The sequence below is a fragment of the Amblyomma mixtum genome, chromosome 8, assembly GCF_055824585.1.
Source record: "Amblyomma mixtum isolate Tamu chromosome 8, ASM5582458v1, whole genome shotgun sequence".
In the NCBI taxonomy this organism is placed as follows: Eukaryota; Metazoa; Arthropoda; class Arachnida; order Ixodida; family Ixodidae; genus Amblyomma; species Amblyomma mixtum.
This window is the reverse complement of record NC_143019.1, coordinates 33,640,802-33,702,243: the sequence shown is the minus strand read 5'-3', so window position 1 is coordinate 33,702,243 and position 61,442 is coordinate 33,640,802. Positions and strand designations below refer to the sequence as shown.

Below are 61,442 nucleotides of genomic sequence, written 5' to 3'. Positions count from 1 at the left end.
CTGATTTTGACTGGGATGTCATTAATCCATGTTTGTTCCTTGGCCCACTCTGCCCTCTTCCTGTCTCCGAGCGATATATGTCAGCAATCTAGGGTTACAGAATTACCTTCTACCAATGAAGGTGGAGCATCCACTGAAAAATGTCATCTGTGGTCATGTGATCTGGGTGCTCCAGAGCAATGGGGTTCCGAAGTCGAGCCCTCTAGGGTCAAGAGGTTGTGGTGGCAGCACAACTGTCGCTTACTTGTTTGCACTGCAGGTAGACAAAACATGGAGGTTTTTTGTATTCCCTATTAGGCTATTTGATTTTCTAGTTACTTTTTCCCGTATTTTCTGGCTGACGTCTATCATTTGTGTAACGAGTATCCGGCTCCACTGCCCAATGTTATGACTGGACCATCGTTTCCAGCCTTCCGCAACTACAGGGCAGAAGGGTCACGGCACCTTCAGTGTAGCGGAGTGCACCTGCAGGTCTGGCACTGTGCAAGAGGGGCAGTCACTGCTGAGTCCACCGATAACAGTGCGCTGTTACAAATTTTACAGCATATCTAGTTGAGTGATGCTGCAGTCAAGTGATACGTGAAGCGATGAAGGACACCGACCACGCTGTCCAGCTGGAATTCCGTGTAGCGGCTGATTGCAGCAGCTTCTCGAGACATAAAATCAACCAAGGAGACTGTTAGGTGCGTTGCCCTTCAGTTCGAAGACTTGAAGCAGACGAAAGCAGCGGTATGTCCAGCAGCCAAGGGACCTAGCCAATACATGAGTGGCTATAACCATTTATGAGCCTCCCTAGGATGAGCCACGCCTATCCTACCGCTTGCTTCCCCTGCTGTGAAAGTTTCCATAGCACTAGAAAAAAGTTCACGAAATGTATGCTGCAATGCAGGGAGGGAGGACTCCCCCCCTCTCCGTCCCCCAATAATAAAATATGGGTCTATGTGTGCATGAGTGAGTCATTGTAGTCTACTCCTTTTGCCATATACATGGTAGCAAACCAGAGCGATAAAGAAGGGAATCATATTAACGAAGTAGACTTAGAACAGGTAAGGAAAGGGTTTTAAAGAGGAGACGAGGACGGTGGTATGAGAGCATATCGATGTCGAAGTGAGAGCTGTGATGAGTGCCATGCCACATCAAACACAAAGATGGTGCCTAATGGTGCAGTAACACAAGTCACCAATGTTTCAAACATCAAACGAACTGTACTGCAGAGAGCAAAGCTGTTACAGCCTTCTATGTGGTAGTTTCGGCGTGTACACAGAAAACAGGTTGTATCAATTATTTGAATCAAACTGGAGTTATAAGCAGAACACAGCTCGCCATCAGTGAGGACTGAACTTGCGACCTTCACATGAGTCAAGAGCGGTGCCTTTTACCTAATTTACCAGAACTCCAGGCGTCCTTGCCGCTCTACTTGCGTGAATCCTCGGCCTTTAAATGTTCGCCGATACCGCAACCAGTCCGAGCTGCAGGCGTTAGGCCACAGATGCCTCAGGGAATGCAATAAAATGTGAAAGCAGGAAACTGAGTGCGCTACCCGAGTCATCAGCGGTGCTACAGCTGAATCCCTTGCTTCACAATGAGTAAACGTGTGCATATAGAACAGCTCATATACCGGGTGTTTCGGTGAACATTTTCAAAAATAGGCTTCTTGGGGTAAAAATATGGCTTTTGCATCATAGTATTGCCAGTGTTGCCGGGCACCAGCCGGCAAATTGTCTTGTAGCAAGCTGGTCAACTAATTTTCAATAAGTATAACTTTTAACTGCTAAAGTTAGGCACCTAGTTGCAATTAGAGATTTGTAGCCGGTTGTTAGTATAGCCATATCAGTTTTTAGAATTTCTAAAACGCGGTTATCCTTGGCGCTGTGGCTCGACAAAATTCGGCCTTTTCAATTAGTTACTTGCACTGTAGGGGTTGCTTTGCCTGCATGCTTTGGAAAGCGCATGTATTTTCTTACGATGCAGCCAAATTTTGTCAGCGAGGGTAATCGCGTTGTCGAAATTCTAAAAACTGATATGGCTTTTACTAGCGACCGGCTACAAATCTCAAATTGCAACCAGTTGCCTATCTGTGATAATTACAGTTTGTTGTCAGAAATTAGTTAACCAGCTTACTACTTAAAAGGTCCCTGAAAAGGGCGTTCGAGGTTGCCTATAATAGGACTGCATTATGTAGAGTACAGGCCGCCGAATGTTCATGCCGCATACTGGACCTCTGAAGCGAACCTATCATTTACAATATAATTTTAAAAATGCGCGTTTCCGCGCCTCGCGGCGACCTGCAGTGCCGAGCTTTCGTCCGAATCCGCGCGCAAAGCGAAGCCTGCCATTGGTTCGCCATGACGCCTCTTTCTGACGTCACGCTGCTCCCATGGCCGCGGCCGCAAGCTCCGCCCCCTCCTCCCGCGCGCGTCTTCTTCTTCTTCTTGTGATTCTTGATGAAGATGATTTGAAATGTGGGGACACGGCGCGTTCAACTGTCTCCTCTTGAGAGGGAATCACCGCCGTTGCGCCGTGCTGGGGGAAGAGGGAATATAAGGATAGTGATGGAAAGTGTCCGGGTGAATAGACATGGCGGCAAAGCCAAGGGCAAAACAAGGCCAGAGCGTAGAGCGAGCATCTGCAAGTCAAGGAGGCGCGCCCGCGTGAGAAGCGCAGCCGCTGATTAGAGGAGCGGTGGGCCAATAGAGAAAAGAGAGCTCGAGATTGAGCGCTGTGGACGAAAGCGAGCATAATTGCGCGCTGGAAGATAGCGGACAGAATTCTTGCGCGCAGTAGTAGAATAGGAAATAAAAGGAGACCGCGAAGCGGTTGCGGGGATGAGAAACGCGCAAAGTTGGAGTCAGTGGTGGACGAAGAGGGAAGCGGACGCCAGCACGACAAGGCGAAGGAACGGGCGACCGCGAGGCAGCGAGACACGGGCCAGGGTGTGGCGGTGGCGGCAGAAGCGAGGCGTCCGGGGCGGCCCTCCCGTGAACACGAGAACGCAGACTACCGCACTTAGATAGCGAAACGCGTGTCCACCCGCCCCGTGTGGTCGGCGACTGCGGCCAACCCCAGAGTGAAACGCCGCCACACGGACCCACGCACCAACGCCATGGCGCACTGAGACCGCAGACGAAAGGGGTCAAAAGGACAGGGGTGGCACGCTCAGATGTAGAGCGGCCAGAGAGAGAAAGCGGCTATATGAGCGCGCTATGTAGGTTAGCGGGCACGGGGCGCGCAGGAAGGGCTGTCATGTAGGTAGGAACCTGCATGTGAGGAAAGGAGGCAATTAAATTGCGCGGGTAAGGATTGGCCGTCAGAAAGACGAGCTAGGGAAGAGAATAGGACGAGGAGCGGAAAGGCCCTGGTCGTGAGGTATGCACGGCGGGAGCGGGGCCCGGCGAAAGGAACGGGAAGAAAACGGGCAGCGCGGCGACAACGAAGCAAGCGGTGGCGGCAGAAGTGGGAGCGTTCGGGGCGCCCCTCGCGTGGACACGACCGCGCAGACTACCGCTCTTAGATAGCGAAGCACGTGCCCTACCACCCCGGGTTTGCCAGCGACTGCGGCCAACTCCGCGACACGCGCGCAGCCCAAGAACAACCCAAAGAATGCGCCGGAACGCGCTCCGCCAGCGCGAAGGAGCCGAAGAGGGCCGAGAAGTGCCAGAAAGGCATGGGGAAGATGCGGGCCAGGGTGGCGAGCGGAGGAAGGACGGCGTGTAGAGAAGCCGTTGGGGAAAAAAGAGGATGGCAGGCACACGAGGTGCGAGCGAGAGAAGTCACCGTTCGTCCAGAGTCCAGAGCAAGCAGTCCGGGTAGCAGACATACGCGAACAACGCACACTGGTAATCCGTTCGAGGGTGGTGAAGAGAGTCTGCTAGTAAAACCACTGTAGAGCAGGGGCGCAGGAGTATTGCTGCTGAAAACCACCGAGGAGGAGGCGCAGGAAGGTTATCCATGGATGACAGTTGAGTAATCCAGGGAGGCGGGCCTGTGTTGGGCGCGCGTCAAAGAAATAAGGGCCTTCGAGAACGCCATAAGCGAAAACAAAGGGCCTGAATGAGAGACGCCAGCCGCCGACGTGTGCACCCGTCGGCGGCCAGAACCGCCCCGCGCGCGTCAGCAGCCGGCCATGGGACAGAGTGGGTGGGGCCGGCGGAGGCGCTGACATATCAGCGTGCAAAAAGTGACGGGAGGAGAAAGGCGCGAATACGCGTAAATTCAAATTTTGACGGGAGATTTAAGAAAATTCTTACTGGAGGATATTTATGAAGCGGTGTCCTTTAACATCCTAGGCATACCGCAACTTTACTGGGAGCGCCTTCAGAGCTCCTTTAAGACAATTGGCTTTTCGGCATCCGCGAACACTGGCGAAAGTATGCTGCACAAGCCATATTTTGCCCCAAAAAGCCGATATTTGAAAATTTTGAGTCTTCCCTGAAACACCTGGTATAAAGTATTCCACATGTATCGCACATCGATTTACCTTTATGACGTCCTCGGGCACTACATCTGCGTGCCTCTTCGTGGCCGGAGTCGCGTGCTTCCGGGGGCTACAAATGAACTGTACGGGATCCAGCTCTGTGCGTTTACGTTGTAAAAAGAAGCGTACATTTATGGAAAGTTTTTAATGGCCGGCGCAGTGTGCTAGCATAAAGCGGCGTCCAAACTGTGGTCATGAAGCAGACATTTCACACAAGCGCGGTAGTCAGCCCCGACTGATTAGGCCTTCTTGGCCAGCACCCCAGCTAGCATCGCTTGCCAGAGAAGTCATCACTTTCATATGAAGGTAACTAGCGCAGCGCGTTATTCGTTGTGTATATTTAAAGTGCATGCTCGTATTGTCTCCTCAACCCATTATTTCGTGGGTTTATATTAGATTACCCCAATATGTTATGCAAACGAGGAAAACGAGAAAGTTCTCAGCTGTATATCGACCAAGGTGTACAGCGCGACGAAGATGAAGCGCTCGTCTGTGTAGTGTTCTTGCTTCGTCCTTCGTCTTCGTCGCGCTGTACCCCCCATGATGAATAGATATAAGAGTCGTAGAATTTGCGGATCATCGATGGTTTATTCACATGTACATGTTAAACGCTCTAAAACACGCAGATCACAATGTGGTTCCAGGTCAATGAATAAATGTGTATATACAATGTTGCACGCTGTGACCCATGCCAAGAGTGTCGTCTGTACACAGAAAAAGTCCCGACAGGAAGGAAAGTACTCCTCGTCAGTCACCGTTACCCTACGCAGGAAACATTTTCGTCAAGCGCAAGACTTTCGTCTCTCTCGCTTTTTCCGTTCTGAACACGTTCGTAGTCTCGCAACGTGCTGCCCCTAAAAAAAGAACCATCGAGTCCGCATGATACATGACGTCGAATATGGAACACAGCGCAAGGCAAATGAATACATGAAAAATGAATGTTGAACAATGGTTTTGTACAATGACGTCGGAGCTAATATCTCGCTAAAAGGGTGCGTCCTGGTATCATAGAACAAAGCTACACAACAGCAGTCCTTGGTCTTATGACACGCACGGTGTGCTTGTGGACTTGTGGATCTTCATTTGGCACAAAGAATACAGGGGAGCCTGAAGCGCAGTGAAGACGACTTGAGGGGGCCCCTGGAGGACAACCCATTGTTTAGCGCTGGCAACTGACGGAGCAGGCCCATTCTGGTAGTGGAACGGAACCATAGCACACGATGTTACAGAGGATGGCGAAGTCTTCGCGTTCCTCGAAGATCTTCCACGAGGACGGACCCACGATGAACTCTTCCGGAGTGAGGGCAAGGAACCTGAGGTAGGGCATGAAGGGCGTCATGGCAGCCTTGACGTCTTCCATTGGCGTCGGGTCGTCGTCCTTGCGGTACATCGTGAGGCTCTTGATGACCTTTGACCTGGCCCACTCGTGCAGACCGTGCACGACGCAACTCTCTGGTAGGTTCCTGACATACTTGAGCACGTACTCGACCGTGCTTTCCGAGGCGTCCACGAAGCCCTCGGAAGAGACAACGGCGACCCCGTCGTGCTGCAGAACGGACATGACCGCGTCATCGACGTGGCCTCCGTCGCTCTGGAATGCGTACTCGATGAGCTGGCACACGTTGCGGGCGTTCACGTGCGACAGGATGTACTCTGAGCAGATCCTCTGCAGTTCGGGGACCATGTATTTCTCGGCCGCGGTGCGCGTGTACATGGCGTCATCGATGCTTGAAAGCCGGGGCTTTCCAGCGTAGAAGTACCTGCAGGGCAGTGGCGCTTGTCAGTTCAACCACTGCAACCACCTATTGGACGATGCTCAGGAGGCAGAATGCGAACTGGATTCTTTCATCGACTCTGTCGTTCAGAATCTTCTGTGAACACCGATGTCATTGACTTGCCCTTGTGCCCAAGCAGCCCAGCACGTCAGCACCTCGCGCTTTCACTTTGCCGCTACCTCTATTTTTCTCCATCTGTTTATGCACTAGCACATATGCACTAGCAGAAAACAACTACACAGCTTGATTAGCACGCTTAGGTGGTAGTAACATTTTGCATTTTGTTTATTAAGTTTATTTCTTTGTTCGATAATAAAATCCAATGTATGTTCTCCAAGCCTAGCACTAATTTGCTGTTTGTAATCTTTGTTTCATGTGGGGAGTTAAGACCACAAATAGTGCCTTTTTAGTGTAACCTACCCCCCCCCCCCCTCTTTCCCCTTCCCGCAAAAAGTTCTGCGGCCGCCCTTGACCACACCCCATGGTATCCGGCCACTGCCTTGAGATTGGAAAGGAAGGAGGCTCCGTGAGGATTTTTGGAGAGTCACTATCACTAATAACGAAAAACCGGCTGCTTTTAACTCAAACATTACGTTACCACGAATAGCACATTCCCGATGGTCTAGCATTTCCTATTAGAGATACTGCAGGCCTGGATTGCATTCACTGGCTCGGGAGGGTAACAAGCGAGGAATCGGTGATCTTTTAAGCTCATTGCACAAAGTCATGTACCCTGCAAAATGTCCCTCATGTTGATCGCTGCAGCCTGCAAAACACACGATGAGAGTGGCACTTGCCTCAGCATGCAGGCGAACCCGTCCGGGTGAATGTCGGTGATCATCACCCGGTCCTTCTCGGGCAGTTTTCCGAAAAACATGGCGCCGAAGACTTCGTTCCTCATCGCTAGGAACTGCTTGTGCGCCTTGAAGGTGCGCGTCACCGAGAACCTCTCCGGGACCACCAGGAACTCGACATCGGCGAATTCGCCGCTCTCGAGGAACTTGAGGAACTTGAAGTGCTGTCAGGGAGGGAGAGATAGCGAAAGCACCTCTGGAGACGCGGGGAACAGTAGTGCAAACAGTTAAAGGGACTCTGAAAGGGGCTCAATAAAGTTGCGGTATGCCTGGGATGTTGAAGCACTCCGCTTCACGAATATTGTCCAGCAAGAATTTTTTAATCTGCTTTGTAGAAGCTGAGTTATCTGTAGTCAAAATTTGAATTTAAGAGTCTTCGCGCCTTTCTCCTCTCGTCACTTTTTGCATACTGGAAGGTTGGCGCTCCTCCGCAGGCCCCACCTCCGGGGGCGGAGCTTCGGTGATTTTTTTCAGGGGCGGAGCTTCAGCGTGATTCAATGAAAAATTTCTCGCTCAGGGCTGGAGGTAGCCCTCTGCCCCTTGCCCCTCTTTCCGTAAATTCGCCCCTGCGTTAACTGACTTAATCAATACCACACAAAATCTCACCGATACCACCATCGCGTCGAGTGCAGCAGGACCGGCTTGTGAAGTGATGTCTTACGAGTGTCGTAAGCGCGCCGGATGTTGCTGTCACTGCGTCAAGGGAATAGACAATGTACAAGGTTATTGTAGAAATTATTCAAGTGACGAAAACGGCCTCTAAAAAAAAGAAAGGAATGACGGAGGGGGGTGGCGGGACTGGCAGTAGCACCAACATGGCTAACAGTATTTTCTACTGAAAAAAAAAAGAAAACTTAGGGTTTTGGTCAAATGTTTAATGGAATCCCCCAAGGTGCAGTAGATTTGTAATGAGGGAGTAATTGTAACTACTCAGGGTTTTAATGTAGTTACACCGAGTAGACGTGCGAAAACGTGTTTAGCCTGGTCAGCTGATTGTTTTGCTTTTCTGGGTCATAGGAACGTCTGGAGACGATATTAGAATCAGGGTATAAGCTGATATGATCTGTTAGCGCCGCCGATGGCTGCGGCCATAGCATAGTGCTCTCGTGCAGTGGCCAGCGAAGCTGATCTGTTCGCTTCGCCGCGGGTTTGAAACCCAGTCGCGGCAATATTTATTTTATTTCTCCACCCTCAGAGTCAGGAACGCCACAAGATTCTTGGTTGGGTTCGACCCCGTGAAGTAATGCTTTGGAATTAAGTGTACGCGTGCGTGTGTGTGCGGAGATGGGAGGGTCAGGATTGGAAAGTCGAAGGTTGGTAAAAGGTTGCCCCGCAACACGGCTAGAGAGATGCACTCAAATGCGCGGAACGAAGTAGCTGTGAGTCATTAGTCTTTGTTCACATTTTCGCTCTGTTTCGCCCAACAGCACACACCGTACTCCCAAGCCTATTTACGTTACATATGGACGTGCATTTCGCAAACAGGAGTCAGCTTCACTCTTTTTCCTTAAAGTTTCTGGCCACGGTAATTGCTTTCGGTCTTGTCATTCACTACACGCGATGCTGTAGCACGGGAGCGCGCTCGGTTTCGGGTTACGTCACTGGCTGATTCCATAAAAATATCGCATAATTAGCGATATATGATACAGCCAGTATACGCTATGGGTAACACAATGTCCATGCAATAAGATAGAGAGTTATAGAACAGCACGATCCGCTGCCGTGATCCGTTTCCACGAGGCACCACTGCGCATGCGCAGAACGCCATGCGGGCGTTCCCGTCAGCTGCACGCGCGCCTGTCGCGTTGGGACCAATCAGCGCGAGTAGAAACCTTTAGCATATCGTGTACCGAGTTACCGGTACCGGAGTACCGGGAGCCCGCGTGCAGCCAATGCGCAGATCGTCTTGACGGCGCCAGATGGCGCCACGTACGCGGCAGCTGCGCGCGCGCCTGCAGCATCGGGACCAATTAGCGCGTGTTCACTGGCGGTGGGCGGGCTCCCGGTACTCCGGTAACGGTAACACGGTATGCTAAAGGTGTCTAATGATGCCCCGCGGAAGCGGATCGCGCATCACGCTATGCTATAATTCTATCAGTAAGGCATGTTGACGAGCTAGTTGTTTTTTCATCTTGAAACTTGGGAAAAAACACACCGAGGCGCAAATGATTTCACGACACAAAAAAACTAAAAAACGCTAAAACGGCGAAGTAACCCTTCAAGACCAGACCCGCCGTAACTTATCAACACTTTGCAAGGAGTACGGTGCAACAATGGTCGACGCGCACTACCCATACATGCAACTTGCACACTCACTTTCTAATGGATAGCATGACCTCAAACTTATATAGCCGGCCATGAAGGGCGCCATAAAAATGAGTGGTGGATGGGTAACGTGGGAATTTTCAAGATAAACATGGGAAGTTTCAAGATAAAAAATTTAATTCTATATTGCGTCCGCAGCAACGCATGAAGAGCGAGCAGGGAAATAATTTTTCAAGTTTTCGCTGGTTGCATTAAGGTAGGCTTTAATATAAAATCACAACTAAAGACCACAGCGACGAGCGCTGCGGCGTGAGCTTTTTTTACTGCATCGTCGTGCTGAACATTGTTAGTGCACTGCAAATTTATCATGCCTCAACGTTAAAACAATGCCGCAGGAACTGTAAAGCTTCTTTCTAGAAACGATCAGCAGCGGGTTGAGCAGCGTATCCTGTGTTGTGGCAAAGATAACGTGAATCTGAAGCATGATTACGAATACAGTAAGCAGGTGACGAAATGACAAAACGCAGGTTGGTCGAGCGGGAAGCTGATAAAGAAACGAATAGTGAAAGGGGCAAAGCGCTGACCGAGAAGCAGCAGTTAGAGAGCACGCTGAAGCAAAAATAGGCGCCAATAGGTTCCTAACTTTAGAGTGAAGGCTGAACCGTAGAAAAAATTGGGAAAACACGATGAAAGGAAGAGAAAGAAGGACGGAGAACGAAGTCGTACGTCAAGACTGTGTGATGCATGGTGAGCGATTTGGTACGACGTTTTTCAGAAGTGCTGTGCAACAAGACATGGACAAGCAGGGACACAAGACAAACGCGCACACTTAGAATGAAACCAATGGCGAGTCTTCCACTTGCCCTGTAGCCTCTTATTGCTCACATCTTGTTGCGCAGCGCTTGTAAGAAAGAAAAAAGCACCGGCCTTACGTGTCTTTTGCTGTCTGTTCCCAGGTAACATTGGAACAATACACCGACGTTCGTGTATGTTTTGTTCAATTCATTTCTACTGTCTTCACAACGTTAAAAACAAACTTTGGTATGTGTTTCCCTACCATAGCAGAAAATTGAAACAACATCCATGCAATCTTCGCTAAAATGGCGAAGTAACCCTTCAAGACGAGACCCGCCATAACTTCAACACTTCGCAAGGTGCACGGTTCAACAACGGTCGACGCGCACTACCAATACATAGCTAATAACTGCAACTCGCACTCACTATCTAACGAACAGCATGACCTCAAACTTACATAGCTAGCCGTGATGGGCGCCATAAAAGTGATAATGATGGATGGGTAACGTGAAAAATGTTTAAATGAAAAGTTTAAGCTCTGCATGCAATCCATGGCAGGCAAGCTGACAAACATCATTACCGCAAGAACAGCGCGAAAAGTTCCGAGACATAATATCAAACTATTGCTCATGTTTATGACTGGGATCTTGATATAACAATAACGCCGTAATTATGTGTTAGAATTATGCATTGAGTATTAAACAAACATTCGAACCCAACATTAGCATAGTATTTAATTTTAACGCCAAACTATTGGTTACTGCGGAACATATAACGTATGTCAATTTTTAACATCTGCACGACGCCCCAGTGTCACATGTCACTGCGCCTTACACAACAATTGTACAACATTATTCTAATGTTCGGTGCTAGCTGTGTTGCTACGGTCCATCTTGGTTAGAGGTGCGAGTGCTAGGCAAAGCGCGAAGAACATGGCGCATCGTCCTGCCGTATTCTGCTTGTGTTTTGTCAAGTACCGCCTTTAACAAATATTAACTCTAGCAATAGTTCTGCGCACGCACCGTTTACCTACTGTCAGAACGGCAAAAGGCGTCAAGAAAACAGCTCCCGAACGAGGCAAAAAAGAAGGAATCCTACCTGCTGTATTGAACCGCTGCAGTCGGCCTTGCGCTCAGAGAATTTCCACATTAACCACTCCGCTTCGGTCCCGGCATTGGCAGCAGCGAACGGTTGCAAGAAGGCTAAACCCCGGCGCAGATTCGCAAGCAAGAACGCCAATGCCCCTTGGTCAGCAGTCCGTTTGTGGGCCCGTAAAATCCCGCTTAGTTGTGGGAACCAGATGACTAGCCACGCACTGATAGTGTGTCACAGCTCGGGAATGATTGCGCTTTGTGCGAGGAGCCTTAATGCGCGCGCAACCGATGAGCTGCAAGCCGATCGCAGTGGCCGCAAGTGTCGTTGCTGAAAGAATATGCTTTCTGTCCGTCGCATAAAGCTAGGTGTCGAGAGTGACTCACGAAGAAAGCAGCGGCAGCAATGTCGATGAAGCGCTCACGTAACTTATCATTCACGAAGTCATGGACGCCTGCCATCAGTGCTGGTGGCCGGGGTGTAAATGGAACCAACAAGAGTTAATCGATGTGGTTAATCTCGCTCCATGTTTGGAAAGACGGATGTGCTCGCGGATCCCCCCGACTCGCACTGCGCATGCGCGTACGATTGCCGACAACGCAAGTGACTGTCACGAGACGGTCAAAAGAGCTGCTACCGGGGCTATTTGGAAATACACCCTTGAGGGTATACTGATGACGAAGCGCTCCTGAGTTGTTAAAAGCGCTTCGTCCTGTGTTTTCGTCCCTCTCTGTTTTTTGATAGCACTCACCAATACCCTCAAGCACGGGACGGTGCTGTGAGCATCGCTGGGCGTCCGCTGAAAGTGCTTCTGTAATCAGGAGGTTCCTGTACTGTTATCGATGTACTGAAGCGAGGCCCGGACTTGTAGGCGTAAACGAGGGTGCAATCGTTATGTTCTATAAAGCGTCGAGCGTAGTGCCATGATTCATGATCGCATAACTAGGGCTGATGCAGTAGCACATCTTCTTAACTGCTGTGTTTCACATCTTGACGCTTAATCGGCGGCATGTAGTGCGCGTCGCAGTGTTCACACTGCATAATTCTTGTCTGTTGCTCAGTGGACGCCCTTGCACGCTTTATTGTATAGTTACGCATAACTGCTACGCCATTAAGAACACGCCGAGCGAATGACTCCTTTCGACACATTTTTCAAGCTTGATTTGTTATTCCGGAGCGGTAGTCCAGCGGCTGCTCTGCTGAGCTACCTCGTACAAGGTCGAGGGTTCGATTTCCGGCCATCGCAAAGGCTGTAGTTCATTGTTGGTGGGTGAAATGCCAGGTACTGTGTTCGTCTACTGAGATGCTGTGCTCGACTGATACAGATGCTGCACACTGTACTGCATAGATACAGAACTCTGACTGTCCTGTACTGTACTGCACTGTACTACGTATGCACTACGACAAGCGTAACAACCAGCACTGTTTGGCGCGCAGTGACGCAGGGATAGCAATCCCTTGATCAAAATTTTTGAGGGCTACCCGCGATACTACTGATTGAACGGGTTGCCTGAGATTGGCTAGCCGAATAATAGAGGACGCCGCGGATCGTAGCCCGGTGTTATCAACTGCTGTTTTTTAAAGTTGTATCCTACTATAGCATCCTGATCATAAATTTACATGCAAACTGAAAACTAAACTATGTCGCCTAAGCAACCGCGCAGTTAGGGTAACCACAAGTGAAGAGGAAGACTACATGATTCTGTTTTCCGAATGCTCCGAAAGTTCGTACTATGCAGATATTTTTGGAATTGTTTCGGAAAAAGCTTCAATATCTTGAGGTTGTGAAACAAGCAGGAAGCTTGATTAGATCGTTTCCGACCAGCATATTTTTCCCTCAAGGTAATTTTCTTCTGCCTAAGCTTCTGCACTTCACTCCACTTCAAGTATTAAGTACCACTTCAAACTTCATCACTGTCATCTGAAGAGTGGGTTGCGAGGCTCATGGTGACACGGACCTCTAGATACATATTTAGGAGTGGCTCTCTTCCTCAATTATTAGCTGAGAAAAGGATTTCAACGCAGCACATATTACAGGGAAAGTCTTAACTTTGAAATACCTCACCGGATCATGCACTCTAAGGAACAAGACGTTTAATTATCACTCCTGACAATTCTGGACAAAAGCATTTTCCAACGAGAATGAGTTTATGAACGCAATTTTTCCATATATTGAAAGATCTCAATGTAGCAATCAATATAGCCGCAGATCTCCTGTTAGCAGTCTTGCATTTTTTGCTGAACGGATCATCACCTTCAATATTTTCATAACAGTATAGTTACAATATTCCAATGTTCAAAATTTTTGTCCAAGAATTCTGGACACGAACTTCGCGATAACTGCCACCACCATGAGCGAAGTCACGTCCGCTGTCGAACAAATCCATTTTCCAGTCCTGCATGTGGCAGCCCTGGCCACGTTGTCCCAGCAAATTTCCAGTTGGACGTTGCAATTGGAGATTCCAACTGGAGCACCTATGAGCGGTTGACTGCCGGCTGCCAACTCAAGTGGCAGCTCCAAGTGGGTCGCAGGCAAGAACGAGTGGCACAGCACCAAAGTGTTAAATACCGGGTGTTTTTTTTAGAAGGTCCAAAATTAAAAAAAGAAGGCAAATTGCTTTAGATTTATTTTAGCACTGGGGCTATACTAGAGGCTACGGCGGGCGCCAGGCAAGAGAAAAACTGCTTTAATTAGTTCGCTGATTAACTAAATATGTTAATTAACTTTTCTAATTTTTGTTTTGGGGGGTATGTTGTATTCGCAGAATTGGAGATCGTCCTCTAAACAGTCCAACCGAGAAAAAACAATTTTAATTAAAAATTTTCACGCACGTTACGAGGCGCGAAAAAGTCACCCTGGTAGGCATCTTCACACCGTAACTCAGCGACGGGAGCGCCTCCGACGTAGTTCACTCCGCCCTGCGCTTTACGTCACGCGTCCCGGACTGGCGGCCTGCGCTATCACTGCTTATCTCGCTTCGCTCCGCGGCCTCACGGAATGCCGCGTTGGAACAAAAACGCACTGGCACAAAGCGCAGGGCGGAGCGAACTACGTCACAGGCGCTCACAGACGCTGTGTGACAGTGTGAAGATGCCTACCAGGGTGACTTTTTTTCGCTTCGTAACGCGCGCAAAAAATTTTTTCATGAAAATTTTTTTTCTTGGCTGGACTGTTTGGTAGACGACCTCCAATCCTGCTAATACAACATATCCCCTAAAATAAAAATTATAAGAGTTAATTAACGTATTTAGTTAATCAGCGAACTAATTAAAGTAGTTTTCCTCTTACCTGGCATCCGCCGTAGCCCTCAGTATAGCCCCAAGGTTAAAATCAATCTAAAGGAATTTACCTTTCTTTAAAAATTTTGGACCTTCTAAAAAAAAAAAAACACCCGGTATACTGTATGCGGGTTCGATCCCGGCCGCGGCGGCCGAATTTCGATGAAGGCGAAATTCTAGAGGCGCGTGTGCTGTGCGATGTCAGTGTACGCTGGAGAACCCCAGGTGGTCGAAAATTCCGGAGCCCTTCACTACGGCGTCCCTCATAGCCTGCGTCGCTTTGGGACGTTAAACCCCAATAAACCAATAAACCAACTGTATACGTCGATTAAAATAACTTTTTTCTTCGGTCTTATATACCCCATTCATTCGACCATCCTCATAAAGCCAATGTGGATTGTCCGTTGAGAAAGGCCATTTTATTTAATCACTACTGCAGTGTGGTCGAAATGATGAAAACAGTTCACTAGATTAAGCTGCTAATATATATTTTTTACAAGAACCTAATTAGTTCGTTGTGTGTTTGTAGAGAGCAATATGTAAACCCCACACAAGGAAATCACTGGCTTCCAATTTGACATTTTATTTGGAAGCTCCAATTGGAATGGCAGATACATTTGGAAGCTTCAATCGGATCTCCCAATTATATGATCCATTTCGAACCCTAGAAGCAATGTGACTGCCCAGCTGGAAGTAAGGAAACCAGTTGAGTTCATCAGCCCAGTTTTATAATCCATTGAGTCCTTTTAATTCCATCTGGAATGCCCAATTCAACGTAATGCTTTTTTTTTTCCAGGGTGGCTTCCACTTTACGCCGAAGTTGTGGCATTTGTGACCTCATGCTTGGGCACTGTAATATAATGCTCGCTACAGAAAGAAAACGACATTTAATTACCGGGGCGCCTTACAGCAGCTGCATTACTGCCACAATGGGGCGAAGTGACAAGGAAGGGTGTCGAGCGTAAGACAGGCGTGTGCCTTCGGCGGTGCTGAACTTTTGCGTTCCCGTTTCCTTCGCGCTCAGCGCAATAGCCGCTTGATGGGCGTGCATTCAAGTGAAACGACAACGCGTAAGCGTCCAAAGAGAAGAGACTCTGGGACACGGAGATGCATGGAAGAAAAGGGGTCGTATGCAAAGTGCACCGCCGACAGTGTCAAGAGAGCCGGCAGGGGCGCAGCCAGAGCGCATTAGGGTCGTAATGCGCGGCTCGCAGAAAATTGGCCGAAGGTCGTCTGTACATTATAAGCGCCGCTGTGCTGCTGGTGTGCTTCGCGGGGACTGTGAAGAACGTGTGTGCGAGGGCTGCATGTCTGCGTGGATTGTAGCCTCTTAGCGAAGGACTTTTTTCTCGACGCTTGCTGAAAGCTTCCCTTCCTCGTGGCTCATAGGTATACACTTGGCGCGAACTTCGAGCACATTTTTCATCTTTCTATGGACTTGAGATTCAGCTCTGGAAGAGTAGAATATCGGACAGGGTGTTCGTACATGTCAGCCAGGGCGCGAAGTCAAAAGCGCCACACTGGATTGGTTTAGTTTGATTCATTGGGGTTTAACGTACCAAAGCGACTCAGGCTATGAGGGACGCCGTAGTGAAGGGCTCCGGAAATTTCGACCACCTGGGATTCTTTAACGTGCACTGACATCGCACAGCACACGGGCCTCTAGAATTTCGCCTCCATCGAAATTCGGCCTCCGCCGCAGGGATAGAACCCGCGTCTTTCGGGTCAGCAGCCGAGCGCCGTAACCACTGAGCCACCGCGGCGGGGCGCGCCACACTGGATGGGCGCTATGTCTTCTCCGCATCCTTGTCTTCAGGTCCTGTACATAGAACAATTATTTCGATTTAACGTTTATAAGGCTTATGACTTATGGGAGTCTAATGTCCGAAAGCGACTCGGGCTATGAAGGACGCCGTAGTGAAGGGCTCCGGATAATTTCGACCGCCTGGGGTTCTTTAACGTGCACTGACATAAACAGTGGTGTCTACAGCCCGAGGTCTTGCCGTTCCTTTCTTACTTTCTGTGACCAGTACATCTTTGCTCGAAAACACAAAAACAAAAATTACAGCCGATATAGTTTGCCCAAATGCGAAGTATATGAGCTAGCACGTCGTGTTTCTTTTACCTTTCGGTTAGAGCCTAGGGCTTGAAGGTCAGGCTTCAGGCAAAGATCGACGAAATCGGGATCTTAGTGATAGCGAACTATGAAATTTTTGGGCCGCTTAACGCACCTTAAGAGGGCACTGCGATAGCAGTGTGTTCTCAGTCCATTGCTCACAGATGGAAATTGATGGAAAACAACGACATGCAATGCACAGCGCGAGAGAGTGGCAGTTAAACACGAGGGGTGATCGGTTGTGGTGATAGCATAGTAACCCGCGGCGATTCGAGCAGTTCAGCTTCTCTATGCTCTCGTGCAGTAGCCAGCGAAGCTGAACTGTTCGCACCTACGCGGGTTCGAAACCCAGACTCGGCGTAGTCACGGCCACCTCTGCTTTAATTCAGTAGGCCTAGCTGGCTTCAGACACTCAGACAACGTTTTTTTTTCGAAATTGGAAGTCTTAGTGCTCGCGCACTAAAAGAGAAGCAAACCAGCGTCTCGTGACCATCAGCTTCCGAGTGCGTTCCTTGAACCTCGCGCCGTCTCACTTGGCCAGCTTCCACACAACGCACCATTCTTTATAACCATAACCAACAAACGCCAATTCCACTCGCTCGGCTCCTAGAGTGGCGTGCGTGCGCGTGAAGATCGGGTCGCGCAAGCAAGCATAGAAGAAGGCTGTTCGCGTGCTCTACGTAGTCTCGATCGCGCCAACAGCCTCGGGGCAGCAACGCGAGCATTTGCCGTATCTCAAGCGCTGCTGCTGTTTGCTGCTGCTGTTGCCTTCGTTTTAATATTTTTTTTTCTATGCCGCGGAGCATGCGAGGCATATTCAGATCACGACCTTGGTGTATACCGCGACCACAGCGAACGGCAGAGACCAACTCTTATCCCGCGCTGTCGGAAACCGAGATGCGAGCATCGCGAGTGGCCGCGCGCGTGAGTAGGGGCTTTGTGCTAGGAGATAATGATGTGTGCGCTTTCTGCAGAAGAATAAGAAGAAGAAGAAGAAATTCGACTCGGAAAGGCCGTGCTTTCTGCAGGATTTGCTGTGAACCCACAACAGCATACGCTGATATTACGCGATAGCGTAAGGAGCTCGTTCTGCTGAAAACCCGCCGTCGGCCGTCGTCCTGCGTAGCACGGGAAAAAATCCGAGAATATAGAAATGAATCGTTAAAATGAAATAGCCGCCATTGGCGGTTCGAGCCAAGGTCTTCTGGGTGCCATGCGGGCACGCAACGCATAGGCCACGTAGGGTCGTTGGTTACAGCGTGTTGAAAGGACAACGTATGTTTGGGAAGTGTAAGGATGTTATAGTAATAAACAAAATAAAATATTTTAAATATTCGGATTCGGCGTCATAAATTGCACGGATGAAAAGGCAGTACTATAGTGCTTTATTGTACTAAAACAAATGGTGTATATGTGCATGAGTATGTAGTGGCTTAGTATGCCGTGCAGTGTAAACTAGCCATTGATAGGTGACTGGCAACCGATAATTGTGATTGGTAATTGGTAATGTGATCGGCAATGTGATTGTGGATTGGTCATCGGTGAGAAATGAGAAAGGAAAGGAATAAAAATAGAAAAAAGGAGGAGAAGGCGTTTTCGCATCTACTCTTAAGGTGAAGCTTAAGGGTTTCTATATTTTTTTTTTGATGTTGGATTCTTTGGAAATTGCATATAAATACTCACGGCACTGGAGTGGTATGAGTTAATTCTGTGGTAGTCTCAAACAAGAGATGGAATTTCTGCTGTCTCTAAAGTCGTGCGATCACAGGGTAGGTGGGCGAGGAATCTGGGAAGGCATGCACTAATAGTGAAAGAGGTTCTGAATACATCGCTGTCGCCTGAAGGACGAAAAATTAGGCGGATTGGTTAAAAATAATTTGATTTTCACCAGTATCATTTGTGGGCAAATTTTCTGAGCTCTTCGCTTCGTCTGGTGCTCCGCCCCCATGGCAGCGATTTCCAATTAGCTCTTGCGTGTCAGCCCCGACACTCTAATAGACGCCTGACTGTCAGTACATCTCTTGTATGGCTGTGTCCATTTCTTCGCTCTAACTTTCAGACAAAATATTCTCAACTTGCGTTTGTTTTCTAATCGATGTTGCATTTTTTTCGCCTTGATATTTACCATCATCATCATCATCACCATCATCATTCCGTCTACGCCTACTGCAGGACAAAGGTATCTCCCTCTCCCATGTCCCTCCAATTAATCCTGTCCTTCGCCAGCTGCGACCACCGTGTCCCCGCAAACTTCTTGATCTCATCCACCTAACTTTCTGCCGCCCCCTGGTACGCTTGCCTTCTCTTGGAATCCACTCCGTTACCCTTAAGCACCAGCTGTTATCTTGCCTTCGCATTACATGCCCTGCCCAAACCCATTTTTCCCTCTTGATTTCGACTCTGATGTCATTAATCCGCTTTTGTTCCCTGACTCACTCTGCTCTCTTCCCCTCTGTAACATTACACCTATTATTTTGCTTTTTATAGCTCGCTGCACTGCCCTTAGTTTAAGTTGGATCCCTTTCGTTACCCTTCATGTTTCTGCCTAGCAGGTGAGTACCGGTAACACACAGCTGTGATATGCTTTTATCTCGAGAGATATTGGTAACCTGCCATTCATACCATACCACGCGCCGTACAACTCCATGCCACACCAAACCATACCATACCACGCTATGCATACTACGCCATACCATACTACACCGTACAAAACATACCATGCAACGCCATACCTTGCTGTGCCATACCATATAGCACATCGCACTATGCCACGTCACACCATACTATACCATGCCTCGCCGTACCATACCATACCGCAGCATTCAATACTATACAATTGAGCAGACAAGGGAAAAGAGGGGCTCGTTATAACATGCATGACGGGAGCCAACATTCACCGAAACCAAGGAGCATAGGGAATATTTTTTTCGGCTTTCTGTCAATTGTCTTTAAATTATTACCCTGTGAATTCCCATTGATGAACATCACAAATTAAAAAAACATCCCATATGCTCCTTGGTTTCGGTGACCATTGGCTTCGGTTATGCAATAATATAACAATGTCATACCTTACCATGCTAAGTCACCATGCAATACCATGTCATATCATGCCACATCACGCCGTACAATACTATACCATGCCGCATCGTACCGTACCATACCATACAATACTATACTATTTCATACCACACTGCCACGTCATACAGTACCATGTCATACCATACCACACCACACTATGCCATATGATACCATGTTATGTCATATCATACTATGCTATACTATGTCATACCCCACCATGCCACTTTACATCATCCATACCATACCCCATATCATAAGGTACCATACCGTCCCACGCCATAGCATACTATACTATACCATGTCACTCCATGCCACGCATTACCATGCATACCATACTATACTATGCCATACCATACCATGCCATATTTTTCCGTTCCATATCTTGTGTAATGAATGTAGGGTTGCTGTGATACAATCATTTTGGTCCGATTCTATTTGATTCCTACCATCCGCCCGTCTGACTGATTCCAGTGTTCAGGAGGGCATGACCTTAGTAATAACGAAGTGTAAGAAGAAACAGGATGAACTGGAATTCGAATGGAACCATTATATCACTCCCATGCCGTAGTAAGGCCTTCCTTTTTAAATGCAGTGATGTACAATACTTCACACTTGGAATGAGCTCGTTGATTATGCGTGCTAACGACTTTTATTAACAAATAGCGTCTCGTGTTTGTTAGACCATTTGAGAACGGGTAAATCATCCTTTAAAAACGTAGGCGTGATGCCTGGACACAACTGCGCAGTCATGGTCCTGAAACCGTTCCACTAACGCGTTGAACCAACGTGTTCTTCTGTTCTCTGTACGTTATTGGCATCAGAAAGGTCACGCACGAATACTTAGCGGCTTTTCTGTCTTATTATAGTGCAAACCTTCATGTAACTGCGCTCCAAAGATATATTTTGCAACAAGTCTCTGAGAGGAATGTGTCAATATGCGGGAGAACCGTCTACGTATACGGAGCAAATGACGGGGTTGAGCACGCGCCGATCCTCCAGGGACTAGTTCTCGGCATCACCGCAGTTTGGGTGTAGACATCGTGAAAATCTCCAATACCATACCATACCATACCATACCATACCATACCATACCATACCATACCATACCATACCATACCATACCATACCATACCATCCATACCATACCATACCATACCATACCATACCATCATACCACACCACACCACACCATACCATACCATACCATACCATACCATACCATACCATACCATACCATACCATACCATACCGTTGTAGTGTGGCGTTGTATGGCGTGATGTGGTGTGGTGTGGTATGGTACGGAATAGTGTGATGTGGTGTGGTGCAGTGTGGGATGGTATGTTATGGTATTGTATGATATGGTATAGTATGGTGTGGTGTGTTGTGGTGTGGCGTGCTGTGGTGTTTGGTTTGGTTTTTGGGACGTTAAACCCCATTAACCAAACCAAACCAAACACCACACCACAGCACGCCACACCACAACACACCACACCATACTATACCATATAATACAATACCATATCATACAATACCATAACATACCATACCACACTGCACCACACCACATCACACTATTCTGTACCATACCACACCACACCACATCATATCACACCATACAACGCCACACTACAACATACCATACCATACCATACCATACCATACCATACCATACCATACCATACCATACCATACCATACCATACCATACCATACCATACCGTCTGCCTTTTGCCATTTGATCAAGCGCTGTTGTATTCTTCCACTATCACCGGCACTGGCCGCTTGGCGGCGCGGCAAGTATTCTTCGTGTCTATCTTCAATGAAACTAATGCTAACTGTTTTATGCCTTAAACACTAGCAAAAGCGAATAGTACAAACACGCAGTCAGCACGCTTGTCATCTGCATTCGCAACCTTCTGCTGCCAAGGCCATCGTCTGGGACACCTTTCGTTTGCAAACAGGAGAAAAACAGCAGCAGCGTTGTTTCGTATTTCTTCACAAGGCCCTGGCGGAAAATGGAAGAAGCGATAAGGTTGATAGCGACGGAGAGAACCCTTTCAGCGGCTTTGAAGGACATATATATAGGAAAACATCAAGCTCTAAAAGCGGTTGTCAAGTGCCAATAATTCCTTGGGGCTGGAGGCGAGCTCGATCGCGCGACTCGCAGACGACACGTACAGCGTGGACAGGTTATCCAGCTAGGCTATATTGCTGTTCTCGTTTGTGATATGCTTTTCAATTTGCTTGTTTAGAAATGTCTTTCACAACTCTGCGCGTGTAAAATAAACCTGGTAAATACTCGTTTCTAAGCGCGGTGTGACTCCATTTATTTTTAACTACGTGATGGCACCCGTTTCCTCTAACAAGGCCACTTCCCTCTTCTGTAGCTCGTTTTCCTCGTTTTGAGGAAGTGAATTTTTCCACATAATGCATTAATTACTTCTTTTGTCCCGCTAAGTACGCGCCATTGATGGGCGCACTTTCCATTTTTGTTCCACTGGAAATGTGCCAATGATGGGCGCACAATAAATAATCTACAGCCTTTTCTGCGGCTAAGCGCTTGGTCTGGACATAAGGTCCGACTTGCGCAAAACACTCGAAGCGCCATTATTCAGACTAGCTGAACATGGCATATTCCTGGCACAAACCTCGGGCCATTATTTATAGACCGGCTTAATATGGGCATAGTGTCGGTGCGAATGGTGGACCATTATTATTAGACTGGCTGAATATGAGCATAGTCTTGGCGCGAACGTCGGGCCGCTGTTGACAGACTGGCTTCACATAGGCCCCGCCCAGGCGTGTACGATGGGCCAATGCCGATAGACAGACTGACTGAGCATAGGCCCTGTCTTGGCATGAATGAGGGGCCATTGTTGGAAAAAGTCTAGGATTCCCCAAATGCCGATGTAGGACCCATGTTCATGCCAATTTTCGCCACTATTTTGCCACTGTCGGCCCAATTTTTTTGTGCTGCTTGGGTAAGTACAGCCTTAGTGAAATATGTACAGCCCGCCAAATTTGCTTTTCGGTCTGACAGAGTGGTTTCTGAATCGAAAGGGCTCGATACCTCTCAAGGGTGAGAAGAACCATCCCAATTCTCCAGAGCTTAATTGGGAGTTCCATGGGTATTAAAATAACTCTCCAACGAGGCCCAGTTGAAAATCAGGTGGTCCGCATATTTTTGACAAAGGCCGTACACGGTTTCTGACCCAGGACTTAGTCCGTGAGTCTGTGGCTTTGTATGTACGATCTCCTGAGCAGAAACAGAAGGAAAATTTGAGTGGAACACTTCTGAGCGATTTACCACAAAATGGAGTCATTTCTAAACGGAACACGAAAACACGGAGCAGTGCTGGGTCTTCTTTGCATCACTCACGTCTTATGCACTCCCGGCTTTTGCCGGCCGGCTAGGCAGGCAGCCAGGCAACCAGCCAGACCGGAAGCCAGGCAAGCAGCCAGATCGGAAGCCAGCCAGGATCCAGAAAGCCAGTCAGAGTATTCCTTTTTCAGTAAGTACAAGACGAATCTCGAACGGCCCCCTGGACTAAAAGTTACGATTCGCCACTTGTCTGAGGTCCAGGGGACATTGTAAAAGGCAGCGTTCACGGCAGTTTTCAACATCAAGAAACAACAATAATTAGAAACTAATCAAATCATAACAAAATCATATGCGCAGTATAGTAAACATCTGCATCCAAAAGCAAAAAGAGACATTAAACCAGAATGACAAAATCTGTTGCTATGAAAAATACATGATTACAAAAAAACTTAATAAATTAGTCAGTAATGCTATTCAACTTTCTCTAGGCACATCAAGGAAAGGAAAGTCAACGGTTGTCAGCATTGGCTAACGAGGACCTGCGGAATGGCGTTTGTTTTTTAACCAAGTATGCGAGCGATTCGTCCATCGAAATGCACACTACATGCAATTTTGAACGAAAAGCACGCCTGTTCGGCGTGAGTCTGGTGACAGAAAAAGACTACCTAATAGTACCTAATATTCTTTTATAATTTACTGATTGAAAGTGATTGAGATGCATCGTTCGTCATATACAAACAAGCACTTCGAACACTTGAACCTGAAGTAGAATAACAAAAACTTCCCGAACTTGCACGCGTTGTTGTGTCGTCTTTTTATTTGCCTTAGCTCTTGTGTATTCTTTTCTGCATTCCGTTTGTATTTTTAAGGATCCCTTCAGGTGTATTCGCTTTGTTTATTTTACACCCCCCCCCCCGCCTCCAAATATTTGTGCTTAGTTCTGGAGTCTCTCCTCTTTAAAGATGTCATGTAAAGCCCCGGATAAACAACAAAATATTTCTGATTCTGACTGATTTTGATTTTCACTGTCATGCACAAATTTTCGAGCGTCGATTGTCGCTTCAAATAAGAACGCAAATACCTACTCGTATTGGACGGCTCGGCATCGTATACATCACGCTGACAAAGGCCCACATTTTCTGCATTCCTCCAAACGGCCGCGAAATTCTCTCACTTGGCACAGAGTTCCACATTGGCAAACAGCAGCGCGGCCTATCAACATTTCACACACCCACCGACCTAAGGCGCCAGCAACAACTAAGAGTTCTGCTTCGTGCCTGCCCATTAGCCACGCACCTTAAAACGTGACTGATTCAAGGTCCTTCAGCTGATCATTGACCACCGTCCAGGTGTCGTTAATTTTAGCTGCCACACCTTATCGGAGCGTGATTACTGATAACAAGCTGTAAGGGGCTTACAAACAGGACATACTGTTAAACCTATCACTAATGGGATGTTTTGCTACAGCTTAATCATCTCTATATCTGTTGAGAGAATTTCAAACCTGACAAGGCCTGCCAGGAAGGTCTGGCAGGTTGCTGGTGTCAAGATTTGGTGAATGCCCCAGTAGTTTTTGTAGTGTTTGGTCGAAGTATGGCAATAAAGAAAAAAAATACTCTTCAAGCGACTGAACAAACTCTGTGCTTTTAATTTAGTGAAATCAAAATAGTGAGCACCAGTTCGTTGTGTTCAAGCACAGTTGTGTGACGAAGCTGCTATTGCCCATTACCTTGAAACAAGACTGATCACCTTCTCACAGCCTTGTCCTTGTTGTGCACGTGGGAGACATTTCATTGACTTTTTCTGTCTGCCAAGGCAGATTAATATGCGGCGAAAATCGAACAGGAACGGGGGAAGGTTAGGCCCAGTAGCGAGCGTAAGAATATGTCATTAACACGCATATGCGAAGATCCTTGCATCGTGTGGCAGGCATTAAAAGCAGATATAGGTCACGAAGCGACTATTTCCGGCAGCAGTCGCTCTCCTTGGACAGCGGGCACTATCTTCGAAGATACTGTCCTTGCCCAGCGAGATGAGATCTGCGGCAGCGACAAAGCGGCCGCTTCGAGGGCAGCCCGCCCGGCCCTGTTACTTCATCCAAGGTGGTTATTATCCAATCCTGAGCCAGCTTTTCCTACCACTGCTATCCTTGAAAATATCGGCCTGGTTCTTGGGGTGACCTGCCAGGAACCGCATTTCTTGGAGTGACTCAAACGCCTGCGGACCTGTGGGGCAGACGGGCGTCAGAAGACTTGCAGACATGAAGAACATACTCTTCTGCTTACTCGGGATTGGGCTTGTGGGCGTAGGTAAGTGGAAGCCAGCTACAGCACGCATTGCAAACGCGTATTCTCGATTTGGCTAGGATACGCCAAGCGCAGCTTAAAGAGTCAACAGCTGTTTGGTTCTGTTCCTTGTAGTCAAGTCGGGGCAGGCGTCAGAAGACACTTTAGGCTCGCAGGAGCCTTTTTGGTATCTGTTGCTGTTGGTGAGAGGAAAATCCTGTACACAAATTGAAATAGTATAGAAACGAAATAGTTTCCATCTAACTAAGCAGTTAGACAGTTATAGCTGAATTTCCGTGCTCTCCAGTTAGGAGATCGGCAGAAAGTCTAGGAAGGCTTTTCTCGACCGCTCGCTAAATCGAATCTGTAGAAAGCTATTGTAGTTTTAGACCCATGAATGACGCCAGCGTGCGTCCGCAGATTATTTCTTTTCCAAGAATATCCTCAAGCACTTCCTACTTTAGCATGAGTAGTTCGTTAATGAACCAGAACTTGTACTGCCGGCCAGTTCAGCAAAGATGGCCGCTATACCTGCGCCGCAAAAAGAGGACAATAATTCGATCATGTGCATTACTTTTTACACGTATCCTTAGATGTGGCTAAAACTATATGAGGCGTAAGCTGTTATTACAAATCTGTGATGAGCACATCTCGCATCTCAAGACATAGCAACATCGCAACGCATCGCAACTCGTCTCGCATGCGATGTGTTGCACTGAAAAGTGAGACATTTCACTGCTGTGGGCTCCAAACGTCTGTTCATAAAGCCCTTTGCTACCTAAATGGCTGTTCATTGGGTACGATGACCTTGCATGCTGTAAAGTGCATGCTAATTGCTGCAGTCGCTTTCCCTTTGACGCTCCTCTGCCTTCGCCACAAGTGACACAGAAGCCCAAAGGCGACGAATGCGTCAACGATAAATATGGGAGGCGGTGTGAAGGTAGTTTAAGGCTCAGAAGAGGCATAAAGTGAACCACAAGTGTTGACGGACGGAGAAGTCGAATAATTGTGCAGAGTGACGAGGCACATTAGAAAACTTTCGGCAAGAAGGAGACATGGAGATTATGTGGACGTCAAGAAGTACGTCGGGTTGGGAGTGAGACCGAAGAAGTTGCGGTTAATTAGAAGAAATCTTCTGATTAATGCTGACGATGGAACTCACGCAAGTTTTAAGCCATCGTACGGCAAGAAAGCTAAGATTAAAAGAAAGTGAGAGGGACAGAAGGCGAAGAAATTTGTGCCAGTCACCGTTTTGTAGCGTTTTGTGCGCACTGTTACCCTTTTATTTGAAAAGAAGGAAGTCGAAGTGTTGCGGAGGTCTCCGTAAACGACGCGACGGGCTAATCTGCCGCTCTCCCCACACGCCAGCCGTCGCTCAGGTCGTGAGTAAGGGCAAAGGATGCCGAGATTCAGAGGCGGAGAAATGCGACCTGGAGTTCCTCACATTCGGCTTCAGCTCCAAGCTGCCGGAGACGGCCTCCAAGCTGGCTGACCTCTGCAAGTGAGTGGTGGTCTGTCCTCAGTTATTCCTGTTGGCGTCGCCGTCACTATACGCATGCGGTCCACCATTATAGAGTTTTCGTTCCTATACTAAATGCGAAACTCCGAATAAAAATGGGAGCTTGCCCCGTGAAAACTTTCCTGAGGTTTAACAGACGGAAGCGCCACGTATGAGCTGTGCAAAGAACTATTGGTGGCGCCCTGCGACTTAACTTTCCCCACAATTATCGTGCTTTGAGCCACCCTGAGCGTTTTGTTTGAACGCTGCAGGTGGCGCGATAGTCTGGTAACCTAACTTTGCGCTAATTAGAGTGCCGGATTTTGATAAGTGGGTCCTTTGCGGAATCTCGCAACTAGTATGATAGATGAAGTCTGCCTAATACTACGTTACCATCTACATGAAGCCGTTCCAAATTAGAGCCGGGGTTCTCTATACTCAAGCCGTTATCTCTAGACATTGAAACTCCCATGGAACTCCTTGGAATTAGCGACAAACCGCATATATTTGGAGTGTTTAAAACATAGAGACCTCTATTGGCTCTTCGTGGTTTGTGAACAGAATACTATAGCTTTTCCAGATCTCTCTGCAAAAATGATTGTAGTATGTGTTCTCGCTGCGCGAAGTGTATAAGGGCTAAAAGCTCTCCAATGATAGTAATTTAGGCGCCAGCAAAGTTGTAATCTTTCGCATTGCCCCCGTAATGCGGCGACTAATTTCTTGCTCGGCAGGAAACGTACGAAGGCGCTGCAGTGTGCTCTCAACTACACAGACCGATGCCTGATCGGCTTCTACCGAGGAACCGCCTTCACCGCTATCAACACTATGCGTGAGGAGAACGAACGCAGGTGCAACACCACGCACGAGGACCACACCGGTACGTATGCCAACAGAAAAGCAGTTGGGAAAAAAAGGGAAAGGGGGGATGCAGATGAACAAAAGAAGAAGGAGAAAGAAGCGAATAGTAAAAAAAAAAAATGCCGTCCTTGAAACCCGTCATTACATCATGAAGAATATTACTTCCAGGAGGCAAGATTTATGCGATAAATTCACAAATGAACGGTGAAAATGGCTTTACAGCACAACCTGAACACATAATTAAAGGCTGTTAAAAGGGTTAACATGAAAGAAGCGAATATGAAAAAAAATTGCCATCCTTGAAACCTGTCGTAACATCATGAATAATATTAAGTACTACTTCTGGGAGGCAACATTTACGCAATAAGTTGACAATTGAACGGTGAAAATGGGTTCGCAGCCCAGCCTGAACACATAATTAAAGGCTGTTTACACTTCTTATTTGGGACAGGGTTAACAGGAAAGAAGCGAATATTAAAAAAAAATGCCATCTATGAAACCCATCATAACGTCATGAAGAATATTACATCTAAGAGGCAACATTTACGCGATAAATTGACAAATGAACGTTGAAAATGGCTTTGCAGCACAGCCTGAGCGCATAATTAAAGGCTGTTTACAATTTTTGGTTGGGGCAGGGTTAACAGGAAAGAAGCGAATATAAAAAAAATGCGATCTTTGAAACCCAGCGTAACATCATGAAGAATATAACTTCTAGGAGGCAACAATTACGCGATAATTGATGAATGAACGGTGGAAATGGGTTTACATCAGAACCTGAACAAATAATTAAACGCAATTCACACTTTATTTAGGGCAGGTTTAATTGGAGAGAGATGGCAGAGACCTTTGTCCTGCAGTGGGCTTAGTGAAGCTGATGATGATGATGGTTATGACAATGGCTGTTTGTCTGATTGCAGTGTTTACAAAACGTACTGCTCCGCTTTCAGTACTTCAGCAATTTGATTTCGGACGACTAGCAACTAAGTTCGTGCATTATCATGGTGTTCCCAGTTTACAAATTCAACCTATGGAAGGAGTTAGTTTGTTTCGCATTTGGTTCCAGGAGTTTTTTGATAGAACCGCAGTGGGCTGAAGAACAACGCTTTAGTTTTCCATTTACATATTGTGCCCACCGCGTGAGGATATGCTTAGCTTCACTTTAAAAAACGAAATGTTTTTTTCTTTGCAACTGCAAGGAACTTGAGTTCTCAAAGTCATGCAGTGCGTGGGTGGATTTAGTTACGATGAATTTTTCAGAATTGCTGCGCATGATTTTGCAGTGCCCCAAAATCGCTTTTTCAGCGTTCCTGCAACATGCTAAGTGCCTGAACAAGGCTGGGGATGCCATCCACAAATGCATCGTGAACTTCAGGAAGGAGCTCTTCACGACAGCCACCAAGGCTGAGACGAAGCACAGGATTCGTTACGGATGCTGGTGAGAACGGGCTGACCTGCTTGGTTGAAAGTGCGAAGCAAGCTTTGGGGAAAGGACGGGGTTCGAAGGGGCGAAGTTGTGGCCCTTTGCAAGATACGCAGCAGGCAGGAAACGCCTTGGAAATAGAGCATTCTTGGACCATAACTTTTAAATATTGAAAGATTATGGAAATATTGAAGGTAATGGTCTGTTCTTGTGATGCGCAACAAAATATTTCTTTTTTTTTTCATAGCTCGCATTGAGCAGTTATGACTGCCATGGAATACCAATGGAGAACGTTTTTGACGATAGCAAAAACGTTTATAGCAAAACAATGCAAGCCTGCTGATGAGGGCTTTACGGATATATTGACTGTTCTAGTTGAGTCTTACGACATACGAAAAAACTGCGTTCACAGAAAAAAAAAACTCGTTGAAGAACGCGCTTTTCCAGAATTTCTGGGTATGATGACTGTTAGAACTGACAGCACTCTACGAATAAACTAATCAAGAAAATGCCGAGGACAGGAGAAAAGTAAACAAAAGCAAAGGAAAGTGAACAGGACGAGTTCGTTTCCACATAGGTCGCGGTGAACTGAAAGCATTCTACACTGATTTGGGATTCATTCAAGGAAAAGCAGAAGATGGTCGCGACCAGCGGTAGTGTAACTAAAACTGCAACAAGCCAGGATGGTTGTCATGGGTGCAGTGTAACACTTGTGCGGAGCATTCATGGCAGAGTCTTGTCGGCCTCCGGAATCGAAAAGTTTAACAACGTAAGAAACAGGTGATTCTAGGAGAGCGTACAAGATTTTATGTTGGAAACAACGATCGCAGCATATGCTTAGTCATCGTCGTCTACGAGACCTGTGATACCGGCCAAGGGTATACGGTACTCAGCAAACCGGATGAAGTTGCATAAATGAAGTATAAAAGCCACCCTGGCCTGCTAAAACAGAATTATGTTTCGCATACCTTTTGGTAGCCCCGTCCATCTGTCCTGTATAGTCCAGTTTTTGTGCAATTAGATCACAACTGTACGCTACTTGAGCTATGTTCTCGTGCTAAGCCTGCATGAACGCCACACTGGACACGAAAAATGACGAGAAAAAAGCTATTTTGGTTGTGCAACTAATTTAATGGTCGTATGATTGAATGACTGCTCGTCTCTCTGATAGAACGCAGGAGTCTTTAAAGGTGTCGGTGACCCTTGAATAGACTCCTGACACACTCAAGAGGGCAAAGAGGGTGTAAAATTACTCCTGTGACCATGTTCAATAGAAAAACACAACAAAAAATTTCTGTCGTCACAACAAATTTTCTGCAATATTTTTGCTTATAAGCTTGTAATTACAGCGGGAATTTTTGCAGTATAACAGTTTGGTATATTAACTTCAGAAAAGTACTATAGGACTACAGACAACAGAAAAGTGCTACAGAAAACACTACAGCACCACAACAAGATACCACACAACATCAGAAAAATCTCTCGTTACGACAAAACGGCAAATGATTTCGTCATACTTCTGACGAGGTTCTGTCATTTTTTCGAATGGCTAAGACATGTCAGCAGTGTCTTCGTCTACCCCAACGCAAAGGTGGGGTCACACATGCATATGTATGATTCTGTACGCAATCTCAGCGCTTTAGTGATTAACTGACTACTGATCCGTGGCTCTTAACTTTCCATCTATCCCCCTTCTTACGCGCAGCGACTACACCAAGATGTTCCAGTGTCGTGAGAAAAACCTTCGGGACAAGTGTGGTGACCCGGCGGCCATCGTGTTTGCCCGCAACGCCGGAGAGCACATCCTGGGCAACGCGCTCAAGGTCTTCTGCGGTGGATACACGACCGAGTCCAAGTTCTGCAAGGCGCTGCCCAGGCTGCCCAAGCTTCCCTCTGGCACTAAAGTGCCCAAGAGCATCCTGGTCATCCTCAAGACGTTCGCCACCCTCTGAGGACCCTCGACCAATACCCACAGAGAGAGAAAGCGTCATGTCTCATTCCATTGTCATACCCGGCCTTGCCCTTCCTGGTCAAGGAACGTCACGGAACAAGAGAGGAGGGAATACATTGAGTAAAAGCGCGTTTTAACGAATCGAGTTGTCCAGCCCTTACAGAAAAGTTTTAGACAGTCTATAGAGTGTCTATAGACTTCTATCTATAAAGTCTATAGACTGTCTATAGACAAAAGTCTATAGGCTATACAAATGCGATAGACAGTCTATAGACAATCTATAGGTTTATGGCCATACACTTTTAGGAGACTTTTGTTTATATACAGTCTATAGACTATGAATAGACAAAAAACAGTATCTACAGGAAGTCGATAGAGTCAATAAGAAGTCTATAGACTGTCTATAGACCATTTTTATAAGGGAGCTGCATGGAGATGCTTGCATTTATACGCATGTATAACTGTGAAACGAGCACGCTTCTGCAACAAAGCATACAGACTTCATGAACTTCCAGCGTTCCCACTGGGGACAAATTAGCTTGCTTTTTTATTTTCGCCACAAATGCGCAAACAGAGTCAACTAAGGAGCCTACGAACTCTCAGCAACGTTGCTATCATTCGCCTCCTTGAGAATCGCTGCTGTAATGACGCCCTAGAGGCCTTCACTTATCGCCGCAACTACCTTGAACTGTTTTCTCGCATTTCATCGATTACGCAACGCCATCTCGGTCCCGGCTTAAGACACGCGCCTACAAGCTTCCAACTGCGCACATTCAACGTCTTGTCTGCGTCGTATGAGAAGCGCGTCATCTGTGCTGCTTTGCGCTTAACTACGCGCAACTGCGTAGCATTTCCTTGTACGAACGCCAGGGAGCCACGGAAAAGAGACATTCGCATCGCCTTGACCGTTAACCGCTTTGCGTTAGGTTAGTCGACGTGACTCCTCTCAGTAAATTCTCCTCGGCTACCTCTTCCTCTAATGTACTTCTGGGCGGGGTTTTGTAAAGGCGTCCCCATTAAAACACACGGCTACGAGCCGTCACACAACTTTGCCAACTCTTCTTCAGAATGGCCACATAGTGCCAACGATACGAACGCAAATACACAATGTACACGATGATAGAAAGATGATGGTAACTACACAGGATGCAGAGAATCCTGTTTTAAACATTGGAACTCTTTGTGGCTGATCGTTGACAACGCGGCAGAAGAGGAGGGAGGCTAAAGCGACGGGTGGGGTGGAGAGGTGCATCTAGGTCCTGTCCTTGCCGAGTCGTTCGTCGGCCGCCGTAAGCAGAGATCGCGAGACAAGACCCCCTCGCTCGAGGTGCGTCCCTCTTTCGTCTCAGGACTGTTCCGCTCGCTACCCTCCCGACGACGACGCCGTAACGGAGTCAAGGTAACGCTCCCTCCAATCAAGGAAACTATCGCTGGCACGGCGCGCCGTTGAAAAAGCGGCGAACCACGTCGGACGAAGGACGACGCTGGGGGGGTGACGACGACGTGTTGCTTGCTGGTGTGTGGTTGTGGCGGCTAGCTGCTGCTGCTGGTTTTTGGCTTTGGGTATTGCGAGGCCTGTTTCTCCAGGGAAGTTGCTGCGCCACTGTTACGTACGCGGCGGTACGGGTAGAAGCCAAGAAAGGATTTTCTTCGCGGCTTCGCAGAGACGAAGAGGATGCGGTATCTGCTAGCTATACTTGGTTGCGCGGCTTTTAGCCCGCTACTTTGTGCTGGTGAGTGACATTCGTTCTCGATATCTTTTTTTTCGCGCTTCATATATAATAGGTTTACCGTACCGTCGTACGAGAAGCCGCCATTCACGTTCAAGCGGTGCATAGGTAATAGCGGTACACTTATCCCTTCGATCTTGCGCGGCTTATCATTGCGATCACCAGTGGGCGGCCTCTTTCAATGACGGTAATGACGCCACATGCGATCTATCATCACGTGTTTGATCTTTGAGATAACTACCGTATTCCAGACACCTTGCTCGTTCTGCTAAAAAAAACATAGGTATAGATATCAACGCTGTAGCGTTAAAGGCTCGTTACGTAGAAAATCCGGTGTTGGCGTTATTAGCGATAGAAATAGGGTGGCGTAGGGTGGCCCAGGCAGCCAACTCCGGAGAGGCAACCTAGGCAGGCAAACTAGATCACGTGAACTTGTTGGGTCATTACAACCTACCAACGGGATTGTGAGCAAACTAACAACCCTGGCAGGTGGCAGTTAAATTAATTGCTGATCGAGAGAGGTTGCTCGCGAGCAGGAGCAGCTTGGGTCTCACAAGACCCTCCGGTGGCAGTACCTGCCATCGCAGGGCAGGGGCGCATCCCTTAACCGCTGCACCACTGCACCAGGAGTGGTATATGAGGACTCCCAGGGACCTATGAATGTAAAGTTGAGAATGACCAATTCCGCATGTATGGGTATGGACTCAATACAGCTATCGCGTAATATCCTGAAGGTTGAGCTGAAGTGTCCCCTCCAAATTTTTTCTTCATGTCTCAGTAAAGTACTAATGCCTCCTGGCAAAAAAGCAAAGAGAGCAATAAGTTTTTTTTATAAAGGGATAGGGATAAAAGGAATGTTGCTATATATAAATGACGGCATAGCCTGGGGCCGCGAAAGACGGCCTAGGAAAGTGTTACTATTGAATCTGCTTTGGTGGCAAATATGTACGGCAAGCGGTAGACACGAGTGAGTGCGCATGCGCGTTGAGCTTGCGCCACCTGGTGTGAAAAAGAAAAAGTCATTGACCGCCTCTAACGGTCTAAGAGTGCAAAAATGGCGTCTTCAGTGCGAAAACAAAGAAGAAAGGAAATGAAGGCACGATATATTTTGCAATTTGATAAATATTAATCTCTTGATTTGGGGGGTTGTGTTCGAAAGGAAATGCTTCTTAGCGAATTACAGGTTCAGTAATTCAGTATGTAACGCGGAAGCGGAAGTTTTGAAAAGATTTCATTACTTGCCCCTTGTTCTAATATTTTTGCTTTTTCCCGCTTCACCGAAGATTAAATCGAATCAACATCTTCCGGCAGACTTGACCGCTGCAAAATTCAATCTCTGCTCCTTGTATGGTCGCACAGTTGCGCTGAAGGAAGTCCGGAGGGGTCAGACCGGTACAGCTATATATATCTGAATATAAATTATTCTTTAGCAGCAGCGAATTTGGTAGCACGCCATATTTCACTGTCTCCAAGTTCTCCGACAATTTCGAGATAAACAAAGCATAAAGCGCCGTAGTTTCGTTGCCAGGGGCTGGTGAAAATCAAACTGCCGGAAGCAGAAGTGGATGCTTCTTTATAAAGGCCTCCGCTGGATCCAGCACCAACAGTTCGGCAAATAGAGAGGCGGCTCGGCAGCTAGGGCGCTCATCTATACTGAGCTTGAGGACATGGGTTCGATCCTGGCCTCAGTGGCCGCGTTTCAATGGAGGCGAAATGCGAGGTGCCTGCGATGTCAGTGCACGTTAAAGAACGCCAGGTTGTCGAAATTAAGTCGGAGCCCTCCACTGCAGCGTCCCTCATAGCCTATGTATCGCTTTGGAACATTAAACCTCATATGCCGTATGCTTTACAACAGTTATGTACAGAGTCAGTCAAAAGATCCCAGGCCACAGTGTCTGCTTTCGAGCACTACAGTCGAACAGTTACGACACCCACGTAGCCTAAAATCTCTATGGAGGATAGGAGAAGCATCATCTTCAGCTCTGAAAACGTTGGCAGCTTTACTGCCATCATAATTGACAGGATATGCAGCTGAAAAGCCAACCCTGTGGCCTGAGAACTTTTGACCAACGCTGTACGTCCTGAAGCGAAAGGGCGTCTTTTGGGGTTCGCTTGGGACAGATCCATTTTGTGAGCATACAAAGGACATTGTGGCCCACACTAGTTAGGTTTTTGTAGATGACGGTGAATGGTCAGTGGCCCGTCACCTTAGTTAAGCCCACTCCAGGAGAAAGCCCTTTATCACTGACCTCAAATTTCCTATGTCATGCGCCAACAGAAGCTGTCTTACATTTAGAAATTTTCCAGCCTCATCCCTCAACCTGACTGGTACCCGCCACCTTTATTTTCTTTTTGTGTCTGCACTAACTCTCTGATAGATCAACCATTGACTGCTATACGGATTACATGTCGAGCCATTTCCTCTTACCTTCCACCAAAATACAATCAACGGGTGTTTGGTGTGTAATCCGTGCTGTTTTTCTTTTCTCACACTTTTATCACCTGACAATTAGGCAGAGCGAGCCTCAAAGCATCTGAAGCAGTGAAATGAAGTGTTTCTACCTACTTGGCGTGCCAAGTTAATGCTTTTTGCAAGCCGGTTACCCCCCCCCCCCCCCCCCCTTCCTCTTAGCAGCTTTATATAAGCCTAACCTTTTTACCCGCAGTGTCACGAATTCGCGACGTACCGTCTGCACGCCGTGTACTTGTCACTACATGGAGCTTGCGTACAAAGTTAGATGTCAGCATGTTCTCAGTAGTCGGGACCTTGTGATGAAAATCTTTGGCGTCGCTGTATGAGAAGGTAGGTATGTAAAAACTTTACTGATGAACCAAGTAAGGGAAGGAGTTAGGGGAAGTTTGGTTGGCTTGGCTTTTAATCCCGATTGGCGGCCATCAGTCCATGACTTCTGGCGACCTTTTCCGCCAATTCCAGCAGCCTCTTCTGTGAGGCCAACTCTTGAGCTAGAGACCGCAATCTCCCAACCTTCTAGGTCTGTGAGGAAGCTGCACAAAGAATAAGGGGACGCAAATGTGCCACTTTCAGCCAGCGTTCAAGAAATCTTCGTCTCCCACTTTCTGACAGAGAGAGAGAGAGAAAACTTTATTTACAAAGGAATTCGGGGCACGCCCCAGGGTCCCCGCACGACCCCACTGCACTCAAGTGTTTATGTTCCTGAGGTCCATAACACTGGCAGCACGGCCGGTGGCGATGGTCTGCACGGCCGGGTCCTCCGAGTGCAGCAGGGTCTCCCAGTCCTCCCAGGTCTTGAGGTTCTCTAGGTCCCGCGGGGGAGGGTCCGCCGGGCAGAGGGAAAGGATGTGGAGGGAAGAAGCGAAGGGTTCTGGGCATAGGGCGCAAGCAGGAGTGGGGAAGGAGGGATGATAGTGGGTTAGGGTAAGGGGCGAGGGGAGAGTATGTGTTTGTAATCTGCGCCAGAGTGTTGCGTGTCTGTTATCTAGGGAGGGGTGGGGCGGGGGGTAGAGCTGGCGAGAGGCTCTGTATGCCTGGGTCAGCTCACTGAATGAGTGCATGCGATCCTTCGTGAATCCCCGATCCGAGGCCACCTGAGCCCGGTTTAAAGAACCTCGGGCTAAAAGGTTGGCGGCCTCGTTTCCGGGATTCCCGGAGTGCGCAGGCACCCATATCAGCTCCACTTGGCGGGGCGGGGGTGCATCGGGCGAGTCCAGTATGCCAAAAGCAGGGACATGAACTCGGCCTCGAGCAAAATTTAGAATCGCAGTTTTAGAGTCAGTTAAAATATACCGGGCTTCCGTGCGGGTTATAGCAAGTGCAATGGCGGCTTCCTCTGCAGCCTCTGGGGACGTATCTGGAGGGAGAGGTAGTGTGAGGAGGGTGAATGAAGAGGAGTCCACCGCAGCTGCTGTCGCTTCATCACCCGTGCAGGCAGCGTCCACCCATACGGCGTCCGGCTGGGGGCCGTACGCTCGATGGAGTGCCTTCGCACGGGCTCTGCGGCGCTGCTCATGGTGGGACGGGTGCATATTCCTCGGGAGCGGCCTGATGAGAAGCTCGCGGTGAAGGGGTCGTGGGATGGCGAGAAGGGTTGGGTCGTTGGCCGGTATTCTGATTCCCAGGGAGTCGAGGATATACCGACCTGTGGAGGTTTTTGTGAGCCTGATGTATTGGGCCTGTCGGTGGGCCTCCACCAGTTCCCCGATCGTATTGTGGAGGCCCAGGCCTAGTAATCTGTCTGTAGGTGTGTTGAGGGGAATGTGAAGTGCTACCTTGAATGCCTTGCGAATCAAAGCATCCAAAGCGTTTATGTCATGTTTGGATAGTTGTAAGTATGGGGTAGTGTACAGTACACGGCTGAGGACAAAGGCATGAATGAGGCGACATAGGTCGCGCTCCTTCATGCCTCTATGATGTCCCGAAACCCTGCGGATGAGGTGCGATATCGCGCCTGCAACCTGCTTGAGTTTCTTGAGGGTAGTGGTGTTTTTGCCATCGTTCTGGATGTGCAAGCCCAATACACGGAGGGTGCCAACCTCGGGTACCGGGTAACCATTCAGTTCAATGGCAATGGGGGAGCGGGGACAGCGGTGGTTCTTAGGCCGGATGAGGAGCAGTTCGGACTTCTCTGGGGAGCAAGACAGTCCGATGGTCCGTGCGTAATTTTGGGTGAGGGTGGCTGCTTCCTGTAAGGTGTTCTCTATGTCGCCGTCACTGCCGTGGGTGGTCCACAGGGTGATATCGTCGGCATAAAGAGTGTGCTTGAGGTGGGGAATAGTTGCCAATTTCCGGGCGAGGGGTATGAGGGTTATGTTAAAGAGAAAGGGGGAAAGGACGGACCTTCTGACATCTTTTGCGGGAAAAATAGGAAGAATTCTCTTCGATAAAGAATAGACTACTCTTCCTGAGCCTTCGAGTTAGTTCTAGCCCTTCGCGCTATTTTTTGACACCATCATTGTCCATTGTTTCGAATTCGTGACATACTGATTTCTGAAATTTTAGCGGCGCAAATAAATTGGTAATATTCGCTTTTAATGAGGCAACATTAGCTAGCATAGTGTGGTGGGGGGTGATTTTATTCTTTTATTCCTTCATAATTTCGGCACCAATGGGCTAAAGCTGGGTGGTGGTATTCTTAATTGTCAACCTGAGGCGCTACCTGAACGTAAATAGGTAATGCTGACGTCCATTTCATGCTGTTTTAGGTGCTAGAACTCATGCGGTTCTTCGCCACCCTAATTTCTTGAGTCGCAGGTTAGTTAAAGCTAATAACTAGAACACAATGCCGCGAGAGTACAACCACTGAAAAGTTGACGTCCTGGCTGTTGACGGTACAGATGAAAATGGCAGTGACAGGATAGCGCGAAAAGGGCTAACTAAATTCAGTGCTTCAAAGTTATGAAATAACCTATTGTTTAATATCAAACTAAACAGACTTCTTCCGCTACTCTGATGCCAGCATAAGCCCCGAGAAAAGACTTCAAAGGTTGGAGCGGGTAGCAGGAACCGCCGCTGTTCGTCTAGACTTCAGAAGCGCCGAAATATATTGCTTCCTTTATCTCATAATTTTCCTGTCGCACTTTTATATCTGTTCATTTCAGCTTTTGCGTTTGCCTCTCCGATTTTATTAGCAAGCACCACCACAGTTGTCAACCATTTCGGCATTCGTACCTTATTCACAGTTTACTGCCCACAGGCGTCGCTACAGTCACCTAACCTCCGAGTTTTGGCCCAGTCAGAATACGTACCGCAGTTCAATAATCGGTTGGTCCTGTGGGGAGTTTCGCAACTGCTATGATCAGTGAGCTCTGCTGGTATCAGCAGGTTTGATTGTGCATGCGTGTTCTACAGAAGACAGAAAAGTACCACGGTCCAGCGCGTGTCCTGGAGTTAACGCTGCAAGAGTGTCAATACGCGACCTCTGTCGGCGGGGACAAAACCTCAGCGGCTGGACGGAAATGAGCGAAACGAACGGTATAAGAGTGCGTCACGCTCCGAAAGCTGGACTTAATAAACGAGGCTCACTTTCGTCCGTTCAGATCTTTCGAAACACACAGCGCATGCAAGACGGGAGATGGGGGTCGCGCCGTCGTAACGGGAGGGGCAGGGCCACTTAGGCTGCCTAACTGGGCGGAACCGTCTTGCCCCTGGACGGCTCAGTGTGGCGGGGGACGCTCGTGATTTCGTTTGCTCCTTGAACCGCTGTCCGAGTGGCGTCTCAATTATAGGTCACTCATTCATCGCGGGACCACACAACTGCTCTTTAGGGGCAACACTTCAGTGAGCAAGGTTAACTTGTGTCGAAAGACAGCACGCCAATGCGAGCACTGCACCGTGATAGCTGAAGAAAAGAGGCACAGAGAAAAGAAGCTAAATAACGAAGTACTGACCTGAATTCAAAAAATTAGGATTTAGAACAGATCAAAAGTGCAACAACAACAACAACGACAACAACAAAAAACGGAGGGGACACCTATGCCCCGCCTTAAGGGTGTAGGGCGATAGCTTTAATGGCTTAACGCCCATATATGCGGAATTGTAATTCTCGACTTTACATTCATAGATCACTCGGAGCACTAGTACCAATCGTGGCACAGTGGTGCAGCGGATAAGCAATGCGCCACTGCCCTGTGATGACAGATGCTGCCCCCGGTAGGGCTTGTGAGACCTCGGTTGTTCTTCCCGAACAAACCTCTCGCGACTAATCATTAATTTAAATATGACAGAAGCCAACAGCCACAGAAACCAAGGGGCACAGGGGATTTTTTTATTAATTTATTTATTTTGTGCTGTTGTTCGATTTAGAATATTACCGAATATGTTATCGCTTAAAGGTAATTGATTAGAAAAGCAGAAGAAAAAACAACCACATGCCGCCGGTGGGATCCGAACCCACGACCTCCGAATTACGCGTCCGGTGCTCTACCTCTGAGCTACGGCGACGGCTGTCAAACCTTCTGCTTTCGGGGGGTATTTATATTTACAAGTAACCTAACCTTGAGAGTGTTCATCAGCGCCACCCACGTTCATAAGCGGCGGACGTAGAACGTCCTGATTTACCGCAGGTGTGACGTAGAACGTCGTCGAACGGAGAGGGTGGAAGCTGTGTGAGAACCCTCTTATGCTTCCTATGGCATCAAGGCTGCCAGAATCGAGGCCCTCGCTAAGCAATTAAGCAAACAAGGAAGGGGAATGAGGGGCTCGTTGCAAATATGACAGAAGCCAACAGCCACAGAAACCAAGGGGCACAGGGGATTTTTAAGCATGAAATGCTTTTAGCCCCCGTTGTCGGCAGTGTGGTGACGTCACGCCGAGACCGAGAGCCATCATCCGGGCACTGAAATCCACTCATCCGGGCACTGAAATCCAGTCATCCGGGCATTGAAATCCAGTCATCCGGGCACTGAAATCCAGTCATCCGGGCACTGAAATCCAGTCATCCGGGCACTGAATTCCAGTCATCCGGGCACTGAAATCCACTCATCCGGGCACTGAATTCCAGTCATCCGGGCTCTGAAACGAGAACATCCGGGCACCGTACGAGACTTAACGAGATTTAACGAGACTCTCTAAGCCCTCCTACGCGACCGGCATGCGAGCGCCGGTTGGTCTCCAAACGAGACAAAAAATAACTGCTGCCAGTGCCTTCTCAATGTTTATCAAGATATCTGTGGAGCTGTGGGTTTGATAATGCACGGAATTGTAATTTCCGATTTCAATAATGCGTGCAAAAAGCACATAAATGCCACGTTACACTTCGTTGTCATACGTGATCTCTTAGGGGCTTCGCGCATCGAAGCAAAACCGCGCAGGCACACAGGGGCCCGGGGGAGAAGCGCTGCGTTCAAAGGGCAAGGCATCGCGCCGAACGGGTGGTGGCGTTCCTCTCTTCCTTTACGGTGCGGTTCGGGTGTCCACCGAGATGGCAGAGAATTACTGCGCGATTTCCTTTCCTCAAAAAACCTTGCGTTCAAATGGCAAGGCATCGCGCTGAACGGGTGGTGGCGTTCCTCCCTTCCTGTACGGTGCGGTTCGGGTGTCCACCGAGATGACATTAGGCCCGTAAACATTTCATGCTTACTCTACTCTCGGTTACGGGAGAGGCAGGGATTTTTAGGTAGTCAGTTCTCGTTGTGCCTTTTTTTTATTAATTTATTTATTTTGTGCTGTTGTTCGATTTAGAATATTACTGAATATGTTATCGCTTAAAGGTAATTGATTAGAAAAGCAGAAGAAAAAACAACCACATGCCGCCGGTGGGATCCGAACCCCCGACCACACGCTACTGTGGGCCCTTTGCTCAGAATGCGGTGGGCAGGAACGGTAGGCAGCACATTGTGATGTCATCGCTGGTCACGTCTGGGGATTTCTCTGGGGATTTTTCACCCATACCGTCGCTGCCGCCGGCAATGACGAGGCTAGGTTTTCAGCTTTACGGGACCCTTAACGATGCCGCGCCCTTTTTTTCTGTGCATACCCTGAACCCTGAGCCGGACACACGTTTCCGGATCTCGTGTTCGTGCTCGTTTTCTTGTTTGTAAAAAGCAAGCATGTAATTACTGCAGGATCTCTGCTGCTACTCTCCTTCTGCGCGCTGTATCCAACCCTTGTAGACACAGTGGGTTATGAGGAAGACAGTAGTGAGTGATATTTTCCTGAGGACTAAAGCCAGCCCTGGGCAGTATGCATTCCACCTCCCCCATCTCCACTGCCTCTACTGAGCCGTGCTTTGCTGCGATCTAGTCCAATGAAGACAAAGTAACACTGCTAAAGCGGCTGAATGAACCTCAACGGCACGCATGTGCTGCTATACTCGGGGAGCTATTCTAACGAACTTCGATGTGGTAAACTGTTTCTCTGTTTTCTAAGCTGCCAGTACGGCTGCAGTGACGAGGATACGCGGAATGCGCAGTCTTTTTCAAAAGTATACAGTCCTAGGAATCTGCTTCTGAGCCCTGCAGTGCGGTTCCTCTTGCATACTCAGGGACCTTAATCTCATGTAGGCAGAAGGAATTCAAGTCCTCAATCCTCCCAAGCTTAGGAGTATGATTGGTTTAGTTTATTGGGGTTTAACGTCCCAAAGCGACTCAGGCTATGAGGGAGGCCGCAGTGAAGGGCTCCGGAAATTTAGACGACCTGAGGTTCTTTAACGTGCACTGTGACATCGCACAGCGCACGGGTCTCAAAAATTTCGCCTACATCAAAATTCGGCCGCTGCGGCCGGAATCAAACACGAGTCTTTCGGGCCAGCAGCCGAGCGCCGTAACCACTTAGCCACCGCGGCAGCTAGCTTAGGAGTATGAATTGTGCTTGGGAGGCCTGCTACAAGGCTTGGTAGCAAACCCCTTGGGCTGTATATTTTTGACAAAGACTGTACATGCTTCGCGGTGCGTATATTCCATTTTGTTGTGTACGCTGGCCGATCTTAGGTTTTTTTTTCACTTCAAAAGATGACTTCAAAAAACAAACAAAAACGAAAGTCACATTGTCGCAATGCATACGCGCCCAACGAAATTAGTCTTTTTACCGTAGCTGTATCGTGGTCGTGCCCAGTGCAATTCAGCCGACCAGACACCACAATGTGTCGTCATAACTCTGTTGTTATACAGGACAACACATTTCGTTATTCTGCGGAATAACCATTTTGTTATGCGCGAAACCCTATGGTTCTGCCAACTAACGCTCACTTCATATTACTAGGTAGGTGTAAAGTGGCGATTTGCATGAAATGGGGTTCATGTTTCGCAACACGATGAAGAATAACAGTCATAAAACACGTAGACGTGCTCGTGTAACTCAAAGGAACTGGTTTGAGATAACGACATTCAGCAACAGTGCAGTTCATGACTGCGGAGATTCGTTTGCAAACATGTGAACTCTCTCATGCTCTCCTACATTCCTCGTTTCATAGTCCTCCAATGCTTTTATGGTCATGAAACCTCTCCCTAACTCTATGGGGGAGCTTCATACGTTGACCGCGCGCCTTCCATGAGGTGGCGCTAAGAGTCGTGTGGGGACTATGCTCGTTTCTAACCTTCCTTACATTAACCGGTGATGACTGGTTCACTGCGAACTCTATCGGCACAACTTGTCCTGCCCAACGACATGTCGTGCCTTGCGGGCAGCCAATATACCAGGCGTTTCAGAGAAGACTAAGCAATTTTCAAAAAAAGGATTTTTGGGGTATAAACATGTCCTTTGCATCATAGTATTGCCAGTATTGGTGGACACTGGAAAGCCGGTGAATTGTTTTAAGTAGTAAGATTTTTAAATAATTTCTGATAATTAACTTTCTAGCTATCACAGCTAGGCGAACGGTTGCAATTAGAGATTTGTCGCTGGTTGTTAGTAATAGCCATATCAGTTTTTAGAATTTCGAAAACACGATTATCCTCGGCGCTATGGCTCGACAAAATTTGGCTACATCGTGCCAAAACACACGTGCTTTCGAAAAGCATGCAGGCAAAGCAACCTTTCCAGTGCACGTAACTAGTCAAAAAAGCCAAATTTTGTCGAGCCACAGCGCCAAGGGTAATCGCGTTTTCGAAATTGTAAAAACTAATATGGCTATTACTAACGTCCTAATCTACAAATCTATAATTGCAGCTAAATGCGTAACTCTAATAGTTAAAAAGTTAATTATTAAAAATTAGTTAACCAGCATACTACTTATGACGATTCACCGGTTTTTTGGCTCCCGCCACCACTGGTAATACTATGCTGAAAAAGCCATTATTTCACCTCAAAAACCTGTTTTTGAGAATTACGTAGTCTTCCCTGAAACACCTGGCATAAAGTGAGTGGCCCATAAAATTCTTTCTCTGTTGTAGGCAGAAAACTTCACATTTCAAAATTTAGGCTTTAAATGGAGAGTGCCCACGAAAAGTTTGTAGTCTGTAGTCGTCTAGATTATTTTTTTTTAGGAAATGGCAGGCGCATTAAACGTACACAGAGGAAAACTCTATCATTTTTTTAGCAAGTTCCGTTAGTTGAGCATCTCGTGGCTTTGTTGTCGTTTGTCCGGAAGCGAAAGATGCATTTATTGCTACGAAATTTGGACTTAAGTTGACAAACTTTTTCTCGCCGCTCTGATTCAAACTCGGGACTCTCTGATGACGAAATAGCCGAAAAGTGACGCAAACTGGCGCAAACGGGGACTCCGTGATTGCTGGTGGAGAGCGGTGCAGCCCAGGAGCAGCCGAAATGAAAACTATCACTAGCGGCTTCAAAACACACATTATATACTTCAATATTGATCAAACGCGTAACCTTCATGCCCGTCTGTCAGCCTCAGAGATATGCGTAGTTTTTCAGCTATTTCGTCATTACATTTACACTTGAGAGATTCGCCTGTGGCGGCGATAACTGTATTGATGCAAAAGCACTACTAGTCCCATTACAAGAAAAGCCGGCGGCGTGTGTGTTTGTACTCGCAGATGGTACAGAGGAAAAATTCAGAGGGCACTCTGACTGCCTCTGTGGCACTGGTGACGTCACGAATGGATGACGTCACACAAAATTAACGTCTTGTTACTAAGTGACGACACATTACTAATTAATGGATAATTACTGATGAATGACTGAATACTAATTATCTGTTAATTAATGACGCTTAAGCTTCGCCTTTAGGAGTGGAACGCGACAGCGTGTTGTAGTGCTGCCAGGGAGTCCATGGAACGCCACCACCCGTTCGGCGCGATGCCTTGCCCTTTGAACGCCACGCTTTCTGAGGAAAGGAAATGGCGCAGTAATTCTCTGTCACCTCGGTGGTCACCCGAACAGCACCGTAGATGAAGGGAGGAAGTGGGAGTGAAAGAAGATAGATAAAGAGGAGCCGTAATGAAGAAAATGAAAATTGTATTTGAGGAAAGGAAATTACGCAGCAACTGTCTCACATATCTCGGTGGACACTCGCAAAAGCGTGACACTGCTGACAAGCTTCTGCTGACAACCTCCTGTCGACAACAATGAGGCATTAAAGGCTTTCGCCTTAATAAGACAGGAACCTACTATTCTGTCGTACGGTTTATGGTTTATTGGGGTTTAGCGTCCCAAAGCGACTGAGGCTATGAGGGAGGCCGTAGTGAAGGACTCCGGAAATTTCGACCACCTGGGGTTCTTTCACGCGCACTGACATCTCACAGTACACGGGCCTCTAGAATTTCGCCTCCAACGAAATTCAGCCACCGCGGCCGGGATCGAACCCGCGTCTTTCGGGCCAGCAGCCGAGCGCCGTAACCACTGAGCCACCGCGGTGGGGTATTCGGTCGTACGATTCGAACTCTAATGCATGTGAAAACATTACGCGTAAGAAATGCGCCCGGGGGCACTAATGCTTCCGCACTTCCAAGCTTAAGCAGTAAAGAGTCCCTCTCGAATTTTTTTTATTAGTTCTCGCTCCTTTCCACCTTGCACGAGCTTTGTCTTTTTTTTTTTTTTGTGAGAGTGGTCTTTTCGTGGTTTTCAGCTGGTATTCACCGACACAAGTCGCGGCGGCGGCGTTTCAGTGGAGGCGAGACGCAAATGCTCCCGTGTGCTGTGCGATGTCAGTGCACGTTAACGATCCCCAGGCGGTCATATTCCGGAGCCCTCCACTACGGCACTTCTTTGTTTCTTCTTTCACTCCAACCTTCCTCCCATTCTTTACAGCGCGGTTCAGGTGTCCGCCGAGATATGTGAGACAGATACTGCGCCAATTCCTTTCCTCAAAACCAATTTTAACACGAGAGCGTTAAGGGCCCCGCGTCGCAGAAAAGCCGGTGTCGTCGCCGGCGGCATTGTCCGTAAGCGAAAAATACCGGCAGCATTAATAAATAAAACCGAGTAGGAAATTGGTCGAGTTCGGGAATCGAACCGGGGCCTCCGGAGTGTGAAACGAGCACGCTAACCACTCCGCCAAGCCAGCTCGATGGTTTGGAATGAACAAAGGTGCGTCTAGTGAATACGGTGTCCTTGTTCACTCCCACTTTCCTCCCTTCCCGTACTGCGCGGTTCAGGTGCCTACCGAGGTATGCGAGACCAATAATTTCCTTTCCTGAAAAACCAATTTACCCACGAGCAAGGCATACAGCCGAGCGAGAGAGAAATATTTGAAGATGAATTCGGGCCACGCCCCAGGGTCCCCGCACGACTCCACTGCACTCGTGTTTATGTTCCTAAGGTCCCTAACACTGGCAGCCCGGCCGGTGGCGATGGTCTGCACGGCCGGGTCCTCCGAGCGCAGCAGAGTCTCCCAGTCCTCCCAGGTCATAGCGTTTTGTGGACTCCCTGGCTGCGTTGCAAGACGCTGTCGCGTTCCACTCTTAGAGGCGAAGCTGGAGCGTTTCGAGGAATTTTTTTTTCCCATTTACCGTGTGTCCCTTTGACTGTCTCATCGTACACACCTAGACTGCGCCGTGAAGGATGGAAAATAAAAGCGAAACACGGCAAGAAGAGCCGCAGTGGGTGGCTTCGTCCCACAGACACCGCCATCATGGAAGACTTCTGGTGATAATCGCTCCTCCCGCCCTCTCTCTGTGGCCTTCTGTGCTACAGCACGCGTTTAAGTGAACTTGATACACAGTGAGATTTAGCATAAACAGCTAATTTATTTTAAATAGTCCTCAAGAGATAGCCTTTAAGAACGCTCCATTCTGCAGTACAACTGAGGCTTTCTTTTGACACTGTCGCCGCAAATGATTTTCGCTCAAATGCTGTGTTGTGTTTGTATTTTTTTTACCACTGTTAAACTTCGAAAAATCTGCGTGTGTGTGTGCGTGTGTGTGTGTGTGTGTGTGTGTGTGTGCGCGCGCGTGTGCGTGTGTTATGAGCGTGCCTGTAGGAAACGGAGGAGGAGAAACTTAATGCAAGTATTAAAGCTCAATATTGAAATATCGAAACGAGATATTGAAGCCCATATGGCGTCCGGTTCGGAGCAGTAATATCAATGCAGTGCTTTAGCGCGAATCCGCCGCGGTGGCTCAGCGGTTGGGGTGCTCGGCTGCTGGCCGGAGTTCACGGGTACGAACTCGGCCGCGGCAGCCGCGTTTCGGTGGAGGCGGAACGTAAAAGGCGTCCCGGTGCTGCGCGATGTCAGTACTCGTTAAAGAGCCCTAGGTGGTCGAAATTATTCCGGAGGCCTCCATTGCGGCACCTCTTTCTTCTTTCACTCCCACCTCCCTCCCTTCCTTACGGCGTTGTTCAGGAGTACACCCAGATGTGAGACAATTACTGCGTAATTTCCTTCCGTCAAAAACCAATTTTCATTTTATTGCGAAAGCAATACTACGCTCATGAACGGCCTTTCGCGTAGCGGCGGGCGGTAGCCACGTTTGACCTTTACAATGACCTGTGACGTCATGCCATACCTAGTGACGTCATAGCGTGGCCTCATACCAGGCTAACTGGGATACCAAGTCGAGTCGTCGTGCAGCGGCGGCCGGTAGCCACGCGTGAGATTTAGAATGACCTATTACGTCATGCCATGTCTAGTGACGTCATAGCGTGAAGTCATACCAGGGTGAGAGATGGGCTACCAAGTCGAGTCGTCGCGCAGCGGCGGCCGGTAGGTGGTGTAAAACATTTATTTATACTATATACAAGAGCGGTATTGCTTGGACCGTGCCTGAAGGGCCCGGCCCTCACAATCACTAGGAGGGATCCCTAGTCCGGTAGCCACGCGTGACCTGTAGACCCGGCGCACTGCGTTCCTTCTTTAGACGCGGCGCGCTGCGTCCCGTTAGAGGCGCTCCGCTCGCTTTCGCAACCTCCAGGCTTAACCAAAGCTAGGCCCCCGCCAATTTTTTTTTTTAGCGCGAGCTCTACGGTGATGACCGTGGTGTTCTAAGTGCAAACCACTAACCACTAACCACTAATCATAACCAACAATTCTGGACAAAAGCATTTTTGAGCGGGAAACCTTTACGCAAGCAATTTTTTCATATAATGTAAGACTTCAGTATAACATAGAATATATCCACAGATCACCGCACGGCAGTCTTGTGTTTTTTTTTATTAATGTTTTTGCTGTCGTCAAAAGCGTTCCCATTGGTTTTCTATGGCAGTCTTAACTGCTCGATGCGATCGACGGAAACACGTTAAAAGAAAGATTTTGCTACATATCAGAAGGATGAGTACTACCTTCAGTATTTCGTTTACAGCTAGAGTCTTACAATTTTCGAATTTTCAGAAATTTTTTACGAGAATGTTGGAACGTTCGCGTGGTGGGCAACGTGCTCAGCTTCCGTCGCGGGTTTCGTTGTTTGAAGGGTTTGTGTGGACTTAGTGATATCGCAAGCGTATATAAGGGGAGGGCAAAGTCCCTGTTTGGAGCCGCCTCCATAGTATAGTGTCTGATGGTAATTGTCGAGGGAGGGATGGGGTGGGGGGTAGAGCCGACGCTCGGCTTTGCAGGCCTGCGTCATTTCACTCCGCGGGGCCTGGAGCACCTTACCACTTGGGAGGCATGGGAGAACCTACTGCGCTCCGAGGACCCGGCCAAGCACGCCATCGCTGTAGGCCGGGCTGCCAGCGTCATGAGCCTCCGGGACAGGAACGTCTGAGCGCAGTGGGGCCGTGCGGGGGCCCACGGACCTACGTGTTCCAAACTCCCTTCCTCCAAATGAAGTTTTCATCATCATCACCGTTGTTTGACGCATTTTACGGCGAAAGCCTTTAATGGCTCGTTCTCCCGTCCGTCCGTCTGGCGTTACATCCAGCGCCTGGGGTGGCTCATCGACGAGCGCAGTTGACGTCATCAAACGGATGACGGGTGTCCACCGAGATATGTGAGACAGTAATTTCCTTTCCTCAAATACAATTTTAATTTTCTTTTTTACAGCCCCTCTTTCCCTTTCTTCTTTCACTCCCACTTCCTCCCTTTCTCTACAAACAGATGACGGGTGTCCACCGAGATATGCGAGACAGTTACTGCTTAATTGCGCGCGCTTGCTCGCTGCTCCATCTGGCAGGACGTCACACCGCGCGCCTCAGAGGAGGCGATAGACTGGCGCAAACTACAAACCGGTACCTACCCGCACCTGCACAAACTACACAAGATTTTCCCTACACAATATGCAAACGAAAGTCCATGGTGTCAGGGTAAACCTACACTAGAGCATGTCACATAGACCTGCCCTAAGGCGGACTTAGAGCCAAGAATAAACAACCCGAGTGTGATGCAGTGGGAGCACTTGCTGGCCAGCGAGGACGAGGAAGCGCAACGATTCCTTGTGCGCCGAGCCACGATGGCAGCAGTCAAGTGCGGCATCCTGGATCAGGGATCGGCCACGGCGCCCAGTGACCCTTCAAAATTATCAACAATAAAGTTTTTTCCATCCATCCATCGCCGCGGAGCCACCGCCGCAGTTTGGTATGACGTTACACCGCTTGCCTCCTCGTTGCGCTCGCTTTCGCTACCTATATCCTGGAACAGACGAGCTAAGCCACTGCCAATTTTTTGCCTCTCTAAAGCTCGGGCTGTTGCAGGCAATGACTGGAAGAGCGTTCTTACAGAGACTCGGATACCGCAAGCAGATGCGAGAAATGTCGAGGACGGAAACGATCCCCGACGAGCTTCGCAAGTCCCTCAAGGTAGCGACAGTACCAAGAAACACGGACCGCAACCTCCACCGAGGTAGAAGAGAAGCGAGGGCCGAATCCATCGAGAAGACATACGCTCCTCAAGACATGACCGTGTATGCAGACGTGTCCTGGAGAGGAGGAGACACCAAAATCGCAGTGGCGGCGGTGGTCAATTCGCCTCTACGCGAAATGACCAGCGCGTCTCTCCGAGACTGCACAGCTGCAGAGGCCGAGGTTGCTCTAGCGGTGGAGGAGGGCTATAGAACCAGGCGGTCACTAACAATACTCACGGACTCTCAAACAGCCCGCCGAAATTACATGAATGGCAGGATAGGTCGTCACGCGCTCCGCATACTCCTCGCAGCGAGGAGGAGGATAAACTTTATTTTCGTCGACAGATGTATCTGACGGTGTGGGGTTAGAGCCCCATCAAGTGGCCATGAGCCCGTGGCGTTCGGCGACTTCTAGGGCTCTTGTCACAACCCGGATCTGTGTCCGAGTCGGAGCTGAGCAATGCGGCCTCCCACTGGTCTGGATTCGAGAGCTGCAAGCCTCTAGGGGGGTAGTCGCGAGGGCAAGCCCACAGTATGTGGGATAGAGTGGCATGTTGGCCACACATTTGACAGGAAGGGGAGTAGACCCCAGGGTATATGCGGGCATATATCGCGGGGTTGGGGAAGGTGTTCGTTTGGAGTTGCCTCCACGCAACTTCTTGGGGTTTGGTGAGAGAACTATGTGCGGGGGGATATAGAAGTCTACCTAAGCGGTAGTGCATGGTTATGTCATGAAATGTGACCATACGATCTCTCGCCGTCCGCAGGACGGGCGACACCACAACCCGGTCGACGAATCCTCGGGCATAATTGTGGGCCGCCTCGTTGCCTGGATGCGACGAGTGCGCAGGGACCCAGATCAATTGGATCGGGCGGAGTTGAAGTTTGGTGGAGTGGAGGAGAGAGAGGGTGACAGGGGAGACCCGGCCTTTGGCGAAACTACGAATCGCCGATTTAGAGTCGCTGAAGATGGTTTCTGCAGAGGTGGAGACCATCGCCAAGGCTATGGCCGCCTCCTCGGCCTCTTCAGGCGATCTGACGGGAATGGAGCACGCAACTAGCGGCCGTCCACAGTAGTTTACAACCGCGAGCGAAAAAGCTTCGCGGTCGGGGTATTCAGCGGCGTCGACATAAACTGCTGTCTGATCTGTTAAATATTTTTTGTGCAGAGACTTAGCCCTGTGCTTTCGGCGAGCGACATGATATTCTGGGTGCATATTTTTAGGAAGAGGGGTAACGATAAGGTTACTGTGGATATGGTGTGGAACCTGGACCCTGTCGGGTGCGGTTGTTTCGAAGCGTATTCCAAGCTTGTCGAGTATGTGACGTCCCGTGGAGGTGTGAGTGAGACGCTCGTACTGAGAAGTGAGATGAGCTTCCGAGAGCTCCGTCACAGTGTTGTAGACCCCTAATGCCAGTAGTTTATACGTGGGGGTCCGGTGGGGGAGATGAAGAGCCGCCTTGTAAGCCTGTCGAATAAGGCAGTCAACGCGGTCCTGTTCCTGGCAGCTAAGGTAGAGGTAAGGGAGGGTATATGTGAGGCGACTGATAACAAACGCCTGAACAAGACGTCGGAGGTCAGCCTCTCGCATGCCTCTATGTTTATTAGCAATGCGACGAATTAGACGAATGGTCTGCGATACAGAGACTGTAAGTTTAGCTAGAGTGTCGGTGTTTTTCCGATTGCTCTGGATGAGGAGCCCCAATACCCTAATGGTGGATACTTCGCGTATGGGCTGACCACTAGCAGTAATGCAGATGGGAGGATGGCCGTGGAGGCCGGGTTGACCTCGGATGAGCAGCAGCTCGGATTTCTGAGGGGAGCACGAGAGGTCGGCTGCGGCTACATGGCGCTCAATGACATCGACCGCTTGTTGAAGTGCGGATTCGACCTCAGCATCGTTGCCTGTTGAAACCCAGAGGGTAATGTCGTCTGCGTATAAGGTATGGGATAGCCGGGGGATAGCGTCTAATTTAGAAGGTAGCGTGAGCAAGGCGACATTGAAAAGAAATGGGGAGAGAACGGATCCCTGGGGGGTGCCATTGCTACCGAGGTTTATAGGGTCTGAGAGGAGAGAGCCAAAGCTAAGTTCAGCTGTACGACCAGAGAGGAAAGTACGTATATACTCGTAGGTACGGTGACCAGGATTTAATAGGGAGAGGTTAGTGAGAATAGCTCGGTGCGAGACGCTGTCAAATGCTTTAGTTAAATCAAGCCCTAGAATAGCCTTTGTGCCCGCTCTGGTAGAGGGGCACAGTATCTCTCGTGAGAGCTGCGACAGAATTAAAAATCTCTGCCTCTCCCGTAACCGAGAGTAGAGTAAGCATGAAATGTTTACGGGCCTAATGTCATCTCGGTGGACACCCGAACCGCACCGTATAGGAAGGGAGGAACGCCACCACCCGTTCAGCGCGATGCCTTGCCATTTGAACGCAAGGTTTTTTGAGGAAAGGAAATGGCGCAGTAATTCTCTGCCATCTCGGTGGAGACCCGAACCGCACCGTAAAGGAAGGGAGGAACGCCACCACCCGTTCGGTGCGATGCCTTGCCCTTTGAACGCAGCGCTTCTCCCCCGGGCCCCTGTGCGCCTGCGCGGCTTTGCTTCGATGCGCGAAGCCCCTAAGAGATCACGTATGACAACGAAGTGTATCGTGGCATTTATGTGCTTTTTTGCACGCGTTATTAGAAATCGGAAATTATAATTCCTTGCATTATCAAACGCACAGCTCGACTGATATCTTGATAAACATTGAGAAGGCACTGGCAGCAGTTATTTTTTGTGACTCGTTTGGAGACCAACCGGCGCTTGCATGCCGGTCGCGTAGGAGGGCTTAGAGAGTCTCGTTAAATCTCGTTAAGTCTCGTACGGTGCCCGGATGTTCTCGTTTCAGAGCCCGGATGATGGCTCTCGGTCTCGGCGTGACGTCACCACACTGCCGACAACGGGAGCTAAGAGCATTTCATGCTTAAAAACCACGAAGAAGAAAACGACAAGACCACACACAAATTTGTGTGGATATCGGGGCACACGGGGGTGGCAGAGAACCAAGAGGCCGACAGGATAGCTCGAGGATACATTACTTTCCGAGCATCCGACGAGACCGCGGAACTATATCCCCCGCCGCACAAATCTCTCAGCAGAGAGAGAGAGAGAGAGAAAACTTTATTTACAAAGGAATTCGGGGCACGCCCCAGGGTCCCCGCACGACCCCACTGCACTCAAGTGTTTATGTTCCTGAGGTCCATAACACTGGCAGCACGGCCGGTGGCGATGGTCTGCACGGCCGGGTCCTCCGAATGCAGCAGGGTCTCCCAGTCCTCCCAGGTCTTCAGGTTCTCTAGGTCCCGCGGGGGAGGGTCCGCCGGGCAGAGGGAAAGGATGTGGAGGGAAGAAGCGAAGGGTTCTGGGCATAGGGCGCAAGCAGGAGTGGGGAAGGAGGGATGATAGTGGGTTAGGGTAAGGGGCGAGGGGAGAGTATGTGTTTGTAATCTGCGCCAGAGTGTTGCGTGTCTGTTATCTAGGGAGGGGTGGGGCGGGGGGTAGAGCTGGCGAGAGGCTCTGTATGCCTGGGTCAGCTCACTGAATGAGTGCATGCGATCCTTCGTGAATCCCCGATCCGAGGCCACCTGAGCCCGGTTTAAAGAACCTCGGGCTAAAAGGTTGGCGGCCTCGTTTCCGGGATTCCCGGAGTGCGCAGGCACCCATATCAGCTCCACTTGGCGGGGCGGGGGTGCATCGGGCGAGTCCAGTATGCCAAAAGCAGGGACATGAACTCGGCCGGAAGCTGTCACTTGGAGACAATTACAAACAGGCTCTTTCCCAAACATACATATACTAAACAAAATGCACCCTACGATGCACCCTACAGCGACCAGCGAAGCTGATCTGTTCACGCCGCCATGAGTCTTAAACTCAGGAGCGGCGCAGTCGGGGTGATGATTATTTTGTGCAATGCACAGCGCGAGAGAGTGGCAATTGTACATGAACAGTGATCAGTTGTGGTGATAGCATAGTGCTTTCTTGCAGTGGCCAGCGAAGCTTATCTGTGCGCACCGCCACGGGTCTTAAGCCATATATATTTTATTTCTACAGATCTAGCTGGCTTCAGACCCTCAAATAGTCAACGGGTTTTTCCGGGACTGGAAACCTTAGTGGTAGCTCACTAAAATACTTAGGATGAGCGTTGCGCTCTCAGCATCCGCCGGTTCTTCTTGCTTTCTGACATTCCGTGACCTTTGCCCTTCTTCCCTGTGCAGGAGCCTCGCACGTTCGCGACGATCCGAACTGCGGTGACGGCTCCATCGATGCCTGCGGCACCGAGTTCATCTCGTTCGGCCACGGACCGCGCCTGCCTGAGAATGAGACGCACCTCGCCCAGAGCTGCAAGTGAGTGAAAAGAGGAGGGGGAGGGGGGGGGGGGGCGTCGGAAACGCGAGAACAACAGAATAAAGCGAATTAATATTTCTTAAAGATATAATAGATACTGTTATTCTTAAACTGAGTTTGTGTGGGTTTTAATGCAGAAATGCATTCTGCGCTTGCAGACAACATTTTTAGCGGACTCAACCTTGCGACATATCCTTTCAACTCGATATAAATCCTAGCCTTAGGGTGACATGGGAAACAATAAAGAGTGTTCATGTCCTGTATACATAGTCGCAGAAGTGCGAGGATTGGTAATCCATGTTGCCCAGGTGAATTTCGAACAAGAGGAAGAAGTAGTAGATAAGCAAGGAACAGATAGCCTCGAGGGAATGCAGGGGCCTCTATGGGAACTTTCAACAATGCCTACATCACCACCAACAACAAGAACGATATGAGAGTCCTGGTAAGAGCGAGAGAAGAGAACTAAGGCGGGTAATATCCGTCACAAGTCCTAAGCGCGATCAATGGGAATAAGCTTCTGCAGCAGTGGCATCGCCAAGAAGAGGAAAGGAAAGAACGCCGTAAACTCCGCGTAGTCACCAAATTTACGTCTTTTCAGCAGGAAATAAAAGTTGTTCAATCAAATAATCAATCAATCAATCAATCAATCAATCAATCAATCAATCAATCAATCAATCAATCAATCAATCAATCAATCAATCAATCAATCAATCAATCAATCGAAAAACGCCCACCTGTAAGCGCACATATCAGTCGTACAGCGAAAAGAGTGGTAAAGATGGGTGGAAAGGGCAGAGGTCGGTTAGAGAAGAGCGAAGAATCTGGAGACCAGTCATGGATTGTAGTGTGCCCATGCGTGGGTGGTTCAGAGTGGTCCGGCCCGCATGTGCTCGGGCCAGTGGTACGCGTGCATATGGGGTGCGGGCGGGACTGATGGCAAATTTTTTTTCTTTCTATTTCTTCTTTCTTTCTTTTTATTTGGTGGGTTTCCGGAAAGGAGATGATTTAAGCCGGCGTGCTTGTGCGGTCGTATTCTGTAAGCTGTCCATTTTATGTTGTCCATTTCGCGTACATTCGGTCCTCCGGGTTGCTTCCCACAGACGCTTGAAAGTCGTGGGTATTATTGAGTGACCACTGACAGAGGACCGAACGGATGCGAAATGGACAGCTGATATAATACTGCCCTTGAAGCCTTATAAAAGCGAGCACAGCGAGCCAATCTCAAATAGTTGCACCAGACCCCTGGAACGGACTAGCTGCGTATGGCCGATATTTTTGCGTGCGTGCATGCATTCTTGTGTATTGTGCTTCCAGCCTTACTGAAAAACGAAGAAATGCAGCTCGAACTCTAAATGTTTGGGTTAGAGGCGCAACCTTAATACGATGGTTGACGAAAGAAAAGTGGGAAAATTCGTTCCGATGAGTCATATTTTATATACTGCTGGTTAAAGCTATACATCTCCTCCGTCTCGTGCAGGCGCCAGCTGAAGGGCATCGAATGCGCCAACGAGTACTCGGAGCGTTGCCTGCTGGGCTTCTTCCGGGGCTCCGCGGTGACGGCATTGATAACGCTGCAGGAGGAGACGGAGAGGAAGTGTGACGCTACTCACCCGGACCACAAGCGTAACGTATATGCCACGCTCTACAGAGCTCCGTCCCCAAGATTGCCCGCTATAAGGTCCCAGAGCAGGCGGATGCTCTGCGTTGTTCCATTTGTGTCAGCACGGAGGTCTGCCGGCACGACGAGGAGGTAGGCGCGGTCACCGTAATTCACGTTTAAAATCGAAAGCCTCACTAGCCCCATTATCAGAAAACCGGCGGCGTGATACGCCACGCTCTACAGAGCTCCGTCCCCAAGATTGCCCGCCATAATGTCCCAGTGTAGGCGGATGCTCTGCGTTGTTTCATTTGTGTGGTCGCTCAGGTTTGCTTCCCTCGCGATTTACTGCATGAAAAGATGGCTAATTTGCGAGTGGTGTAACAAGTAGCGCTTATTTCTCCACGGGCGTGGACGTTCAAAAACGAGATCCAAAAATAATGAGTCCCTGAGAAGCTAAATATGTCGACGAAGCAGCTAAAAAAAAAAACGCTTGAGAGAACGGAATACGGCACCAGCAGTGCCGTAATCCGCGTTTTTCACGCGGTCGCTCTGCGCATGCGCGCCTCTTCTCCTCCAGCTCTACTGGTTGAAAACAAAACCGCCAGCTCCTACTGCGCATGCGCAGTTAATATTAGTGAAAGGTGCATGCGACAGATGGCGGCAGCTGTCAAGCACATAGTTGTCAATTAGCAGGCGCAGCTGGCTCCTAGCGGAGCCAGATCGCGTCTAGGTCTCTCACGCGCGTTTGTTTTCAACCAGTAGCAGAAGAATTTTTCGCCACTCCCAGAGGACGCCACATATTGTGAAAAAGACGGATTGCCACCCACTGCGCTCGTGTACCACATGCGTGAATTAATGAGAGATTGGCTTTCTCCGTGTCTGTTGGATCTCGCGGCTTCGGCGCATTTCTCGCTCATTCAAAATACCGGGAAACGACGAAGATGCATTTCTTTGTGAAATGCTGTCTTTTTTTTTCAGTTTTGCATTACTTTGTATGCGGTAGGACAGTTGAAGTGCTGCACTGTAGTTGCACACCACTATGCTTCAACGTGAAAAAGAAAGAACTGTAACCACAACGACTACAGTTGCTATATAAACTTAGGGAGCCGGTAGCCAACAGTCAACAGGCGCGCGAAAGTACTTCCCGTTTTAGTAAGCAGGGATATAGAGTGGAGAAGGAAAGGCGGCGAGGAACCAGAAGACTCTCGGGGTCGGCTACCTCGCTTTAGGGAAAGGGATGTACAGATATGTAAAGGTGAAAGAAGTCGATAAAGCAATCATGGGGGATGTAAGCTCGGGGATATGCACGCGGCAAAGTCGCAGTTTTTAGCGCAAACACTACATGCAGGTGAGGAAAGGAAATGGATAAATGGGATAAGAAGGAAAGGTGTGAGATGGGATAAGAAGGCAAGAGATAAGAAGGGATAAGAAAGAAAGGGATAAGATGGAATATAACAAAAGGGATAAGATAAGAAGGTAAGGGGGTAAGATCGGATAAGAAGGAAAGGGGTAAGAATGGAATATAAGAAAAGGGATAAGGTAGAATAAGAAGAAAAGAGATAAGATAAGGTAGACATTAGCACATAGTAGTTGTGACTATGGTGGGGAAGAAGGGCTTGAGGAAACTGGCGGAGGGCCCCAGTTCAGTACTGGACGTCATATAACTATAGATGACGATGATGAGAATGACAAGAGCGAAACAACACTCTCCCCAGCCGTACAAACACGGTAGACGAATCGTACTAACGAGCTGGCGGAGCCTTTCCTTACCGGCTATGCTTTTGCGGCGCAGGCTACCTGAAGAGCGCCCCCTGCTTGAACAAGGCCGGTGACCGGATCCACAAGTGCGTGCAGAACTTCCGCGAGGACCTCTACCGGATCGCTCTCAATGCCCCGCCCAAGGAGAAGATACGCTACGCGTGCTGGTTCGTAAAAAAAACAAACGAATATGCATTTTATCATCATCATCATCATCATAATCACCACCACCAGCCTGACTACGCCCATAGCAGGGCAAATGCCTCTGCCATGTCTCTCCATTTAACCCGGCTCTTTGCTAGCTGCGGCCACCGTATCCCCACAAAGTTCTTTTCATCCGCCCCCTAACTTTCTGCCGCCCCCTGCTTCACTTGCCTTCTCTTGGAATACGCAGTTATTGGAACCATATCCTTATAATTACCTTGGTCAGGGATAGTTAACACCAAGGACGCAATGCCAAGTCACAACCAGTTTCTGCAAAGAAGCTATTAACAGTTTATTGGTCAAAGGGGAGAGGAGACATAAAGCTGAGCTCAATATACAACATTGCTCGAAAGGTCCGTGTCCTCCGGGAAGTATCTTAAGCTTCAATACCTGCAGGGTGGGCGGCCCTTGCCTCAAACGATGCTTTGGAGCTTCAGGGGTGTCATATGTGCCCGACTGTACGATTGGACATCGAACCTGGTTGCCCAGGAACTTTTCATCGAAGCTGACACTCATATTGGACTCTACGGGCAGAGAGCAGTAGGTAGTACATGCATTACCACAGCCTTGGTATTGTAAACCGATCGAGGATCTGCGACACGGGCAAAGCTTCCACTACTACTAGATCAAGCTATTTTACTGGCACTAGCAAGCAGGGTTAACAGCTCATCTTTGTTTTGGTCTTTCTCTCTCAGCGAGTACAGCAAAATGTTCAGCTGCAAGCAGACCAGCCTGAGGGAGAACTGTGGCGACCCCAAGGCCCTCCAGTACGTCCGGGAGACGGCCGAGCACATCCTGCACAACCTCGTCAAGGTCTTCTGCGGCCGCTACGAGAGCGGCTCGGACGAGTGCGGCGCGCTCGAGAAGCTGCCCGCCCTGGACCCGAACGAGAACGCCCCCAAGAGCTTCATCCTGCTGCTCAAGTCCTTCGCCGCATCCGTGCCATGAGACCGGAGCGCCCTCTACTCTCATCTACTGCGCAGTTCATCTCTCCTGCAGCACAGCTCCGGAAGTGGCAACACTATATTTCGTAGTTTAGCCGCCGGAAAAAAAAAAAAAAAACAAAAACGAAAAAGAATGTAGGGTATCATTGCTTCTTAAAACTTCGCCTTTAAGATAAAGCTTGTCAAATATGAAACAACTTGCTCGCCATATGTTTCAGGCAGCGAATCATGGACATTTGAGGTATCTTAGAAAAGCAGAACAATGGAAGCACAGCAGAATGATAAACTCAGCAGGCTAGAATGCGTTCAAATCTTCCAGCGCGAATGGAAGCGGTCAGGGGAAAGAAAAAGGACAACAGAGACATGGTCTGCACGCACATCACTTGTTACTGTGCTCGTCCATTAGCGCTGGAAAAACATGAAAGAAAGAGATGCACGAATTTCCTGCTCGTCATCGTCAAAGGAGATGATTGCAATATGGACACTTCTCTGAAAACACTGCTTCCCGAAGAATTTCGTTGCGCGCGATATAAACACAGACAAAAGTACGACACCACATAAACGATACGCAGTAGCGCTTCTTCATAACTTTTAACAGTTTCGAAGACTGAAATATTAGCCATAACTACGGCACTATATTAAAAAACAAGACCGAACTAAACTGTTGTTTATTTTTGCCAGTTTTCCTTGAGGCCTTCACAAAACTTTTCCTTAACTGACTATTCGTGCAGCATATAGTTAGACGCAACTAAGATTGTTTTCACATCAAAAAGGCGATTCGAATTTGTGCTTTCCTTCACTACTGACGTTTCGTTTTAACGTATTTGCATGACCAGCCGGGGTGCTATCATTTATTATCTCAATGCCATGCTCATACTAGCCTCACTACGTCCCCTGCTTGCATGTTTGAGTACTATCTTTCATGTGTGGTAACTCCACTACATCAATGATTTGTGTAACTGTCAGGCTATTCGGTCTCATGCCCTGTACCGGTCACCTAAACATTGCAAAAGATGGAATCACTGCCACTGTCACCTAACCCAACCTAGCCCAAGCTCCTAAGTGCAACATGTAAATTTTAAATTAAAATGCTCATAAGTGCAGTGAACTTCATGCACGGACATTGCTGCCACTGTTATAATGGCGACGTTACAACTCGAGCAGAAGCCACACTTAAACGAAAGCTACTAACATAACCAGTGTACACGGCCGTGTTCATCACGCCATTGTAGCCTCCCTGTGTTACTTGTGATGGCTCAAAAGTTAACCGGAGGAAGTGCCCGTGCTTGGTGCTACAATACAGTGCAATCATCATTTACTTTCCAGAATATATTAAAGACACGTGCTGCGATATCCGCGAGGCCCCAGGCGATCAAAAGTGTTTCGGAGCCCCTCTGAACCATTTGTGACGTCTTCGTAGCAGGGTAGGCGTTGCTTAAGAAGAACGGTACTCCAGAAGGCGTGCAGCGGCTTGGCGCTTACTTCGAGAAGATATCGTCGATGTGTCATGTGAGGAACCGAGATGAAAACGTACTTCCAGGTTTGTGCTGCATTGAACAAAGATAGAATGAATTCCACGTTCTTCTAACATTTCTTTTTCTGTTCCTCCCCTCACTGCGTGGTTCAGGTTTCCGACAGGAGTACAAGAAATGTCCACCATTTTGTTTTCCTCTTTAAATCCCGCACTACTCTTCTAATACAGCTTTAGTTGGCGGGTCGAGACGGGCCCTTCCCTGAACTATGCAGTTACCTAAACTGTGAACCCGTTAAGTTCACTGTGCGGAATATGGTTTTGTTGACTGTGCAATTTGCTAAGCGTAGATTTCACAAGCGTAACGAAAATGTAAAGCCGTCCTCTCTTACCGCTCTTCTATGACGTAATATAGCAGCCTGCAGTGGGGAGGGCGTTATCAGCCTATCCCAGCCGCCGCTTGCGCCATCACTGAAGATAGAGGTACTAGTGAGAGCCGGGTTGCTATTCAGGCAACGGCTCTGGACAGTCCCCTTTTAAGGGGCGATGCTTTCGAAAGCGCAAGTCGAGGGAAAACGAAGGGCAAGAACCTAAATTTTGAGGATTTAACAGAAAATTTCTTTTGGACAAGACCACTTATAGGACACCTCGCTGACTCTAAGGTGCTTCCGATCACTGCAGTAGGGTGGTTGAGTGGCTCTTCAAACACCTTAATAACTGTACTTGGGAGATTTCTTTACTCGTTCAATTGTTTTGAAATTTTTGTTGGCGGTTAACAACTTTTGGGAATTTACGAAGTGTCTAACGCTGCCCAGCATAGCATTCTAACTAAGTGCATGCTTTATTTTTGCAAATGTGATTAATTTCATAGCATCTTCATGTCATTACACATCGATCAACGGAACATATTGGCAAAACACCTCCTGTAAAGTTCGACACTTATGGTACACGCTCAACCACTAACCCCATTCGCAGTTTTTATCCTGCTGACATTACCTTTACGAAGCCGCAAAAACAGGTTCTCACTATCTTTTCAAAATCTTACATTCTGACCAACAAGCTCCTTACGTCAAGCATGTGAGAACAGGGGTCTCCAGCGACAATAATTAAAGAAACTGTTTGTTTTTTGAAAAAACAAAAGGAAATGCAAACCATCTGGTGCCCTTTGGAGACAGGAATAGTGTACGGCGCCAAACGCCTGCGCCAGTCGAAGCCTTGATGTGTATCAATACTCGAAGCGCAGCCTTTTCAGTCATCTCACCAGTTCAGTATTAAACGCTTGAAGTGCGCCATGTTTCAGCTCTCAGCCAGTGTTCATGAACTTTTATTTTGAGCCAATAAAGAATGTTTCGTGTTACTTGTCCCGAATGTTTCTTTTAGTTTGCGGAACTTTTATGCCTTTTCTTGTTTAAAAAAATTTGTCCTGCATCAGCCAATGGGACGTTTTAACTGCAAGTGTCCTTTCGTGTCATGTATTTTAAAACTGTTAAAAAAGAAACGGTCTAAGAGACACGGAACACAAACATGATAAGCGTCACAACCAACGTAGATCAACCAATGTTAGATAAAAAGCAGGGTGAGTGACAGAACAAATTTCTGAACAATCTTGTCACTTGCGCATTATAAATGGAAACTGTGCGACTAAACTTAGCCAATAAATTTAGCTGCTAATGAATAAAACAAAGTAAAACCA

The 61,442-nt window shown here is 48.4% G+C and overlaps 3 protein-coding genes across 3 annotated transcripts; 2 read left to right on the top strand and 1 right to left on the bottom strand.

The window, feature by feature from the left end:
• Window positions 1-5,613: 5,613 nt before the first annotated feature.
• On the bottom strand, window positions 5,614-11,464 carry LOC149331970 (BTB/POZ domain-containing protein 6-like). Its single transcript, XM_089555625.1, has 4 exons — window positions 11,262-11,464; window positions 7,710-7,796; window positions 7,047-7,267; window positions 5,614-6,234 (listed from the first exon to the last, which is right to left on the bottom strand). The coding sequence occupies exons 2-4, from the start codon at window positions 7,719-7,721 to the stop codon at window positions 5,634-5,636; spliced, it is 834 nt and encodes a 277-aa protein (XP_089411751.1). The 5' UTR covers window positions 7,722-7,796; window positions 11,262-11,464; the 3' UTR covers window positions 5,614-5,633.
• Window positions 11,465-25,309: 13,845 nt separating this feature from the next.
• On the top strand, window positions 25,310-31,115 carry LOC149331969 (uncharacterized). The gene is made up of 5 exons (XM_089555624.1): window positions 25,310-25,358; window positions 26,703-26,835; window positions 27,564-27,709; window positions 28,996-29,128; window positions 30,819-31,115. The coding sequence occupies exons 1-5, from the start codon at window positions 25,310-25,312 to the stop codon at window positions 31,063-31,065; spliced, it is 708 nt and encodes a 235-aa protein (XP_089411750.1). The 3' UTR covers window positions 31,066-31,115.
• A 1,292-nt stretch (window positions 31,116-32,407) lies between these two features.
• LOC149331968 (uncharacterized) lies at window positions 32,408-61,106 on the top strand. Its single transcript, XM_089556958.1, has 5 exons — window positions 32,408-32,797; window positions 53,643-53,772; window positions 55,250-55,395; window positions 57,165-57,297; window positions 58,030-61,106. Exons 1-5 carry the CDS (start codon window positions 32,740-32,742, stop codon window positions 58,280-58,282), a joined length of 720 nt encoding a protein of 239 aa, XP_089413084.1. The 5' UTR covers window positions 32,408-32,739; the 3' UTR covers window positions 58,283-61,106.
• Window positions 61,107-61,442: the final 336 nt, after the last annotated feature.

Excerpts from the sequence above, each read along its gene's own strand:
- LOC149331970 (XM_089555625.1), bottom strand. Across the intron at positions 6,235-7,046 it reads GGGTTCGCCTGCATGCTGAG|GTACTTCTACGCTGGAAAGC; the intron begins GCAAGTGCCACT and ends ACTGCCCTGCAG.
- LOC149331969 (XM_089555624.1), top strand. The coding sequence starts at position 25,310 with ATGAAGAACATACTCTTCTGCTTACTCGGGATTGGGCTTGTGGGCGTA. Across the intron at positions 26,836-27,563 it reads AAGCTGGCTGACCTCTGCAA|GAAACGTACGAAGGCGCTGC; the intron begins GTGAGTGGTGGT and ends CTTGCTCGGCAG. Across the intron at positions 29,129-30,818 it reads AGGATTCGTTACGGATGCTG|CGACTACACCAAGATGTTCC; the intron begins GTGAGAACGGGC and ends TCTTACGCGCAG.
- LOC149331968 (XM_089556958.1), top strand. The coding sequence starts at position 32,740 with ATGCGGTATCTGCTAGCTATACTTGGTTGCGCGGCTTTTAGCCCGCTA. Across the intron at positions 53,773-55,249 it reads CACCTCGCCCAGAGCTGCAA|GCGCCAGCTGAAGGGCATCG; the intron begins GTGAGTGAAAAG and ends CGTCTCGTGCAG. Across the intron at positions 55,396-57,164 it reads TACTCACCCGGACCACAAGC|GCTACCTGAAGAGCGCCCCC; the intron begins GTAACGTATATG and ends TTTGCGGCGCAG.